This window comes from Pteronotus mesoamericanus, unplaced genomic scaffold (assembly GCF_021234165.1).
Source record: "Pteronotus mesoamericanus isolate MK-2021 breed Mesoamerican mustached bat unplaced genomic scaffold, CSHL_Meso_final contig_43, whole genome shotgun sequence".
Classification (NCBI taxonomy): domain Eukaryota; kingdom Metazoa; phylum Chordata; class Mammalia; order Chiroptera; family Mormoopidae; genus Pteronotus; species Pteronotus mesoamericanus.
The window spans coordinates 96,470-168,558 of NW_026555161.1; the positions used below are offsets into that span (position 1 = coordinate 96,470).

At 36.2% G+C, this 72,089-nt stretch overlaps 1 protein-coding gene and 1 pseudogene across 1 annotated transcript; both read right to left on the minus strand.

Moving 5' to 3' along the window:
- Nucleotides 1–5,049: 5,049 nt before the first annotated feature.
- On the minus strand, nt 5,050–28,848 carry CHORDC1 (cysteine and histidine rich domain containing 1). Its single transcript, XM_054577436.1, has 11 exons — nt 28,634–28,848; nt 23,326–23,375; nt 20,668–20,724; nt 19,127–19,284; nt 16,828–16,928; nt 16,191–16,249; nt 12,307–12,377; nt 11,249–11,354; nt 8,947–9,066; nt 8,431–8,493; nt 5,050–7,958 (listed from the first exon to the last, which is right to left on the minus strand). Exons 1-11 carry the CDS (start codon nt 28,695–28,697, stop codon nt 7,812–7,814), a joined length of 996 nt encoding a protein of 331 aa, XP_054433411.1. The 5' UTR covers nt 28,698–28,848; the 3' UTR covers nt 5,050–7,811.
- Nucleotides 28,849–48,990: 20,142 nt separating this feature from the next.
- LOC129073773 (alpha-ketoglutarate dehydrogenase component 4-like) lies at nt 48,991–49,299 on the minus strand (annotated as a pseudogene).
- Nucleotides 49,300–72,089: the final 22,790 nt, after the last annotated feature.

Genomic DNA, 72,089 nt, shown 5'->3' on the forward strand with positions numbered 1-72,089 from the left:
TGCAAAATTTATTTTGAGAAATCAGCTGACAGCCTTATGGGAATTCCCCTATGTGTAACTAACTTCTTTTTTTCTAGCTGCTTTTAAGATTCTCTCTTCATCTGTAACCTTTGGCCTTTTAATTATGATGTATTTTGGGGTAGGCCTCTTTGCATCCATCATGTTTGGGACTCTGTTCTTCCTGGACTTGCATGTCTAGTTCCTTCTCCAAATTAGGGAAGGTTTCTTTCATTTGTTTTCCAATAGATTTCCAATTTCTTGCTCTTTCTCTTCTCCTTCTGATACCCTTATGATGCAAATGTTGGACCTCTTGAAGTTGTCCCAGAGGCTGCTTATACTATCCTCATTTTTTGAATTCTTTTTGCTTCTTGTTGTTTTGATTGGTTGTTTTTTGCTTCCTTATGTTCCAAGACATTGATTTCTCAGCTTCATCTGAGAATCACTCTACTGTTGATTCCCTGTAAATGGTTCTTTATTTCAATTAGTGTATCCTTCCTTTCTGACTAGATCTTTTTTATGTTGTTGAGGTCCTAAGTTCCTTGAGCATCCTTATAACCAATGTTTTGAACTCTGCATCTGATAGATTGCTTATCTCCATTTTGTTAAGCTCTCTTTCCTGGAGTTTTGATCTGTTCTTTCACTTGGGCCATGTTTCTTTGTCTCCTCGTTTTGGCAGCTTCCCTGTGTTTGTTTTTATATATTATGTACAGCTGCTTTGACTTTGTGTCTTGGTAGTGTGGTCTAATGTAGTAGGTGTTCTGTAGGTTCCAGTGGCACAGCACCCCCCATCATCCAAGCTGGGTACCCAAGGTGCGCCCTTCATGTGGGCTGAGTACACACTCCTCTTGTAGTTGAGCCTGGGTTGCTGTTTACAGATCAATGGCAGGGATTTACCCACACCAGTCAGCTGCAAGGATTGGCTGTGTTCACTGACATCCAACTTCCACCCTCCATGGAGGATCAGCTGTCCAGTGTCAGGGTGGTGGTGTTCTGACTTGGTTTGTAGCTGTCCATTGGGTGTGCTGGCCTTTGGGATTCTTCAGTGATGCAGGCCTAGGTAAGCCTTCACCTCTGTTTTGCCCAGGGCCCACCCTGCTTGAGCTATAAACAATCTGAGATGGCTGCTACTTGTTCTGGGCTTGGAGATTCTTGGGTGAAGCCAAGCTATGAATCTCCACTGGCTGCTGCTACTGCCATGCCTGAGGCTCACTGAGGCCAACTGTTGCTTTTTGAGAGGATTTAAGAAGTTGTGCAGCATGAGTCAAGACCAGCCATCCATATGGAAAAGCAGCGTGGCTGGGTCTGTAAGTTGGGTTGGGTGGAGTCTCTGGGGATCTCCAAGGCTGGTCATAATATTAGCCAGGTTGATGGAGTCTCAGATATGGTACCACCAGCTTGCCATCTCTGTTGGAGGGTTTACAAAAGGGACAATGGTCTCTGCTTGCCTTGATGCCAGACACTTCAGTTCCTCCCTTTATGCCACTGATGACTTTCAAGGTGCTACCCCAATGCTGGAGCTCAGGGAGAGTGAGTCTGAGTAAATGAGTCTGTGTGTGGGTTCTTTAAAAGGTACTATTTGGGGCTTCAGCAGTATTTGCCACTGACTCAATTCCCACTGATTTTTGCAGCCAGAAGTTGTGGGGACCATCCCTCCTGGTTTCAGGAACTGTAGCTTCGATGACAGGTGAGAGGGCTCCAAAGCTGGAGCTAAAGCAAGGCGGCCTTGGGAAAATAGGCCACTGAGGAGACAAAACCTGTCCCCCTGGCAGGGGCACAGCCCCTGCCTCCCTCACATTACTCTGCTTGGCTAGTTAGTCTATGACAGGTAAGACCCCTCAATGGCAGGGGCAGCCTAAGACAGGCAGTTGCATAGGGGCCATCGGGGAAGGACTTGGGGGACATGGAGAATGGGTAAAAGACCCTTATTCTTTGGCTCTGATATGGCCAAAGTCCTGAGTCTATCTGAAAGAAGTCTCCTTCTCTCTTAGCCGCTCTGCTTGTCTGCCTGGCTCTGGTTTGAGGCAGTGCTGGAGGCAGGTACAGCCTGACTGGATCAGATGGTTCCCGGTGAAATCAGGCCTAGAAGTAAATTCCTTTAAGCATGCTTTGTTTTTCCCTCAAAGCTCTAACTGGCTCACACTGGGAGGAAATTTACATTACTCACAGACCCGGACCCTAAACCACTTGGTGCTCTTATGTTAACTCATCTCGAACCCATGTAAATAGGTGTTCCCGCCCTTTGTCTTCTTCACACATCAGCTATTCTCTGTAAACATAAACATACTAATGTAATGAGATTACCTGTACATTCCTACTACCTAGTCCCCACTGATAACCCTTTCAATAAAAGCCACTGAACACAGGGGCTCAGGGCATTCTCCACTAGAGGGAATTGCTACCCACTATCTCTGGCAGATTGAGAAAGTAGTTTGCAACGGCTTATTTTTATTTCCCCATCCATGATGACCCAGAGCTGCTCTGTGGGACAGAAATCTGCCTCCACCTCAGGGATTTATCTTCCTGACACTGGAACCCTGGGCTGGGACTCCTTTCTCCTGAGATATCCCTCCTGAGATCTCTCCTGAATTTTTATCCACCACACATGGGGTGTGGGACCAGCTTGTTCTAGGTCTGCGCCCCGTTTTACTAATCTGGATGGTTGTGGTTTCTTTAATTCCATAATTGTTAGACTTCCATTTTTATTTCTGATGGTTCTGAGTAATACTTACTCTATATTTTAATTGTAATTTTGATGTGGTTGTGTGAGAAGGCGAGCCATGTCTGCCTTGCTGCCATCTTGACCAGAAGTCTACATTTATCACAGTCAAAAATTAATGTCAGGTTAAATTATTTTGACATGACCTTTAAGCGACATAAAAATGTTTAAGGTTCTAAGTTTTATTTCACTTTAGTAGACATTAAAGGTGGCCTAGTAAATTGGAAAACCAGAATGTCATTAATCAGCATTTCATTAAAAACCATGCTGTTCTTGAAGGCATTCTTCACAGCTAAGAACTATACAGAAGCTTAACATCTTCCTGGGCTCCACAGTGGAGGAGCAGCTGCACTTCCATCTTCTGCATCTTGGGAACCCCAACTCAGGAGACACAGTCAGGAATCCTGTCCAAGGAAGAATTCAAGACTCGCAACTACCCCAAGTACTGTGCTGAGGCCCTTTCGAGCTTGCAACCCGACTTGATAGCAATGGGGCTGATCTCACCAGGCTGCTGCAGTTTGAAGGTCACAGTCGGATTTCCTCAAGGACACCCTGAAACACCCATTCTTTCTCGGTCTGAAGAAGTGTGTATTTCCATCAACAAGTTACACAGAAAGTACACATCACTATCAAAAAAGGCAGTGGAGCCTGCTAGTGTGGCTCAGTTGATTGGAGCACTGTCTCAGAATCCAAAAGGGTGTGGGTTCGATTCTCAGTCAGCATATACCTAGGCTACAAGTTCAACTGTTTGATTCTGTCCCTCCCCGCCCCCACCCCGCCCCCTCTTTCTCTCAGCAATGAAAATAATGTGGTGGGTTAAAAATATTAGCACTGGAAACTTTTTTTTGAGCTGATGATTCTGAAATTTATTTGCAGGAGGTTTAGATAAACTAGAGACTCTTTTAAGAGTTGTCAAAAAATGATTAATTTTTAATCCAGCTATTATAACCAAAACAATCCAGGCAAATGGACTGCATATTTTATAGATTTATTTTCTAAAAAAATATGTGAAACTAAAGAATGTGTTCCTGGTGACCACACACAGTGCCACTAGTTTTTTATGCCATGTGCCAATTTCGATGGAAATTACTAATTCAAATGATGGGCATAAGCAGCACAGAGCAATGGAAAGTACAGAGCACAAAGCCAGATGCCTGCTTCTGAATTCTCTGTTCCATAACTCGTTTTGAGTTAGGTCAAGTTACCTAACCCGTGCCATCAATCAGTCTCCTCTCCTGTTACGTAATAATAGAACCTACCTCATAGTGTTGTCATAGGGATCAAGTTCATATTCACTGAAGTCCTTAGAATAGTTAACTGGCCCATAACAAGTCCTCCATGTCCTGATATTTACAAAAGCCAACCAACATGGCAAGTATTGCATTAGAAAATGAAGATAAAATGGCCAAAACATAAAGTTATGTGCAGTCTATAAGATACAGACACTGACAAATTAATCACAGAAGTAAATAAAACAAAGTATGGAATTGCAAACTGAAGTAAGTATCATGGAGGAATAAGTGTTTTAAAAAGAGTACACTCACTAGCATCATACGAGGGGAAAAGGGAGGTATTCCTGTTCCAGGCTTAGCCAGTACTTTTATTTAAATTACCACTCTTTAAAAAGATAATTTAATAATTTTACCATCTAGACATTATCTTCGTCAAAAATTAACGTCAACTTAAATTATTTTGACATGACCTTTAAGCAACATAAAAATGTTTAAGGTTCTAAGTTTTATTTCACTTTAGTAGACATTAAAGGTGGCCTAGTGAATTGGAAAACCAGAATGTCATTAATCAGCATTTCATTAAAAAACATGCTGTTCTTGAAGGCATTCTTCACAGCTAAGAACTATATAAAAGCTTAACATCAAACAATAACTACACAGAGGAAAAACTTTACAAGTCCAGTATTTTAGGGACTGTGCCACACATAAGGCCCAGGTTCCTGCCCTTACTTTAACAAGGCAAACCATGCAACAATTCCAGAGGAGTCTAAGTTGTCAGATACTTGGACCGTAAGAAAGCAATCAGGTTCAAAACCAACTTCCCAGCTACCTAACAAACCAATAATTAAAACAAATGAAAGAAAACACCAATAACAAAACCTAAAAACAAGATGGACTTAGCTTGCATTTTAAAACTGACAAGGAATTATAAAATGAGCAAAAGAATCAATACAAGTACCAAATGAGTGCTAGAGAAAAATAATTTGTAATGAAAACAAAAAAACCTGTTAAAGTTCTATGAGAGAACTTGAAAATACCTAGATGTTAAAAAAAAAAAGGTTACAGAGTACGTACCCAAACGCCCTAAAACTGACACCAGATCTCATAAATGAACTTTTAAAAATTTTATTGTGTATGCATGAAAAGCATTTTCAGGTGGAGAATGACTGATTTTTTTTAAAGCAAGGGGTGGCAGAGCAATAATCCAAAGTCACTTAAAATATTTGCAAGAACTCTTTAAGGTTCTCTTTACCCTTAGACAGCTGAAGAATTATCTAAAGAAAACCAACCAAAAAATGTATACATAATAAAAATTAAAATCTATGGCATATAATATAAATTCTAATAAAATAGATTACTGTAGTTCTTTGCCTATATATGGTGAGAACAAGTTACATTTTTTTTTTTTACCTATAAACATTTGTCAATGGTAGATTGATTTCAATTTATATTTTTAATGGTTTATAAATTCCTGGCTTAAACTAGGATAGGTCAAAAACTGCCCTTTAATAGTGTTCCTCTAAAACCAGATGGTCAAAATTAATGTTCTGCTTTAGTCAACAGCAGAATTAGTTTTCTGGAATTAATTCTTAGGTTTTGTAAATGTTCTATGATTATGTAAGACTTTAAGAGGAAAATTAATATGGGATATAAAAGACTGTACTTTCTTTGTAACTCTTATGTAAACTTACCTAAAAAATAAGAGGTTGAATTAAAGAAATAAAAGTGCAATTTCTTAGAACCATACTTATTTTATACTAGCAAATGTGCTACACAAGAAAAATAATGTTCCCCATGGTTAGTTTAACTGTCAGATTAGTTACCAAGTATATATAATAAACCTATCTTTGTTTTGATACAGTAAATTCTGAATGAGGAGGAAGAAAGTTTATTTCTAGAGAAACAACTTAATAAAGTTAACCATTTTTTAATTTTGACTGATAAAAATAAAACATTTTAGCTAATTATAAATGTGTCTCTTTATGTGTTAATAGAAGTATCATTTAGATTTTAATCTGAGCAACAAATTCAGAGGTTCATGGGAATAAGTAACAGAAGGGTCACTAATGTAACCAAACTAAATAGGTAGGTTTTCTCCGAAAACAAAAAAAGTCAGTGCTTTGTAACTAACTCTTAGGCCTATAATGCACTTGTTTTAAATAACAGTTCAATTGCACATAACATATTAAGGTATTGTTTTGGGGAAAATATCCTCAAAGAAGGAAACACTAAAAGAGGGTAATCATTACCTCAAATCAAAACAAATAGCACTATCTCCCTAAGCAATAAAGATTGCATGTGTTCTTATGAACCCAGGTTCCTAAATTATAAAAGATAAATTTTAAAAATTTAAATACAATTCAATATAAACTTATATACTCTATTTGGGTCCAATTTTTACTACTAAAAATTTCTTGCCATGCTATTTTGTGCCATGACAGCCTGACTGCCAGACTTTTCCTCTCTCTATCTGTAGTGCCGCTGAACTACTCAGGAACTGCGGAACTGCATCTCAGGGTAACTTGCTGACCCTTCAGAGTGAGGTATACTAACTCTTTAACTAAAATTGTACTTCTGCAAATTTTCCTTTATAAGGATTACATTAATCCCAAGAAAAGAAAAACACTCAAGGGGCTTAGGAAATAATCATTTTAATCTATGTAAGTGTAATTCATGCCCAAGTTTATTAAATTCTGCCAGTTTTTGCCTTCATAACATTTTTCATTTTCTTCATGAGCTCTGCACTACCTCAGAAAGCGACCTATCATTTAATGGGTTCAATTAGCATAAACAATCTAATTCTGTGATACCTATTTAATACAGTACAATAGATAATCAACATTGTATCACCTAGAATTGTCAAACTGTTCATGAAATCCTAAAAAAACTATAAAACGAGCTATTTTATTTAACATGTAATAGTTGTCATAAAGCAAAGCTTAAATATTTAGTTTTCTGGAACTAATGTATTTCCATAAGCTTTTTAATCTATAATTTTACAGATAGTTTATCAAGGGAAGCCAGATATATATATATATATATATATATTTAGTTTCTCCTTATATTTAATTAAACATTTTAAGAGGGTGTAAGCTGTAATTCAGATACAATTTAGCCACAACACCATACCAAGACCTTGAATAATCAGGAAAGAGATATTTAACATTATTGCTTAGTCTTACAAAATGGTGAATTTTAACCAAATTGATACCTCTACACTTCTATTTATGTTTCCTATACTCTTATATGGTTCTGCTTGGCAAGTAATATAGGTACTAATAAAAACTTTTTTTAATTAGTTGCAAATTCTGATTTGTTAATCAATGCACATATTCCTGTTTAACTAATTACTACTACTTCAGAATTAATCTTTTTACAGAAAAGTAACTGTCCCAAGTGGAAAAAACACTGCAGAGCTTTATCTTTTCCTTAAAGATTTTCAAGTATTATAGGAACACAAATGCATGAAAAACTAATTAAAAATTTGACATTTCATCTTGTTTTACTAATTAGGGAATAAGAGAAAGAGATGTGAACAAATGTTACTTTATATTCCTCTGCTTAACATAATATTTTACTAAGAACTACTCTATTTATGAGCTATTTTCTAGCTTCTTCAAGTATGGGACACAACTACAGTTCTATGAGTGAGGAGAAATGAATACTCAATCTTAGGTAACTCAAAAGAAAAATGGGAAGCACAACAAGATAAACTGACTTTGGCTTTTAAGAACCTATACTGTTGACCCTGAAATGCCAGATTCAACAACAACAACAAAACCAAAGATTACAGCAGCAAGCCACCACTTCACCACATAATTAAGAATTTTGAAAGAGGCAGTAACTTGTTATTTCATCTCAATTCATTCTGTTTTATCTTCTTTTTGTTTTTCCTGGTTTTTTGCTGCAGGAAGTTCAAGGCTTGCCCACTGCATAGGTTCAGCTTTTCTCATGGTGATCTCAATCTTTGTTGCAGTCATACTTACATAACTTCGTTTTACATCAATCACCTGCAATATATCAGAGAAATAAAGTAAATCGGGGTGGTTTAATTAGTCTTAGAGGAAAATACTGGTCTTGCCTATTTTAATAATCAAAAATCTAAGACTCTAATGCTATTTTAAGGTTTTATTTGTTTACTTTTAGAGAGAGGGGAAGGGAGGGAAAGGAGAGAAACATCAATGCACAGGGGATACATCGACTGGTTGCCTCTTGCATGCCGCTAACTAGGGACCTGGCCAGCAACACAGGCACATGACCTGACTGGGAATAGAACAGGTGACCTTTCACTTTGCAGGCTGGCGCTCAGTCCACTGAGCCACACCAGCCAGGGCTGTAATGCTATTTCTATACCTACATTCTAACTTTGTGGTTAGAATAACCAGGTTATATATCTAGCATCAATTACTAAAGTACTGCCTTTTATTGTATAAATGGTATTTTAAATATAAGAAAAAATTCTGCATGATTCATAATACTTACACCCCATAATTTCACATTTTGATGAAATTCCTTTTCTCCTTCGAATACAATGTGCACATTTAACTGAAAAAGATATATATATATATAAAATTGAGTAACTGATCAAATCCAAACTGACGATTTATAAAATAATGATTATAAAAATAAGAATATATTGATAAAAATCCTTTAAGCTATTTTAACTAAGTGCCAATATTGTATTTTTTTTTTAATTTGAGAAAACCAGTAACAGAAAAAAAAATTTGAAATTTTACATTTTGAGAGAACTAAGTACCATATTATTTGCTAAATCTTCTAAAGCTACCACAGTATCTCCAGAATGCTTTACAAGTAACTCTAGATGTAGAAATTTTCATCTAAAATAGTTTCTATGAAAGCAGTTTCAAACTATTTTTTCAAATGTGAAAGATTAAAAAGATCTTACCTTAAAATCAGCTCAGATAAGAACAGTATTACATCAACACAAAGAATAAACATGAAAGACAGTCTTTACTCAGAGATATTTAGGGTACTTACCGATGTACTATTTGCTGCTACCTGACTAAGTTCTGGAAGTGAATTTTTAGCATACACTGAAATGGTGACTTCACCCCCAGTTTGATGCCAGTCATGTCTACATGGAACAACTTTTTTCCCCTGTAATACAAGACAAACATTATGAGTTCACAAAGTGCCACATAACCTCTTAAAAAGAAGAATTTGAGCACTGGCTAGTGTGGCTCAATGGACTGAGGGCCGGCCTGTGAACCAAAGGGTCACCAATTAGACCCCGAGTCAGGGCACATGCCTGGGTCGCGGGCCAGGTCTCCAGCTGGGGGCATATGAGAGGCAACCACACACTGAAGTATCTCTTCCTCTCTTTCTCCCTTCTCTCCTTTCCCCTCTCTCTAAAAATAAATAAATAAAATCTTAAAAAAAAAAAAAAAAAAAAAAGGAGAAGAATTTGACCCATCTAAATGAGAAAAAATTACCACGTACAACTGAGTCCTTAATGTTTGTAAGGGCAAATTTCAAAAAGTTTAAACAGTATGTCATGATACAAAAAACATTTATAGATTTATGATTTGAGAATGTGAGAACATGCTTACTCCTTCTATTTGATTTTTTTTTCTTTTAGGGCCACGGTATTAACATATGGTAAAAAAGATAATTTAAGAACTCCTATAAAACTTTATCCAGTTTTAAAATTCTGCAATCCACTAAGTATAGCCATAAAAACATTCTGAGAAGACTGAAGTGAGAAAGACATTTTCTTGGCGGTATAACCAGACCACATCTTAACTTCATGCACAGGAATATTTGACTTATCTTCTACAAACTAGAATTCGGGAAAAATTAATTGACTGCTTACAACTATTAGTTACTGTTATTGAATATTTTCTCATAACAACATAGAGAAAAAGTAAAAATTCATGGAAGTAGCCTTTTGATTACTATTATGGAAATAATTATTGTCTACCAATAGTACATTGCCGTATCAGGAACTATTTTAAAAAGAGACAAATTGTGACTTGTTTTATAAATGAGGGTAAATTAGTCATATAATGCAGGAAACTGAAGCACTGTTGTTGTAAAAAGTAATATTTACATTTTTGTACCATTATACTATCTGAATTTAAATTACTTTTACCACTTTTTTTTTTTGCTCTTAGGCAACTGGTTTAGACACTTAATACTTGATAAATTCATGCTTTAAAAAAAATAAAAACATTTCATTAAAGGTTATAGTCTGAAAACTTTTGCATGCAACAGAAAACAAGTTTATTTTTTCAAACTAAATCTTTCAAAGTTTTAGACCTTGGAGAAAATACAGGGAGACTTCACTTTTTGCTAATAAAACATTCCTAGAAGTTTTGTGGTAGATGAATTACTTTGAGTGATATACAGCATGAGGCAAAAGTAGGTTTACAGTTGTTAGTATAGAAACTAATACAATAATAATAACAAGAATAAATTCTGTGTTTTGTGTACTCACAACTGTGAATCTACTTTTGCCCCACTCTGTATTTATAGTCTCCAACCATGTGTTATTAAAAAGGAGAAACTATATAATACTCAAATGCAGAAAAATGAACCTCTACAGCAACTTGAAAATTTGCAATTACCTTTTAAGTTCAGACACATACACTGAAAAGGTTCACTGCCTTGGGTTTAATTAGTGCCAAGGGAACACACAGATCTAATTTAATATAAAATAATATTAATAATAGCTACCACTTATTTAGCAATAAATTGCTTGCCTTCTTACAACTTAATGGGATTTGGGGAAATATTTGCAGAACCCCAAACTTTTAAAAAAGCTGTCCAAGGATGTCCAAGGAAGTAGGAACTGATGCTTTTTTTTGTTGTTGTTGATAAATCTCCCTGTAGCAAGCAGAGGCATTCAAAACAATTCCAACAAGTCTGCAATCTTCGTCTTTGGCCACCAGATGAAGTGTTTGTACATCTCTGAGTAGTTGAATGAACTGCTAAGAGGCCAAAGAGAATCAGGGATCTAAATGATCAATAATTCAAATGATTTCTGTTAAATAAAAAGTGGGAAAAGACCATGGAATTAAAGAAAAATATGTTCTAATCTTTCTAGGCTTACATATTTCATAAAAATCCATATAATTGTATCAATATACACAATGACTATTTTGATCAAAGGACATACTCTGGGAGTTTGAGATTAATTTTAGCTTTTAGGCCCATTAAAACTCTATTGTGTGAGGGAGAGATAACTTTCTTTTTTAATCTAAAGACAGCATAATCTTAAATTTTTAAAAACAACTCAGATGAAAACACCTGAAAGTGTTATTTTGAAAAGGCTACTTACAGCATCCTTTGCAGTCCACGTGTGTTTTCCTGTTGTACAGCCCTCTTGAGCTAAGAATGTATTAAAATCAGAAGTTTTTCTTCTACAACAGCTCCAGTATTTCATCCTTTAAATTATCACAGAAAAATTTCAGAAATCTCACAATCAATCAAGACCAAAAGCATCATAGTGACAAGTGTGATTTTTTAAAAAATTGATAATAAATAACTGTGCACCTTTAATAGCTTACAATTATCTAAGTTACCTAGCAGTTAAAATGATCAAATGACGAATAATTTTAAAACCAGAATCCTCTTTATTATAGCAATTTTGGAGCTCCTGAATAACGATGCTTAAACCCAACACAAAAATTCCCAATCAGCCTTTCACTGAAAGCTCACATTCTCATGTCCTCATGAAACCACCAAAAAAGTGGTATGACCAAAAATTTTCTATCCTCACATTTTAATAATCCGAGAAAGTGAGAATATGCAAACAAACTAAAAAATAATGTGTGCACAACTGTGAAGGTCAATCCCAAAACAGGTGAAACCCACTTTTATATACTTGGGAAAAAATCTAACTCTGGAAGACAAAAATTACAGTAGAACTTTGGGTTTGAGTCCTGAGGAGTTTTGGAAACAAAATGGAAGATTTTAACACAGTATTGTGTTTCCAGAACTACATGGTAATATGCGAGAGAGGCTCTTAGCTGAGGGCTATAGAAAGTGTAGGTTTTCTTGGGTGTCCTCAGTGCCCCAACGTCAAAAATTGTAAAGATTCTGCAATGCAGAGACAGTCCTTAAAGCAAAAAAACCTATTCAGTCCAAATAGAGTATCACACTGAAATATAACAAAATAAGGAGAAACATGAGGTTTGAGTCACAATGGCCACTTAACTGTAATACTATTTCAGTTTCTCACATGTAAAAAGAAGGCAAAACCCACATTTCTAGGTTTTGCCAAGAATACGCAATGATATAAATAAAATATCTACGCTGCATGGCAAATAATATTTAAAAGCATGTTAACTTTTCTAACCTCTACCATAAAGTTTTAATTAGTCATGTATAAGTTACCCTTCATGGAAAATAGGTACTCCAGAATGATATACACAGACTTCTTCTAGACTCTGTAGACCCTGGTATGTCTAAAAGAAAAAATAAGAGAAAGCATTATCTTCATATGTCAGTGTTACATTACACACATATTTGTAGTATTGGTGATCTCTATGAACTATGAAAATGCTCAAGAAATAACATTACCTAGAGTAGTCATAAATTCATCCCAGGCCATTCCAATAAGAAAAAAAAAAAGATTCCTTTTTGAATATGCTTAAGTTTCAGTTCCCTATGAAAAAGGCGAATAGAAAAGTAGGCAATAGGATGTAGTAAGATGCTTTCAGACTTTTGGATATGAGGACACATCCAATCATATTCAGGTATTTAAATTTACAGAACAATATTAAAACCAAGAGATTAGTAATCTCAACAGAAATATAATTACAGTATGACTTATGTTCACAATAAACTCTGTGTGGGCATTATGAATTAATATGGAAAATCTAATAAGCAATTCCGGAAGTTCTAGAGTGATGATTTCTTATCCCTATGAAGGGTAAAATGAGCTGCCGACCTATATATATCTCCAGGATTTTTCTGGAAGATCCGGGCCCCATTGCTGCTGTAGGTGAAGGCTCTACAGATGAATTCACAAAAAGTTATGTTAATAAAACACAGATGCAGCCAGCAGTATATTTTCTTTCTATTTTGGTATTTATTTCACCCACCTACAGTACAGAAAATAAAGTTCTGTATATTTACTTTTTTGTAGATCCAAAGTATTGGGTGTGTGTATCTCCTAAAATATACCATAAGTACATGAAACTGAGTATGTTAAATTCTGAATCTATCACTGTTGCCCCTTTGAACCTCCTACTTGTCTTCCTGCCTTACTAGATGGCACCATATCTACTCAGTCTCCCTGTACGTGCTCTTCAATTTCTCCTCTCCCTCCACTCATATGTTGTCTATCACAAAACTGTCAATTTGACTTAAAAATATCTATCACTTTAATTTGCTAACCTTCCTCATGATCACCAGTAGATTTCAGGCAATGAAACTATACTAACAGACTTTGACTGATGACCTTGAAGTAAGCAGATTTCTTAAATAGGACACAGAAAACAAAGGAAAATTGGATATTACTAAAGAGCCTCTGTTTATCAAAAGCCAGTATTAAGATAGTGAAAATGTATAGTGTTTGCAACAAAGAACTTTAGCCAAATATATATATATATATATATATATATATATATATATATATATATATATATAATTCCAGAAATCAGTTAAGAAAAAGCAAACTTAATAGAAGAGTAGATAAAAGATTCTGGACATTTTACAAAGGAGGATATCCAAATGGCCAATAAAAATACAGAAAAATACTCAATTTCATCATCTGGAAAGTTAAATTAAAACCACACTGGGAATACTACACATTCACCAGAATGACGAAAATATAAAAAACTGATATTACAAAGTGTTACTGAGGTGTACAACAAATGAAACCAGCCTGATAAACTGCTGACAGGAGTGTAAATACAACCACTTTGGAAAACTATGTGGAAATATCTGTTAAAACTGAACACACACACACTCTATCATCCAGGAATTCCATTTCTAGTCATATCTCTAATAGAAACGTGTTCATCTGTCCCAAAAGTCATGCACAAAAATGTTCATAGCAGCATCAATCCAAAACATTTAAAGGGCAGTAGAAAGGGTAAATTGACTACATATTCAAACAATGGCATATTTTAAAACAATGAAAATGAACGAGCTACAGCTACATGTAACAAAGATAACTCTAACAAACATTTTATTGAGCAAGGGTACCTGTCCTATCAATCTATTTACATTAAGTTCAAAAACAGGCAAAACTAATCAACGTTAATAGAAAAAATGTGGTTACCTTTGGGAGCGGGAATAATGAGAGGAGGCATAAGGAGGGCTCTGCTTTGTGAAAATCCCTTGAGCTATAACTTATATTTGTATGTTTTTAAATGTAACAGTTCAGTGAAAAAGCTTAAAAATTGTCTTTAATGGCTTCCATAAGCTAAAGTCTAACTTTTTAAAAAAAGATTTTACTTATTTTTAGAGAAAGGGGAAGGGAGGGAGACAGAGAGAGGGAAAAACACCAATTGGCTGGATCGGTTAGCTTCTTCTAGTATACACACCGACTGTGGACTGAACCCCCAACCCAGGCATGTTCCCTGACTGGGAATCAAACTGGCGACTGAACTGGGGACCTTTTGTTTTCCAGGATGCTGCCCAAACAATTGAGCCACACTGGTCATGATGGTCTAAAGTTTAACTTTTGAGCAGTATTAAAAGCCTTTCAGAATCTAGCCCCTACTCATCTCTTTTAATCTCAACTTCACACTAGCAAATTCTGTACCATTATTATTTATTGTTTTCTATATGCCACTTGTTTCACCTACCTGTGCTTGGGATATCCTTTTCCCTTTTGTCCATTTACAGAACTGACAAATGTGTTTCAAAATTTATTTGGGATACCTTCTCTCTGTGGATCTTCCTCCACTAACCCATCACTTGCACTGTCTTCCTTACCCCAAGAATTAATCATTCTCTTTTATCTACCACTTCTACCTTTGTGACTATATTTATGTTCCCATCCCTAAAGAGTAAGGTGATCTCAAACTTAACGTAAGGGTAAACTACAAACCTACTCCCCCCAAACAGCTCTTCTTTCTTATTATGTGACCAGTCACATGGATGCTAGAGTCACAAGTCCCCTTCCTTCACTTCCAGCATTAGCAAGTCCTGTTAATACTTTAAAATATCATTCATTCTACACATATTGCCATGTGCCAGGTACTGTACTAAGCATTCAAAATACAGAAAAGAACAAAATAAATAAAACCATTTCCTTATAAACCTTATATGAGGGAAGGAAGGGAAGAAAAAGTTAGATGGGATGGATAATTAACAAAGTAAGTAATGTGTCATAAGGTGATAAATGCAATGGAGAAAAAAGGAGAGAGTGGATACCTTGGAGGATATGCAATTTTACATAGAGTAGGCAGGAAAAAGCCTCACTGAGAATATCTGATTAGATGCCATTTACCCACTTCTTGAAAATATACCCTCCGATCACACTGTCTGGTCTTTCACAATAGCACCCTAACTGGTTTTCCTTCAAATTCCACTCCTTCCCCATTATATTTGTCACTTAGTAGCCAAAGGCAAATTTTAAAACCCCTACTTAAAACAGATACTAGCTTCCCATTATACTGAGAATAAAGCCCAAACACCTCATCGTTGCTTGTAAGGACCTCTATAATCTTGTCTACCTCTCTTTTTGTACTACTTACTTACACACCTTTGACCAAGCCCCACTGACCTTTTGCATAATTTTTTGAATAGACAAGCTCTAATGCCTCTACACATACTACTCCCAAGTCTACTCCAAGGTTTACGTAACTTATCCACTACATTATTCAGATTTTTTATTTAGTGTCATCACAAAAGATTTCCCTGACATTCTGATTTAAAGCTTCACTCCATTTCCTTGTCTTCATAACTACCTGAATTCATTTTAATTACCTATTTGTTTTTTCCCCTCAATTAAGAGTATCAACTTCAGAAGAATAGAGATTTCTGCTTTATTTAATACTATGTCCCTGGCCCCTAAAACAATGTCTGGCATATAATTAAGTTCTCAGTGAATGCTTGCTACATCAGAATTATTTAAACCCAGGATTCTATGAGATATGTTGCTCCTCAGTCTCTTACCTATGTTCATAAGCCCTAGCTCATAGCACACAGTGCCCAACATGTAACAGGCACACAAATGTTTGCTGAATTGATTCACTAAATTGCATTTGCTTTATTCAAAATTAAAATTTTCTATGACCCAACACAAATTTTACAACATATACCTTTGAACAGCCTCCATTTTTACATGAAGTCCCAATCTTAATTTCATCACTATCTTCATCTGAAACAAAAAGTCAAATGAGAAACATTAAAATAGAACACTTTACTATAGTGCCATTCTTAAAAAGTACCCTTTTCCATCAAGCAAGTATTTAAAAAGTGATCTAAATACAAAAAACACTAACATTTTAAAATTAAATAATTTAAAATTAAAATCATTTTAAGTAAGTTTTCTTTGTGATCTTTCAGGTAATGTATTTAAAAAGCTAATAAGCCTTTTACTATTATTAGGTTTTACCAATTATCTCTAAAGTGATATGATACCTTTCTAGTCTATAATACAATTTTATATCCAAGAGAAATCATGAAAGGGTAGTTTCCTCCCATGGTATCAGGTATAGGTCAGAGAATACTGAATAGATTTTATCTCATGTACAATTAAACATTTACAATTATCAAAGAAATTTAATTCACTGTTAAACCACATAGCCATTCTGGTATTATTGGCATTTAAAATACAGAAATATGTTCTTTCTGACAATGTGCTACTTTTTCATTTTTATATTCAGTCACATATCTCTGTTAGATAAATGGTTAATTGTACAGAAAAAACTACCACATACAAAACAAAAATCTTACCTTTATTTTTTTCATTCCCTGATGATAGTTTAAGTTTATCAAGTGCTTGTTTAAGTGAAGCAGATACTTTTAATTCCAAATTTGTCATTGGTTCATCTGGGCTGGAGAATTTTGAAACTTTATTACCATCATTGATGTACCAAAATATTTCTTTGTACTAAAAATAAATATACTTAAGAGTCTATTTATGGAAAGAAATGAAATGGTTTTTTAATTGAGTTTTTCCTATTAAAAAATATTAACTATTCTGTTTTAATAGAAAAGGTTCTGATATTAAAATATTAAGTCTCACATAATCAAGCTACCACCAACAGATTAACTTATTAACCAGTAAGGCTAATGGGAAGGAAATAGAGACTAGCAATCCAAGTTTGTCAAGATGCGTTATCTCCAAAGAAGGGACCAAAATATACTTTTACAATCCAGCCTAAACAAAATGCTGAGCATATAATAAACAAGAAATAAGTATCTACTATGCGAACCCATATTCCTGGTGGAAATAACTCACTTTGTGTGGACACTGGTGTATGCATCTATAATAAATTCGGATACAATTGTATCACAAGGTAATTTTAGTAGAGTTTAAAAAAACAGTAACAGCAACCCCTAACATTTCATAATGGTTAAGTGTTTTACAAGTTATGTATTGTATGATCTGTTTAAGGCCATTTAATAAATATGAAGAATATTAATAAAGTAGAAATAGAAATCCTAAGTTTATTCATTTTACATTCTTAATGAAATAAAATCTCTGATGCAGGAGGCCCTTAAAAAACTGCTTAAAAAACCTGTATCCTCCTAATCTCTCTAACACCATCAAACGTATTTAGGGTAAAATATTTAATTTCTCCCACTTCCTCTTAAGTAAAATTAGTAACAGTCCATTGCTTAAAGAAAATAGAACCAAATATTACCAATTATAGTATTACAGCTACACTGTAATATTCCGGAAGGAGTCATACCAGAATTCCTGTCTTTTCCTGATAATTTTTTTAAACTGGCAAATCAGCTGTCAAGGCTTCTGATAAAGTCTCTCATGATTATGAATAAAGTGAACATGGAAAAAAATCATTCTAAGTAGTTTGTTTAAATAAACAAACATCAGAAAATCTCAGGATTATCTTGGTCTGGTATTATTCAATATGCTATAAATTAAGATGAATAAAGAAAAAGTGTGGTAAACCGTTAAGTCCGAAGTATGAATAAAACATCAAAAGGAGCTATATTTGAGGTCAAACCCCTATCTGTTTTCTGGCTCCTGTATTTTAGTTCTAAAACAACTTTACAGTCAAGTGAAATGTGAAGACCTGATGTAATAGTGGTACCTAGTATGCATGTGTGGGAATGTAAAATTAAGAGTCTAGATGATCAAAAGGAGAGTATGAACAAGCTGTATAATTCTATTGCAAATGAGCAACAGGTATTTTAAAAGTACTTTAACAGACATGTTATCTAAATCAAATACATTAAAAACTTGTCAGTAGTAATGAGAATAAGCCTTCAGCATCAGAAAATAAAAAATGAGTCACTAGGCTTGTTCTAAGTGGCACAATATAGACACATGAAAAAGAGAATTTAGCTCAATACAAGGGAAAATTATATACTGATTTAGTAACAATATAATGGATCATTCTAAAAGGAAATTCTCTTTTACTACATTTGGGGAACTAAATATTCTTTCACCGAGAATGTCCTAGAAAGTATTCAAGAAAGAGTAAAAGAATAGAAAGACAGACCTCTAAGTTCTTTCAACTCAAACTGATTTCCCTGACAAGGACAATTCCTTTAGAGAATTTCACTATGCCACGGTGAAAGACATGAAAAACTAAGGCACAGGATGGATGTGTGGCTCCCCAACCCTTCCACCATTATGATGGTACAGTGAGCAAGTCTGCAATGAAGTTTACTGTGTACATGGCTTTGAGTTGAGGGGGAATATAAAAGATATATCTAAAGGAAAACCTCCCTGGCTGCTGTGGCTCAGTTGATTGAGTGCCAGCCTGTGAACCAAAGGGTCACTGGTTTGATTCCCAGTCGGGGTACATGGGTCGCAAGCCAGGTCCTCAGTAGGAGGTATGCAAGAGGCAACCCCACATTGATGTTTCCCTTGATCCTTCCTTTCCCCCTTCTAAAAATAAATAAATTAACTCTTAAAAAAAAAAAAAAAAGGAAAACCAAATGGTAAAAGAGCTGGTCACCTGAACAACGGTTACAAATAGAATTACGCAACATCATAAAATACCAGGAACAAATGCTATTATTCAAATGTGACAAAAATATGCAACTGTAAAGAGTGTACCTTGGCCTCTTTATTGCTTCTACTGGTTTAGGGGCTTGAATGATGTGCTCCTGAAATTTGGGTTTCAATTCAGATAGTTCTTTCTTTTCAGTAGTCTTGACTTCAGGTTTGACGGGCTCAGGTGGCTTTTCGCTATTATGTCTTCCTTTCGTACAGCCCTGTTAGTGAAAGGTATTAAGAGTTATCTTCTCATCTGTTTCACATGCCATGATAGAAATACTATTTTGCTTTATTAATAAATTCCATCATGTTTTCTTCACTTTTATCTCACGGACTTATTTTAAGAAACTAGTAACAAGACTGAAAATGTGCTATATTTTTAAAGATTTTACTTATTTCTAGAGAAAAGAGGAAGAAAGAGAGGGAGAGAAACATCAATACGCAATAGATCCATCGATAGGTTGCCTTCCACACACCCCCAACTGGGGGACTGGCCCACAACCCAGGCATGTGCCCTGACTGAGAATCAAAGTGCCAACCTTCTGGTTCACAGGTTGGTACTCAATCCACTGAGCCACACCAGCCAGGGCAAATTTGCTATATTTTTAAATGAGCAAATTTATTACATCTGAATAATGCATTAAAAACAAGCCTCTGGATAAAACTTCATAAATATCTACTTAACTCTATATTAAACATACAGCACAAACTTGTTTATAGGAAAGAAATTCTAGAAATCTCACAAAGAGAATTCTAGAAATTATTTACAAAAAAGGGCCTCCATTTGATCCCCTTTTCTGCTAACTAGTTATATGACCTTGAGAAAGTTATTTAATCTCTTTAAACCTCAGTTTGCTCATCAGAATATGGAGATAAAGGCACTTAAGATATTGAGAGGATTAAATAAAATAGAATACTTGGCACATCTGGCAGGTGGCAAACATTCAATAAATACCTTTTCCATACTCCATTGAGTCATACATATATTTTAACATCTCTGAAATCAAAAGATTAACGATATGTCATTTAATTAGCAGCTTTTGTTTTTTTTCTTAAAAGTATATAAAATGGTACATTTTAATGATATCTTAGATTTAATAAAAATGTACTGTCTCTAACTAAAAATGGATTAACCTTTTGCCTTCCACTTTCCACCTTCTAGATATTCTTTCAGAACTACTAATGTCAAGAATTGACAAACAACTTGAGCCCTGACTGATATGGTTCAGTGGACTGAGTTCCAGCTTGCAAAACAAAGGGTCACTGGTTTGATTCCCAGTCAGGGCACGTACCTGGGTTGGGGTCCGGTCCCCAGTAGGGAGTGCATGAGGGGAAACCACATATTGATCTTTTTCTCCCCTTCTCCCTCCTTTTCCCTCTCTCTAATTAAATAAAATCTTAAAAAAAATGGACAATTTGAAATTTTAATCTCTAAAACAGATAAACTATTTTAAAGACTGTAGGAGGGGGTAAGCTCCATTTTAAAAGAAAAGTATGATTTGCAAGTTAAGGGGGACTAGTCTAAAATCAGACTCCTCAAATTTAGAGCTTCCCAGAATATGTACTGTTAGGAGATAATCTAGAAAGAAATTAATACTTACTACAATGCTCAAAAAATCAGAAAAATCAGTTGTTCTTCTCTTACAGCAAGACCAACCCTGAAACATAAGAGGAAAAAAATTGAAAATTGTGTTTGCATGAAAACCAAAACCCAGTGAAACACTCTACTTGCACTTAACTTCTTGAATCTGGAAATGACTTGAGTATATGTAGTCCACAGTTCTGAAATGGTATAAAATGATTCATCTAACCATGTGAAATGTTTTTAGTCCTTGGTTTAAAAAAACCCGACTAACAGTGTTAAAAATAATAAATAACAGTGTTGTGATCTATTATGAATGGAAACACCTTTTAGAAAAGGGAAACAAAAACTGCATGTTTTTAAAAATAGCACTTGACTGCTCTGGCCAGGTGGCTCAGTTGGCTGCAGAGCCTTGCCTACAAACCAAAAGGTCACAGGTTCGATTCTAGTTGGGGCACACACTGAGGTGGCAAGTTCAATTCCCAGTCAGGGAACATACAGGAGGCAACCAATCTGTGTCTCTGTGTCTCTCGCTTTCAAATCAATCAAACATATCTTTAGGTGAGGATTTAAAAAAAAGTACTTAATTTTTAGAAGTCAGAGATAATAATTATAATTTGTTTCTAAATAGCTGTTCCTCAACAAAAGTGCAACTTATTTTCAGAACATAGATTAATTAATATAGCAGCTTAAGCATTGTTAGATCTTTGAAGGTTAAATGATCGCTTCAGTCAGAAGCATAAAAAATAGAAATTGTTAGGCACTATGTAATTTCTGAACAAAATATCAACTGGCTAATCAAAAAATGGCTTTAAGTTTAATTCCACTGTAGTATAGAAAATAAGGAAATAAAAAGGCAGCTCTTCTCAAGACTTTGTAGGTCTGAAATACAGACTAAGGGCCCGCTTTGCATGTAACCACCCGCATTTAACTGTTTTTCCCAATAATTGCTTGAAGAATTTTGTAGTGAGTTTTTTTCACAATATACATTTAAAGTTTTTTAAAGAAAATTTAAAATGCTGTAATTCAAAATTTATTTTGAAATTTAACTCTTTTACTCTAAATTGAGACACAGACTGGCATTTGGGACAGATAAATTTAAATAGTGAGTATAAGGTTATGGCCATTTCTTAAGAAGGATTGTCTTTTTCTTTAAATATGCCTCTTCTAATTTGAATATTAAAATATACTTTCTTTTGTTAGTGTAATGATTAACTTCTTATTTGGTCACATAGAAAACTGGCAATAGTAGATACTATAATGATTTACATATTTTATTTAAAATCTAGTGAGCTGTGAAATCCAATAGTCTTGGAAAGTCTAGGTCTTCAAGAAATGTTTGTAGAGACAATAATAAACAGTAGGATTGGGAAAGACAGAAATAGATACTTCAAAATAAAATCATTAAGATTAATTAACCAGAATATTTAACAGTTGTGTAGTAAAAACTAAAAAGCGATGGACTGAATGACTGGAAAGTTAAGTGGTATCATTATTAGCAGCAGTAATTGCTGAGAGACAGGCTGTTTCTGGAATAAGAGTACACTTTAGAGACTGGTTTGTGGTTACCAACGACAAACATAAATGGAATATGCTGTAGAAGCTATAGAGGTAACATTTAAGGTGGAATGAATTAACAAAATAAGAGAAAATAGGAAGTCAAAGACTGAGAAGCAAAATATGGCTATGGTTAAGAGATAGGAAGAAAATATAGGAAAAGAAAAACATATAATAGGAAAAATAAACAGAATGGCAGTCTAGGATAGATAAAAATGCCCCTACCCCTGGAAAAAAATATATATTCTTACAGATTCACAGTTTCTATCTCCATAAGTTTGTAAATAGGCTAAAAAGATATGAGAAGAAGTCAAGTCTCATCTTGCTCTATTGAATGTTTGGACCATTTTCCTCACTTAGAACTAACCAGAATAACATAAACTTGGTATTTGCTCGTACATCTTTGTTGATCGTTGGCTACCTAAAAGATAAATGCCAGAAAATGTCCAACTACTTTCTGAAGGGTATAATTAGAAATTCAAAGGGCACTGACAATATTTAAACATTTAATAAGATGTTAATGTTCCTAAATACAAGTAACAACACCTAAAACCATGGCAGCCATGCTGCAACATTTTCTTTTTAAGAGCTACAATGGAAACTGTACCATATTATCGTAAATTGTAAAAGGTCAAAAAACCCACCATGAAAAACCTGGTCAACATTTTGTTATGCCACTACCCCTCCAGGACATCAAAGTACAGCTGGGAAACAGATGGCATCTCTTTCCTGTTTACTTTCACTCTAAACTTACATGTATGTCCTGTGATTGGCACCATTTAGTGTTTATATAAATCTTTCCTAAAATCCAGAGCTATATTTATTTAGACAGCAGCTGACTGACAGATTGAGATTAGGATTCAAAACAACTGCTTTCATTTCCCCACAAAATTAGTAAAGTAAAGAAATGACGGGTATGGTAAATGAGAGTTGGGATAGAAATAACACAATTTTATAACTGGAAAACACCTATACCTGCATTTGGTGGAATACCTGCTCAAATGACCTGAAAAATGGTCATTGGGAAAGCAGAGTCACAAAAGATGAGAAAATAAAGATGTATTATTTCACTCTAAATTTACATTACAAATATAGACACTGAAATATATCAAGTTCCTACCTTTAATGCATCATGAAAGACTGGAACACCTGGGTGATATGTGCAAGCATCTGGTCAAAAAAAGAGAAGAAAAAAAATACTACTTTATAATAAAGAAATAACATTATTTCCTTCAGGTATTAACATTTAATCTTTTCAAATGCAGGTAATATTTTTCCTTAAAAATTCACTAATGTTCAAGTCTGAGGCATGGCATACAGTGCTTAATATAACATTGTATTAAAATGGTAGTAAAGTTCTGTTCAAGAGTATGATAGCTATAGAAAAAAATAACACAGATTAGTTCAAGTATAACAAGTTATATTGCATATTCCTCTGCTGTTTGTAGTAAAATATATTTAGTATCAAAACTTTAAGCTCCAAGATTTTGGCAGTCATCTTTCAAATCTGTTTTTACAAAAGTACCATCAAACTTTTAGTTACCCAAGACACTCTCTAAAAAGGTATTCTATGAGAAAAGGTTCTGGACTTCCAGCCAAGATGGAGGCGTAAGTGGATACAATTTCCCTCCTTGCACAACCAAAAGAAGGACAACAAATTTAAAAACAAAAACTAACCAGAACTGCCAGAAAATCGAACTGTATGGCAGCCCGACAACCAAGGAGCTAAAGAAGAAACACTCATCCACATGGATGGGAGGGGCAGACACAGCCAGCCAGGGCAGAGGGGGCTCGCAGCGAGGCAGCGGCTGGTGGACTGGGCAGTCCCACAGGTGTGTGCAGATAAAACGTGAGGAACAGCTGGGGATCCAGACAGGCCATGTAAGCCGGGGTTCCAGTGCAGAAAAAGAAAGCAGTACCTCTGGCTATAAAAACATGTGGGGGTTGCAGTAGTGGGAGAAACTCCCAGCCTCACAGGAGAGTCCCCTGGAGAGACCCAAGGGGTCCTAGAATGTACACAAACCCGCCCACCTGGGAATCAGCACTAGAAGGGACCAATTTTCTTGTGGGTAATGGAAGAAGTGACTGAAAGGTGTCCGAGAGCCAAGGAAGTGGCACTGTCCCCTCTTGGACCCCTCCCCCACATACAGCATCACAAGGCAGGGACCTGGTTGCCCCGCCTGGTGAATACCTAAGGCTCTGTGCCTCCCAACATAACGGGCCCACTGAGACAAAGAAGTAAGACCCAAATGAAAGAACAGATCAAAGCTCCAAAAACAGAACTAAGCAATGAACAGATTGCCAACCTATCTATCAGATGCACAGTTCAAAGCACTGGTAATCAGGATGCTCACAGAATTTGTTGAGTATGGTCACAAAATGGAGGAAAAGTGAAGATTATGCAACGTGAAAGAAAGAAAAATATACAGGGAACCAACAATAAAGGGAAGGAAACCAGGACTCAAATCAATGATTTGGGGCAGAAGGAAGAGAGAAACATTCAACCAGGACAGAATGGAAAAACAAGAATTCAAAAAAAATGAGGAGAGGCTTAGGAACCTCTGGGACAACTTTAAATGTTCCAACATCTGAATCATAGGGGTGCCAGAAGGAGAAGAATAAGAGCAAGAACTTGACAATTTATTTGAAAAAATAATGAAGGAGAGTTTCCCCAATCTGGCCAAGAATACAGACTTGCAGGAGATCCAGGAAGATCAAAGAGTCCCAAAGAAGCACATACCAAGGCACATCATAATTACGTTACCCAAGATTAAAGATAAAGAAAGAATCTTAAGAGCGGCAAGAGAAAAGAAGTTACCTACAAAGGAATTCCCATAAGACTATCAACTGATTTCTCAAAAGAAACCTTGCAGGCAAGACAGGGCTGGCAAGAAGTATTCAAGATCATGAAAGACCTACATCCAAGGTTACTGTATATAGCAAAGCTATCATTAGAATGGAAGGGCAGATAAAGTGCTTCCCAGATAAGGTAAAGTTAAAGGAGTTCATCATCACGACATCCTTATTATATGAAATGTTAAAGGGACTTATTTAAGAAAAAAATGAAGATCAGAAACAATGAACAGTAAAATGATAACACACTGAGAACTAAACCTAAAAAAAAAGAACTAAGCAAACAACAAGAACAGGAACAGAATCACAGAATGGAGATCAGAGGGGAGGAGGAGAGGGAAAAGGTACAGGGAATAAGGAGCATAAATAGTGGGTACAAAACAGGAAGGGGGAGGTTAAGAATAGTATAGGAAATGGAGAAGCCAAAGAAGTTATAGGCACAACCCATGGGCCTGAACTCAGGTGGGGGTGAGGGGGAAATGCTGGTGGGATGCAGGTGGTGCAGGGCGGAGGGGCAGAAAGGAGAGGAAAAAATATGGGACAACTGTAATAACATAATCAATAAAATATATACTAAAAAACTTTAAAATAAAAAGGTTCAAAATTTTAAAAACTGATATAATACATAATTGCTAATTCAACTTGTGTTAATTCCTAGATACAAACCTCATTAAAATGCTGAAGTTCTACAGTCTATTTTCACTGATTTTTATTCCGTATTTCCTTATACCCTTTCTCATTACACCCGTAATTTTTACCTAACTCTCTTATGAAAATAGGCTTATTACACTTTGCAATATGGAGTATTAAGTTTAAAAAAAAATCAGATTAATAGACACATTATTCCCTGGCTGAGGGAACCATAAACTTAGAGAACATGGGTCAGCTCCACACCTGTATAATTTTCTTATAAGGCTGCTTTGCTCAACCTTCGTGTCTGCCTGGAGTTCAACTGTTACAACCTCAAATTCCCAGTGTTTCTGTAAAATAATTAATTACTGGTACTTAAGGAAATCTCCCTATCCCTGCATTAACAGCTATCATGGTTTCCTAATTTAGTAACCAGGTGTTACCTAGACACCCGGCTAGCAAATCAAACAAGAAAGTTTCAAGTATTTTCCTGGCAACGTAAACTCATGGATTAGAAAGAAGCTGTTAATTAAGGGTAGTAATGGAATTAAGGGTTAACAAAAGAGGTTCAAAACAGAAGTAAATATGCAGAGGGATATGAAATTGAGAGGGGAATCGAAGTAGAGAACAGAGAGTATTTTTAAACACCAAATTTACAAAGTCAGGGGCATAAAATGCATAATGTATAGCACAGTATGAGGCATTATCATAAGAATGGTCAGTTTTGGCAGAATGGAAGTAGCGGTGAGTCAGGTTTTAGCCATACAACTATTATGAACAAAATTGGAAAATCACTACTTCCAAAAGTAAATAACAAGCAGATGGACAATGTCATGTCTAGCCTTTCTGTATCAGGTTTACCAGTTTTTCTCAAAGAAATATTTTATGGACAAGAAGCTGTAACATGGTAGTGGTTAAGAGCCAACGGCTTTTAACTTTAAATCTGACCCTGGCTCAAATCTGGCTCTGCCTCTTGGTAACTGTTTCAATTTTCTCACATACCTCTATGTGGATTAAATAAAATACAGTTTGTAAAGTGGCACAATTTGCAGAATGGCTTAATATATGCAAATTACGGATCAGGTTTTCTTTAAACATTCCTTTAGCTGTGTTTCAAACTAAAATGTCCTATCAGCTTAGAAGGGAATCTTGCTATTTAGTCAATACATATAAAACCTCTCCCATTACATAGAACTTTCTTCTAACCAAGTCCAGTTTGCCCTTGGCTCTTATCTTCTCCCTATCATCATTTTCTTAACTTTTCATTCTATCAACCAACTTACTGGAGTAGTCATTCTTAGTCTCTAAAACAACCCCCATTTTTCTAAAACAAATATATTCTGAGGAACCTTATGGGCACTCCCAGATGAATTTGGTACTTTGATCACACAATCCTTGACACAGTCCACTCCTCTGGCTTTCCTGTGCCCCACCCCCAGTCTCTTTCCTAGTTCTACACACACAGAGCTGACTTCCAAAACAGGGCTGTATCTTCTCTTAATTTAGGCTTATACATACACAACACCCTATAAACATATTGTCTGGTACAACAAAGTATCAGGCTTCCCAATTTAATTAATACTAAGGTAGAATATGTGCAGATGCTAAGTTTACTTTCTTACATAGGCAAAGGTTTTATTTTAAATGATGTCACCAGTTCACCTAGGCACCAAGGTAAGTAAATATTTCAGACATCTCAAAGGTCATGAGGATTTAAAAATGCAAAGAATTTAATCTTCACAGTGTGTAACCACGTTGCTACCATGTTGAACTCATGCTTCTCTGAATAATACATACTTCACAGGGTTATTGTGAAGATTAAAATGAGATAATGTAATAATGTCTAATATCTGGTGCATAGAAAACGTACACTAAATAATGGCTGAATCTGAGAAAGTGCTGTCATGTCCTGCAATATTCAAAGAATCAACTTACTTTATCCCACTCACCAATAAAAATTCAAGTTCATTGATCATTTTCTATTTTTCATCTAGTCTAGTCATTAACTTTCACTTTACATCTGTAACTCTGCACTTTGGTGTGGTGGGGATAATTCAATCACTTTATCCATAAGACGGCACGTTATTAAACTAGGAAGGCCATATACCCTGGCCTGTATGGCTCCGCCGGTTAGAGCTTCACAGGGATGCGGGCTCCACTCCCCTTGAAGGCACACACCTAGGTTGAGGGTGGGAGGGAGGCAACCAATCGATCTTGATATCTCTGTCAGCGATGAAAAAACATCCTCAGGTGAGGATAAAATAATAATAAGAACTAAAAAATAGAAAGGCCAAAGCAAAAATAACGAACACAAATGCGGCTGTACCCCCTACCCGCGGGGCAGGTTTATCAAAACTTAATGGCATAAAGACACAGAATCGTTTTCCAAAGTAACTACACTTTGTAAAAAAGTAACTTTGTAACAGTGGGCCTGCCAAACACTCCCACTGCAGGCTATCAGATAAATAAATTCCTATACTAACACCAGGAGGCTGACCTTAAATGCTAGAATACCCTGCCCAACCCTCCCGTCCCTGGATGTCAGTATCTGTCTTTTACACTCACTCACTCACGGCAAATCAACCCCCAAGGGAGACCAGTAGCACCTGGTTGACTTTTGCTTCCCCAAAGAGACGGGTGTTGGGGATAACAATGTTCTAAATTCAGGCGAATTAAGAGAGGGCGGGAGACGGTGGGAACACGTGGGGCCACCAGGAAGCGGGTCAGTGGGTTCGGGCGGTGGCAGAGAAAGGCATCAGATGCCGTTGCCGGGGTGCCCTGGTCAGAGGGCCCCCGCACACCGAGGCAGCCGCCGGGGTGCCCGGAGCGGCCCTGCCGGGCGCAGCGCAGTGCGGCTCGTGGGGGGTACCGGGCACACCGTCGGCCGGGCGGCCCCCGGGATGCCGTGCAGAGGGGAGGGCAGGCTGGCAGCGCGTTTCTCTTACCATCGGAATTGGTCTCGGGATCGAAGCGTTGACCGCAGCCCCGGTTGTAGCACAGCAGGGCCATTTTTTCCCCACCAATACGAGTCAGGCCCAAACACCAGCACCGCAAGCCTCTGCGTTTACGACTCTCCCCCGTTACCGCTGGTCTGTTGGCTGGGCGGCAGCAGGCTTCCGGAAACGGCTGCTTTTGCTTCAGGAACCTTCGCGAATTTTCCGGTCGCGCAGGCGCTGAGCAGATGGGAAGAGGCGGAGGAAGAGGTAGGAGGCGGGGCAAGCGGCAGCCGAAGGGTCGGACAGCCGCTGCGAGCGGTGGGGGGTTGGCGGTGGAGGTCAGGTGTTACTGGGAGACCTGGACGGCAGAAAGCTGAGGAATGCGGAGGGGAGTGCTCCTCTCTCCCCACATTTTCGTCACTCTTTATCGGCTGTGGGAATCTCGCGCAGATACTGCTCTCTTATTTTTGAGTCTATTATTACTCTACGTGGTTGTTTTTTTCCTGGATGCGTGAGAGTGTCTGCAGAATACTGCAGTTTTCTGGAATCTTGGCTGGAATGTGGTTGCTCGGTAAGAATGGTGGACGACTCTTTCTCTGTGTGTCTCCACTGTGTTGATTCTGAAGCCCTGAAGAAATGTCGGCATTTGGAGTGGTTTTAGTAACTGAGGATCTGGGGTCCAATGACTGTGAAAATAAAAAGCACTTTGAGATCACAGTGTCAAAGAAAAATATGGATCGAATACAGTGCAGGAAATGATCGCTATTGCTCTAAGACCCTAGAGTGATTGTTGTTATCATTTCATGTTCGTCTCCATTTAATCAATTGGTCAGTATTAATCCTCCAACCGTGGAGCCTGTAGTGAGATTTCATCAAGTACATTTTAAGAAGTACGATAATACACTAACATGCACATGCAAATGACACTAGCTCCGACTTGTATATTTCCCAAACTTGGTATACTTGAAAATAAAAGTAAACGCTTTTAGATAATATGTATACTGGACAATCTTAAAATAGTAATAGCAGTTTTTCAGTAGAAATAGAAAGCTATATACCATGTTCTAGTGATCACAAGTCTACTAATGAGAGATTGGCTTAATCTAGCCACCCCAATAAAAAGACTTTCCATTTTTCCATGTTCCCCTCCTCTCCTTATATTTAGAAATATTAAATTTTATGTAGTAACTCCAACATAGACATATACAATGTTGTATTTTTCTTCATTTAACCTGAGTATTTTTCTATTTTGTTTGATAATCATTTTGAATGATGAAGTAATATTCTGTTGAATAACTGAACTGTATGACCATTCTTCCTTTCAGCTCACCACAGTGTAGATAAGTTTCAATAGTCAACTTATTGTATTTTTTTTTTAATTTTTAGATTACCCCTCTGGATAATTATTGAGAAGTACAGTGCTGAAATAAAGGGCATACACCTTTGAAATTAAAGATTTTAAAGATACATATTACCACTTATTTTTAAAAGATGATACCAATTTTCAGTTTCACCAGCCATGGATATAAGGAATAAACCATTGGAACTGGTCTTACACAATTGGAAATGGAGAGATGTAGAATCTTGGAAAGCTTTGATTGTGGCCAAGTCCATTGTTGGAGTACCCTAACATCTGTTACATTATAAGGATTATTATCAAATGGTTTTAATATTGTCATTTTTGTCAACTTAGCTTTTTTAAAATCAGAAAATGATGAATGCTTATAATAGATAACTTCAAAATGCAGAAATATATTAAGAACAAAATCCACAATGATTCTACCACCCAGCAATAACTACTAAATCACTAAAATAACTGATATATTCATTCCGGCGGGGTTTTTTTCTTTTTCTTTTTTTTTTTTTTTTTTTTTTGTTTTGTTTCTTGTTCCCCCGTAGGCATTTATTGGATTACCAAGTACTAGGAATACAGGGACTGTGGTGGTAAAGTATTTAATTTATATAACCTTTAATTCAGTTCCTGATCCCTCCTCCCACCCAACACACACATAGTTTATGTACTGTTACATACTATCTTTTTAAAATTATATTTTATTGATAATGCTCTTACGGTTGTTCCAATTTTCCCCTTTGGCCGCCTCCAAGAACCCCTACTCCCTCAGGCAATCCGCACCCCACTATTCATGTCCATGGGTCATGAGTATAAGTTCTTAGGCTACTCTGTTTCCTGAACAGAACTTTACATCCCTATGGCTAACTGTGACTACCAATTTGTACTTCTTAATCCCCTCACCTCTTCACCCATTCCCCCAAAACTCTCTCCTATCTGGCTACTAATAAATGCTCTCCAATCTGTGCTCCCACCTCTGTTCTTCTTGTTTGCTTAGTTTGTTTTTTAGATTCAGTTGTTGATATGTATGTGTTTATTGCCATTTCATTGCTCATAGTTTTGATCTTCTTTTTCTTAAATAAGTCCCTATATCATTTCATAAAATAATGGTTTGATGATGATGAACTCCTTTAGTTTTTTCTTTCTGGGAAGTTCTTTATCTGCCCTTCAATTCTAAATGCTAGCTTCCCTGGGTAGAGTAATCTTGGTTATAGGTCCTTGTTTTTCATCCCTTTGAATATTTCCTGGCCCATTGTTTCTAGACTGCAAAGGTTCTTTTGAGAAATCAGCTGATAATATTATGGGAACTCCCTTGTAGGAAACTAACTGCTTTTCTCTTGTTACCTTTAAGATTCTCTCTTTATCTTCAACCTTTGGCATTTTAATTATGATGTATCTTGGTGTGGGCCTCTTTAGGTTCATATTATTTGGGATCTCTCTGTGCTTCCCAGATTATATATCTATTTCCTTCACCAAGTTAGGAAGTTTTCTGTCATTTTTTTCAAATTTGTTTTCAAATTCTTCCTCTTTCTCTTCTTCTTCTGGCACCCCCGTTATGCAAATGTTGGTACATTTGACATTGTCCCAGAGGCTGCTTACACTATCCTCATTTTTTTGGATTCTTTCTTCTTTTTGTTGTTCTGATTGGATGTTTTTTCCCTCCTTACATTCCAAATCCCTGATTTGATTCTTGGCTTTATTCACTTTCCTGTTGATGCCTTGTAAATTGCTCTTCATTTCAGTTAGTGTATCCTTCATTTTGGACTCCTCTTTTATGGTTTCCATGCCCTTTTTTATGCATTGAAGTTCTCTCTCAGTTCATCTACTCCTCCCCTAAGCTCACTGAGAATCCTTATAACCATTGTTTTGAACTCTGCATCGAGTAGCCTGCATGTCTCCAATTTGTTTAGTTCTTTTTCTGGCATTTTGTTCTATTCTTTTATTTGGGCCATGGTTTTTTGTTTCCTCATTTTGGCAACCTCTTTGTATTTGTTTTTATGTATTAGGTAGAGCTGTCATGTCACCCAGGATCGATTGAGTGTTCTAATGTAGTAGGTATACTTTAGAGCCCAGTGGCACAGCCTCTCATCACCCAAGGTGGGTACTTGAGATGTGCCTACTATATGTGCTGTGTACACCTGCCTCTTGTAGTTGAGACTTGATTGCTTTCGGCAGGCCAATAGGAGGAATTTACCCAGTCTGATCAGCTGCAAGGACTGGCTGTGACCATTGACCATCATCAACCACCAACCACTGTGGAGGATCAGCTATTCAGGGGCCCACTGTACTGAACCGGACTGACTTCAACAAGGCTCTGGTGCCCACTGAGTCTACCCTTGTGTGTGCTGCTTATGGAGATGGTTGGTTGGTGGTGCTCTCACATGGTCTGTAGCTGTCCACTAGATGCGCTGGCTCTGGGCCTTCCCAGGAGGTGCAGTCCAAGGTCAGCCACTGCCTGCATTCTGTCCAGAGTTACCTGGCCTAAGCTACAATGCAGCCTGCCAGATGAGTGCTACATATGCTATGCTTGGAAGTGCCCAGAATAGGCCAAGCTGTGAACTGAGCTTGGCTGCCACTAGTAGTAAGTTTGGGGCCAATTATCAAAAGGTACAGGGTATGCATAGGCCCAATGCTGGTTGTTGAAGAGAGTTTAGGAAAATCTGAAGCATGAGCCAAGACAAGCCATTTGTTTGAAAAGCCCCTGTAAACAGCTCAGGTGGCCCCAAAGTTGAGGGAGGCAGAGCCTCAGGGAATCACCAAGGTGTGGCAAACAGTGTGGGCCATGTTGATGGAGTCTCAAATATGGCACTCGCTTTCCAGCTCTGTGGGGGAAGGGCTCAGAAAAGTAACAGTGGCCTCTGCCAGCACCTGTCTAGGAGAAAGCTGTCCCCCCAGCTCTTGCCCTGATGCCAGGCACTTCAGCTCCTCCCTATTTGCCTCTAGTGATTTCAAGCTGCTGCTCCTGTGCTGGAGCTCAGAGGGAGTGAGTCTGAGTACGGCCACGTGTGGGCCCCTTAAGAGGAACTACCTGGGAAGTGAGAAGTTTGTCTTCCACAGCCTCAATCCACACTGGTTTTTATAGCCAGAAGTTATGGGGGCTTATCTTTGGCACTGGAACTCTGGGTTGGGGAACCTGCTGTGGGGCTGGGACCTCTCACTCCTGAGATACCCCTCCTGATTTTTATCTGCCATATGTGGGTGTGGGACCACCTTGTTTTGTGTCTTAGCCCCTCTTACTAGTCTTGATGTAGTTTCTTCTTTAATTTCATATTTCTAGGACTTTCATTCAGCTCAATTTCTAATGGTTTTGAATAATGGTTTTTCTTGATTTCCAATATTTTTTTGTAAATAATAATACCACAAAGACATCAAGAACTATGTATAAGAATTTTCACAGAGTAGCATTATTTAATAAAAGACAAAAACTGGAAGTAAACTAAATATTAATGAATAATGAAAAGGTATGCACAAATTGTGGTATGTCTATTCAATATGATACTATACAAAAATGAGAATGAATGAACTACAAATACAACAAAATGGATGAATATCACAAACATAATGTTGAGTGGAAAAAACCATAGGAAAAAAAATACATGCAGTGCAATCTATTTACATAAATTTCAGAAGAAGGCATAAACAAGCTATTATGTTTAAGAATACTTACTCATATAATAAAACCCTAAAGAAAAATTAAGAAGTTATCATAAATGACAGGATAATGGTTACTTTTAGGAGGGTTGGAGGAAAGGTGAATATTTCTGAAGTACTGGCATATTTCATTTCTTTAGTACTCAATGTTCACTTTATAATGTTCCATAAAGCAATGCATATATTTTATGTACTTTCCTGTCTTATTTTTCCCATATCACAGGAATCTGAGGTCTAGATACTTAAGTATGTAAAATTTCTAGTGGTAACACAGCTTTTAAATATTATAGCATAAATTTTTTTCATATAAAAATTAGCTTAGAATAATCAAATTAGATGCAGATTGATTAACTACAAAAATAACTTTGGAAGCTGGGTGGAAGTAAGTAAATGACCAGTAAACATATCATTATCGACCTATTGTTTCAAGCCAGAGACATGGCATAGCTGGCCATGAGCAGCCAACTATCCTTTCTTCCTGATCCGTTGTGATGGGTCTTGAGTTCCATGTAGGATTAGTTTTATGCCTTGCCTGTCTACCTATCTATAGCTAGAAGTCCAATCTCAGGCCTTAAAAAGTAATCTTATTTATGATTAGTCATGCCATATTGAACACATACATTTACCTCCATTTTTCCCTCAGATCCCATTAAAATTGTGGTGAAGGAAATATATATGTACACACACACACACACACACACACACACACACACACAAATATGTACTCCACAAGGACAAAGAAATTTGAATTAGGTACTGCAGTAGACAAATTATATCAGCAAGTTTTGTTTTGCGTAATGTTGTTTTCATTTGGCATTTAGGAATGTTTGTGGTGTTCTTGTTCAAGTGGTTCCCTGTGTACTAATACCCTTAAATAATGGACTCTTTCTTTCTCTTATTTAGGATTTTCTACTCAGTTTATCATATTTAACTGACTTTGATTTATAGTTGTTTTCTATAAACCAGTGACTTCCAACCTTTTCATCTCATGGCACACATAAACTATTTACTAAAATCTGTGGCACACCAATAAATATGTATTTTTTGCCAATCTGACAAATGATAAGTATAATTTTGATTCACTATCACTAAACAACTATTTTTGTGTTGGCTTTGTCACTCTTTTAATTTGACAACCTAAGGGAAAAAGAGGTCAGTGCCCCTGACTAAATAGTCAGTATTTCATGTTTAAAAAAATTTTGCAGCACACCAGTGCACCTCTTGCAGTACATAGGTTGAAAATCACTGATAAACAGTTCATGAGATTATTATTCTTTTCTTCTCCTCTCTATTTATTTTTCTGCTTTGTCAAAGAATGTAGCATTTACATACTAGTCTCCTACCTTGATAACTACCTTTATTATTTATTATTTAAATATATTTATTGTATACATTATACATTAATATATAAGTGCATATTTGTCAAGTAAATATATATATTTACTTACAAGAAATATACTAAACGTATATCCATTGCTTACCACTAGTTTTGTGGCTGAAAGTTTTCTCGTTCTTACAGTCAGATGAAGTTTGTCTTCTAGTAGAATTGTCAGGAATAGCTAATGAAAACAATATTCTCTGAGTTCTTACATGTTTAAAATAGTTTTTTCTATAGACCTGAAACTTTAAGAGGGGCTTGACTAGATACAAAATTCTTGTTCGTACTTGTTTTCTAAACATTTTTAAAAATACTTATTCATTATTCCTGTTTCTTTGTTGTGTTTTATAAAGACTGGACATCTGATACTGTATTGAATGCGATTGTAAGTTCAATTAAAAAGCTCTACATTGAAAGGAAAATTATTTGTTTTTATTGTAACTATATGAATACCAGTTTTATTGGAGCACAATACCATGACATGATCTTCTTACCAAATTAAGGGACTTAGAAAGCAAAAGTGTACTTAGGATTAGTGGTGGTATATGTATAATTGTATTTACTTAAGCTGTGATGGTATGCTAATTAAAATAGAATTCTGTGAGAATTTGAAAAATTTTTTTTACAGAAATAACTAAACTGCTTTGGCTGGCGTGGCTCAGTGGACTGAGTGCCGTCCTGTGAACCGAAAGGTCATCAGTTTGATTCCCAGTCACAGTACATGCCTGGTTTGCAGGCCAAGTCCCTGGTTTGGAGTGTGAGAGAGGCAACCAGTAGATGAGAGGCAACCAATCAATATATCTCTTGTACATTGGTGTTTCTCTCCCTCTCTTTCTACCTTCCTTCCCCTTTCTCTAAAAATAAATAAATAAATAAATAAAAACCTATGCTAAATGAAAAACAATATTAGGAGAAAAGAGTAAAACCTCATTATGGCAGTACATATTTTCTTTTAGCTTTCCTGCTTTGTTTGTTGGAGAGACCCTCAGGGTCCTAGAACATACACAAACCCACCCACCTGGGAATCAACACTAGAAGGGCCCAATCTGCTTCTGGGTAGTGGGGGAAGTGACTGAAAGCCAGTGGGGAGCCAAGCAAGTGGCATTGTTCCCTCTCAGACCCCTCTCCCACATACAGCATCACAATGATGACTTGGGTTGCTCCACCCTGGCAAGTACCTAAGGCTCTGCCCCTCCCATTGTAACAGACATGCTGAGACAAAGAAATAAGGCCCAAATGAAAGAACAACTCAAAGCTACGAAAACAGAACTAAGCAATGAACAACAGATAGCCAACCTTTCAGATGCACAGTTCACAGCACTGGTGATCAGGATACTCACAGAATTGGTTGAGTATGGTCGCAAAGTGGAAGAGAAAGTAAAGGTTATGCAAAGTGAAAGAAAGAAAAATATACAGGGAACCAACAGTAAAGGGAAGAGAACCAGGGACTCAAATCAATGATCTGGGGCAGGAGGAAGAGAGAAACATTTAACCAGAATAGAATGAAAAAACAAGAATTCAAAAAAATGAGGAGAGGCTTAGGAACCCCTGGGACAACTTTAAATGTTCCAACATCTAAATCATATGGGTGCCAGCAGGAGAAGAGAAAGAACAAGAAATTGAAAACTTATTTGAAAAAATAATGGAGAATTTCCCCAATCGGGGCAAGGAAATATACTTCCAGGAGATCCACGAAGCTCACAGAGTCCCAAAGAAGTTGGACCCAAGGAAGCACACACCAAAACACATCATGATTACATGACTCAAGACTAAAGATAAGGAGAGAATCTTAAAAGCAGCAAGAGAAAAGGAGACAGTTACCTACAAAGGAGTTCCCATAAGACTATCAGCTGATTTCTCAAAAGAAAACTTGCAGGCAAGACAGGGCTGGCAAGAAGTATTCAAAATTATGAAAAACAAGGACCTCCATCCAAGGTTACTCTATCCAGCAAAGCTATCATTTAGAACGGAAGGGCAGATAAAGTGCTTCCCAGATATGGTGAAGTTAAAGGAGTTCATCATCACCAAGCCCATATTAAATGTTAATGGGACTTATTTAAGAAAAAGATGAAGATCAAAAACAACGAACAGTAAAATGACAGCAAACTCAGAACTCTATCAACAACTGAACCTAAAAGAAGTAAAAACAAAAATAAGAATGAACTAAGCAAACAACAAGAACAGGAACAGAATCACAGAAATGGAGATCAGAGGAGAGAGCGAGGGGGAAAATAGGGAAAAATGTACAAGGAATAAGAAACATAAATAGTAGGTACAAAATAGACAGGGGAAGGTTAAGAATAGTATAGGAAATTGAGAAGCTAAAGAACTTACACGTATGACCCATGGTCATGTACTAAGAGCCGGCGGGGGTGGGGGAGGGGAAGCTGGTGGGATGGGGCTGGTGCAGGGCAGAAGGGAATAAATGGGAGAAAAGAAAAAAAAGTAAAAAAAAAATATATGGGGAAAAAACTAAATTAACCAAAATTTTAAAATTTGTTGACTCATTTCTTCATAGCCCATTTTTTAAATAATCTTATAAATACAGAAACAATCACTAAGAGATCCAGTTTCTATAAAATTTCATATGTTCCTAATTGTGGAATATTCTAAACTACATTTTTCTCTCTTTTTTCTTTATTCTCACCCGAAGACATGCTTATTGATTTTAGAAAGAGGGGAAAGGAGGGAGAGAAAGAGGGAGAAAAACATTGATATGAGAGAGAGAGAGATCTATTGGTTGTCTCTCGTATGTGCCCCAACTAGGACTGAACCTGTAACCCAGGGATGTACCCTGACTGAAATCAAACCTGTTTACAGGATGATACTCCAACCAAATTGAGCCACACCAGCCAGGGCTTTAGACTACATTTTTTTCTAAAAAGAAATCCCATTTATATCATCCTTGTGTCCAAACAAGAACTTTCACAGTTTTTTAATCGTGGGTAACAATATTTTTAAAGACTATCAAAACATGGAAATTTACTCTATATCTCCCACTAAAATGTAAGATCCTTGAAAGCAGATACTTTGTCTATTCACTATTATATCCTGAATGCTTAGAGCAATGATTGACGTCATATAGGCACTCAATAAATATTTATCAAATACAATAAATGAATGAATTTTTATGTACTCAATAGGAAAATAGCTAAAAGATGGAAAATTTACAATTAAATAATCACTGAAGTTTTTCTTTACCCTATAGAATTTGAAGCAAAACTGAACCAAAAAATTAAGTATAGAAATTAATTTAGAGATACTTATATTACAAGAAACAAAACAATATTAAACTCCAGAAAGGTAAATAATCCATGTAAGTTGAAAGTAATTTAACATTAAAGCAGCAGAGAATACTTTTAAATGTTTAAGGGTTAAGTTGAAATTTATTTCTTTTTAAAAAACAAAGAATTTAACTGTGGATAATTATGTACTCAGTCTTACAAACCTTAAATATTGTTATACAATGTGAATGTGTTTTTTGTTTTTTTGTTTTGTTTTGCCACAAGATGGTAGCAAAGATTTATTTTAGAATCACTGGACACCCTCAGTCATTATATCAAATTATGTAGTACATCTTTAAAAGCTATAATATATAAGGAATATAGGAAATGTTATATATATTTATATATTTATTATTCCTTGGAGATACCACTTCATCAGAAAGATTTTATCATTGGCGCCTAGAATTTCTATGACTCTATACTTGCTTGCTCTCCTTTAAACCCTCCATTTCCATTGCATTTTTGTACATTTCAGATTGATCATACATTACAAATCGGCCAAAAACTTCAATAATTCCCTAAACCATACAGAATTTAAAAATTATTATATTCACTCAACCAATTCAGTAATTATATTCTATTTACAAGGCACTATGATAGACGCTAGGAATGAAAACATAAATACATGAAGCTTTCCATTTTGGGAATTAAAAATACGTAAAGATAAAGCTGCAACAAAGAACTTAACTAGATAATGTTCTGATTTGAGGACTATTGAGAAAAAGAAGAATGGGGAAGAGAGGTGAGTTTTGACTAGGGGCTTCTGGGTCTGGAATTCAGGAAAAATATTTGGGCCTGAGAGAGAAGTTTGAGAATTATCGACATAAAAGCATAATGAAAGGGCATACTAATGTAATTTATGAATTTAATTATTGACTCTCCAATTTTTACATGTGATAATTGCAAAAATATTTAAAAACTATAGAAATTAATGTGAAATTCACTCAGAGTATCTTCAGTGACTGCTAAGATTTTGGTGTATATGTTTTCACACTTATCTCACACATAAGCACAACTTACATGTTCATACTCTATCTGTATATACATAATAGAGAATAAATGGGGACATCATACACATCCTGTTTTTTGTAACTGCAGTCCACTTGATAAGAAGGGGGAGGTAGAGAGGGCAGTGAATGAGACTGAAAAAGAAAAACCAGGAAGCTGTATCAGAATCAGGAGAATAGCCATGTATGACAAGAACGGAACGATTTTTAGGAATGAAATAATTTTATGTCAAATCCTGCAGAGTGATTAAATGAGAGGAGAAGTAAGAACAATTGACTGGATTTGGCATTTAGCATCCTGGATGGTGACATCTGCTCAAGCAACTTTAGGGGAGCTGCTCTGAGACAAAGAGGGATGAGAAGCAAAGGAGAGGTGACAGCAACTTTTCCTGTGAGAAGATTCATTTGACAAGACAGGACGGTAGCCCCATAGAAAGTCTAAACAGAGGAACACTTTTTATTGATCAATTTATTTAAAGTAGAGAAGTTTAAAGAGTGAATATAGTTTTTGGAAAAAAACAAACAACAAACCTGGTAGACAGAGATCTAAAATGTAAGAAAGGTAAAGAATAAGTAATAGAACAAGACTCTAGAAACGGTCAGATGTGGTAAAAAACTAGGTGAAGCAATTGTTTATGCATGGAGAGATTGTTTTTTCTCCTCAGTCTGGAGGTAATAATGTGATAATGAGCATAAGTATAGTTAAGTGTTTAGGTATAGTGGTGGAGAGTTCATATTCAAGGATCTCCACAAGATGGTCTCAGCCCTTTGTTAATTCACTTCATGTGGTGTACACTGTACAAATTGAATTACTTCTTATTGCCCCAATATATACCATGATTTCATCGTGCTTTGTTAACTACATTTTCTTTTCTACAATCTCTTCTTGTTTAAAGCTTATACATTCTTCAATGTCCAGAACAAATTACACCTCCTACTTGGAGCCTTTTTCACCACAGAAGGTAAAGTGCAGCTTCTCATTACCTGAAATTTATTGGTAACCTAGTGAAAGATATTTCCAAAATAGAACCAGTTAGAACACTGGAGGAAATACAAGTGTTAGGTGCGATGTTGGTTTAGAGGAGAACTTTGAAGACCTTTCAGGGTCTGACTACATCAGAGAATTTTAGGGATAGTGGAGGGGTTTCTTTCTTTTAACTTGTCTCAGTACTTTTAGAAAATGTATTAAGTTCTTCTAAAATTTAATTCATTGCACTGCTTTTTGAAGACACAGTTTACTCTTACATTAAATGTAAAATGTATATTAGATATGCTTTGTTGGTATGAAATGTTTATTTAATTTTTTGGTTTCTGCCAAGTTTCCCAAAGGTAATTCTAAAATTGTGTTAAATTATTTATATAACATGAGACTTTTGATCAATGTATAAGAAGAATAAAACTAAAGAAGAAGAATAAAAGCAGTTTGGTATTAACATAATAATAAAGAACAAGTAATGAGAAAAACCAGGATTTGGATTAAGAAGATCTGACATTTTGTCCAAAGATATAATCTTGGGCATGTCATATGTCTTCTAACCTAAAAATAGGTTGTTAATGATGTCAATTGAGAAAGTTTCTGTAAAAATGTGTTGTAGACCAAAGACTTTCAAAAGTATTAGTAAAGTTGTTTTAGAAGCATTCATGTAAAAAGTATGTCATGGTTTTTATTTTTAAAAAACTTTATTATAATTACATTACACAGTTATAAGTTTTACAGATTGACAGTTATAAATTTTACAGATATCCATATTGACAGCAATTTGGTTCTAATTACTATGCACAAGTTTGACAATTAGAAGCCCCTCATCAAATGTTTGTTAATAGTGAATACCTGGCTGTATCCTGAATCTTATCAGAATAATTTATTTTGTTTTTAAGAAGCATCGGAGGTCTTTATTACTCTTTAAAAATATAGATAGAAAAATCTTTTGTTCAGTTCTTAGCTAATATGTTTTTAACTTTAGATTTTGATTCTCAGGTCATTTTACCTTTTGCTCATGCATGTAAAATATTTTAATCAGAACTATTACAAAAATTGGTTATTTTTGTGTGAATATATTTGGAGGAATAGATGTGATTACATACATTTAATCTGTTGATCAATTTTATCTACATTGCTAACCATTCACAATTTTGCCATTTTAATTTTAAACTTACTGAAATTATTTTTATTAATATAATTTTTATTATAAAGGTTTAAACAAGATTTGATCTATTGTTTTCTTTCCTAAATAAAACATAATCACTTATAACATTGTATTGTGAATTTTCTTTGGTGACCATTATTTCTACCAGATCCAATGTGCTTGCATCAAATTTTATATGTCAGTGTTATCCTAGGAATTTTATCTATTTGCAAATTTATTTGTCTGGCTTATTTGTACCAGCCATACTCATCAAAGTTTTAAAGACTAGAAGTTTATATTTATGTGTTGACTGTTAAAAAATCTATATATAGAATGATAGTTTTCAGATAGTTTAAGATTAAGCTAATGTCCAGAGCTGGTTTCTTGTATGAAAAAGCCAGTTTGTCCTTATTTTGTCAATCAGTCTGTATCTTAGCACTGTTTCTAATTCATTTTTTAGTATATTTATAGCGTACCTTTCTTAAAGACTGCAAAAGGAGTGAGCTTAGTAGATATCACTTAAATAGACATTGAAATAATGCATTTGGTCAATTTTCTGTGGTTCTGAATAATACATGCTTAGGCTTCTCTCCATTTCTTTGAATAGTTAGGTTAATACAAATTATTTTATGGGAAATATTATAATAAAATACAGGGTGCAGCAAAAGTAACATCTGCTTGAGTGTAGTTGGTAGGGTAATAATATGGGTATAATGATTTATATTTTTAATTTGAACATTTTACCTAAAATTTCATATGGTGTGCTTGAGTGTGATATTGTTATGTTACAGAATTATATGCTTATGATTTTGTAATAAAAGATTTTGTAATAAGAAGGTCTCATTTGCGCTAGACCCTGTACTTATTAGTTGGTCGTGAGATAATTTAATGAGGATTATATAATAAGCAAAGCAGAGTGTGTTGAGAACTAACAAGAAAGAACAATATTGTAATGTATTAACAGAAATTTTAAATAAATATGGTTTCAGGGAAAATGTTCTAATACTAAAATCATGCTGTGAAGTATCCTCCCATGGGATGTGTGAACACTTCAGTTATTCAAAGCCAGCCTGGAAACAGCATTAAAAAAATATATACCCTTGGGAGTAATTTTATACAGTGGTTGAGTTGATTAGGAGCCTAATAGGCCTTTACCATACCTACTTGTTATGACAAGTAAAATAGCAACTTTCACATAGTGCATGCCATTGGAAAGTAGAAATTAAAAAATAATGTGACCAGTGCAGGTGACATGATTCTTTTAATAAAGTAGTCACATTTTACTAACCTATCAAATAATAGAAGCAATGATTTTCAAAAAATTTTTAAAATAAAAGGGGTTTTGAAGTGTTGTCAGGATCCATTGTATTTTTATTCACACATATTACTTCTCTGAAAAAAATAATTTTGTAAGCTGAAATATGGGAAATAAAGGGGTCTAATATAATAAAAAGGAAAAAATAAATTGGAGGGAAAACAGAAAACATGCTAAGCACTCAAGGGGCATCAGGCTTTAATGGGACCAATTCAAGGAGTATTTATTCATACTAAAATAAAAAGGAAATCCACTATTCTGTTTTGAATGTGTTAAAGAAGTACATACTTGCTCTCTCTCGTTTTTGTGAATACACATCTTTTACTGGGAGCAATATCATTTTTAAGATCTCACATAAAGGATATATCATTGGTTAAGCTTTTGAATACCTTTTTCATGATATTTCCATTCATTTTTCAACATTGAAAGTAAATATGTTGAAAGATAATGATGTGAACTACAACTCCAGATACATAATATTTATAGTATTTTATACTTATTTAAAAAAATGAAAGTCCAGGAATCTTTGAAAACAGAAAAAGTGAACTAAATAATGTCTAAATATGTGCATGGTTGTGCTTCAGTTGTGCTTTGTAGGTATGATTTCTTAATTTTTAATATTTTTAATAATACCTGAGACGATGTTATCATTCTGTTCTTTTACATTCATTATTACATATGACAAAAAAATTCAGTGCTTACTCTGTTCCAATCTGTTTACATTAAATAATCCTCACAGAAACTGAAATGGGTATTTTACTATCTCAATTTTTCATATTAGGAAAACAAGGAATAAAGGAGTTAATTAACTTGCTTAAATTATCACAGCCGGTAGGTTGAAAAGATGTAAATCAAAGCCAGGCCTTTTGAACCCAGAGCTCATGTCTGGAGCTCTGTCCAAAGCATTTTAAAATAATCTTATTCTATAGTACTTGTGAATTATAGAATTTATACAACAGTGCTATAATATATTTTATAGTACTTGTACAATTAATTTGAAGACATTTTCAGGCAGAAATTGACTATTATTATCTTCTCAGTAAGTGTTCTGCTGTAGCCAAAGTCAAGTTTTCCTTTTATTCCAAAGTGCCTAGAACAAAGTATATACTTCTGCAGTTACCTAATGTATGTTTGTTGAATAAATTATACATTAAAATTTTACAGAGAAAGTTGTCCAATAAAAGGGTATGGGAACAATATTTGAAAGCTACTTTTATGCTGTGGAGAAGATTTTAAAAATATAATTAAATTTTTATTTGGGAATTACTGAAGATTCACATGCAGCTCTTAAAAAAAAAAATAACACTGAGAGATTCCATGTACCCTTTCCCTGGTTTCTCCCCACGGTGACATCTTGTAAAGCTATCATACAAATACCATGATGAGGAAATTGACATTGACACAATCCATGTATCTTACTCAGATTTTCCTACTTTTCCATGTACTCATTTGTGTATGTGTGTATATTTAGTTGCATGCAATTTTGTCACATGGGTTGCTGCTATATGTAGCTACCATCACAGTCAAGACACAAAACAGTTTCACTACTGTAAAGTTACCTATTGTACCCTTTAAAACCAAGCCCTCCAGGTCCACCCCCTTCCTTTATCCCTAATGACCACTAATTTGGTCTCCATCTCCATACTTCTGTCATTTTTAGAATGTTATATGAGTAGAACTTTATGGTATAAAGCCTTTTGGAATTGTTTTTTCACTCAGCATAAGTCCCTGAAGACTTATCCAAGTTATTGCCTTTATCATTACTTCAGTGTTTTTTATTGCAGAGTTGTATTCCATGGTAGTATGTGCCACAGTTTGTTTAACCTTTTACCCACCAAAGGACATCTGGGTTGTTTCCAGTGTTTAGCCATTAAAACAAAGCTGTTATAAACATTTGTTACATGGTTTTGCATGAACATAAGAACTATTTTATTTAAAGGTTCAGATCGTAAGTTTTTCTGGGATAAATGAGTGTAACTGCTGAGTCATATAGTAGTTGCATGTTTAGTTTTATGAGAAACCTCCAAAATGTTCCACAGTTGGCTGTACAATTCTCTATTTCTACCAGCAATGTGTGATTGATCCAATTTCTCTGGATCTTGCCAGCATTTGGTACTGTAATTATTGTTAACTTTAGCCCTTCTGATATGTGTGTAATAATATCTCATTGTGATTGTAATTTTCATTTCTTTAAAGGCAAATCACGTTGAACATCCTCTAATGTGCTATCAGTTTATCCTCTTTGGTGTATATATGTGGCAAAATTTATTTTTCATTTATATATCTCCTCTGATAAAATGTCTATTCCTCTTTTGCCTATTTTCTAATTGTATTGTTCTTTACTGTTGAATTTTGAGAGCTTTTTAAAAATATAACCCAGATACTTAGTCTTGGTTCTTTATGTATTGTAGATACTAGTCCTTTATGTAGTTTGCAATTATTTTCCCTAGATTAGCTCATTTTTTAAATCTCTTAAAAGAGTTTTTTGTAGAAAAGTTTTTAATTTTAATGAGGTTTAATTTATCAGTTTTTCTTTTATGGATTGCACTTTGGCATCAAGTATAAGAATTCATCTTCTAGACTTACATCCTGAAGATGTTTTTTCTATAAGTTTTATAATTTACATATAAGTTTATGATTAATTTTGAATTAATTTTTAAATTGTATATAACATGAATTCTAGTTTAAGGATTTTTTTTTTTAATGGAAAGGCTATCTTTCTGTCCTTGATTCCTTTTTTCCACCTTTATACTTATAAGATTCTGTTGAACTAACTCATGTAGATGTATTTATTCTTCATTTTGTTCCACTGATCTATGTAAAGATATTTTAAGATATATTTTATATCGAGAAAAATGAAGAGGAAATCCTACAGCAAAGGTCAGCAACTATTTTATTTAAAGGTTCAGATCGTAAATATTTTTGGCTTTGTAGTTTCTGTTGCAACTATTCAGCTCTGTTGTCAGGAAAAAGTGGCCATGACCAATACATACAATAAATAAATGTTTGTGGCTATATTCCAATTATACTTTATTTATAAAAATACACAATAGATGGGGTTTGGCCCATATGCTATGGTTTGCCAATTCCTCTTCTCCAGAAGAGAGTAATGATTGAGATAAAAATCTAATTGTCCAGAAAGTATTGAATATTTGTAAAATACTGCTAAATTCTTCCCTATACTACAGGGATTAACATGCTAACATTTTTGTTTTCATCTTAATTAATATTTCTCATTTGAGTGATGTATAAAGCCATTTTAAAAAGAAAGCACTCTTGTAAATTACTTTTTACTCTGATATTAAGTACGTAAAAACATAAAAACAAGTATAATTTTACTTTGTTTATAGCTGTTATGTATTTATATAAGCAAAAACTATGAAAGAAGGAAATAACATTAACAAAATTAACTTGATGTAATAAATGAATTCCTTATTCAATATAAATAACTTTCGTCAAGTTGAAAATGGTACTGACTCCTCAAAAACAGACTGCTTAGTTTGAAATGACTATGTGATGACTCAAAACTCCATAACTTTTTCCTATTAAATTACTTTTAATACCTTGTTAATTCCATACATTGCTATGATATTTGGCTATCATTTGGTAAAACTCAATTATAGATACATGTTTATTTTCTTGTTAGACTCTGACAATTAAAAGCTCTTTCTTGTTATACTATTATCATAAACACAAACTCTACTGAATTTGTGAAGCAGTTCTTAGGTTTAAGAAGATCTTCAGATGATCCAAAATAAACCAATATTAAATATTATAGAAATTAAATCATAAAATTTAAAAAATCTTATAAACAATAACCCCTATTAATATGTCCATGAAATATCATTTAGGAAATGTTGATCTTGCATTTTCCTATTTAAAAGGCAGGAGCACAGACTTTTGTGAAAATAATATTTGCCTAAACATATCTATAGACTTTCAGGAAAAAAGCGAGCATGTTTGCTTTGGTGTAATTAACTTATTCTGAAGGATTCATATGGAATCATTGTCATTGGAATCTGAATTCTAGTTAGTATTATAACGTTTTTCTAAGATGTAGCATAAGGTATTCTTAACGGGTATTCCCTGAATACCTACTGCATGCTAGTGTTGGAAATGAAAATAAAATTAATGTTTGGCCCCTTCCTTTGAGCAGTTTTGAACCAGTTTAAGAAACAAGCCATTAACTTTAGATTTATAGTATTTGTAGCTAACATTTATCAAAAGCTTACTATTGCCCTGAGCAGTGTGGCTCAGTTGGTTGGGTGTCATCCCACAAAGCAAAAGGTCACCGGTTCAGTTCCTGGTCAGGGCACATGCTTGGGTTGTAGGTTTGGTCCTCAGTGTGTGTGCATAGGAGAGACATCTGATCAATATTTCTCTCTCACATGGATGTTTCTCTTGCTCTCTGCCTCCTTTCCCCTCTCCCTCTTTAAAAGGGGGGGGAAGAACTTACTATTTTTCAGATCCTACACTGGTGGGATCTTTACATTTATTATTACATCATTTGTTCATACAAATAACCTTATAAGGTAGGTATTATTTTTTCAATCTGCTACAGAGGTAACTAAATGACGGAGAATTTAAGAAAATGCCAGGATACCACAGATAATAAGTTGCAAAGTTGCCATTCAAACTAGGCAATCTGACTCAATAGTTAGTGCCTTTAATCATTGCTCAATATTGTTTTCTCCAGAATGGAAGTAATACACTTCAGGTTGGTTGATCAGGGACAAGCTTATAATCAACTGGTACTATAGGTTGTATTTGACCATCTTATACCCCATACCAATCCAATCATAGATTAACACAATCATTTTAAAAAATTGTATAATTGGGGGAATTATTTGTTTATTGATAATGGCCAAATGTTTAAAAATATATTTAGAAAAACCCTCTACCACCTAAACACCTTCAACTTTATTTTGGGAAGCTCCTTCAGGATGACTGTCCCTGTTCATGACTTCCGTTCAGTTGGAATGGTAAAGACATTGCATTTATTTACTTATTTATTTATAATGATATTTTATTGATTGTGATATTACAATTGTCCTGATTTTTCCCCCTTTGCCCCCTCTACCCAGTGTACCCTACTTCCTCAGGCGATCTCCCCACCATTGTTCATGTCTATGAGTCATGAGTCTAAGTTCTTTGGTTACTCCATTTGCTATACTGTATTTCACGTCCTTGTGGCTATTCTGTAACTACCTATTTGTACTTTTTAATCCCCTCACCTCTTCACTCATTGTCCCTCTTCCCCCTCCTGTCTAGCAACCTTCTGGTAACTACTTCTGTTTTGCTTTTAAGCATCTCTCTTTATCTACAACCTGCGGCCTTTCAATAATGTTTTGTGTCTTGGAGCGGGCCTCTTTGCATCTATCGTAATTGGGACTCTGCTCTTCCTGGACTTGCATGTTTCCTTAATCAAGTTAAGGAGATTTTCTTTCACTATTCTTTCACATAGATTTCCAGTTTCTTGTTCCTCCTCTTCTCCTTCTGGCTACCATATGGTGCAAATGTTGGACCTCTTGAAGTTGTCCCAGAGGCTGTTTATACTATCCTCATATTTTTGGATTCTTTTTTCTTCTTATTGTTCTGCATGGTTGTTTTTTTGTTTCCTTATCTCCCAAATCATTGATTTGATTTTCAGCTACATCCCTTCTACTGTTGTTTCCCTGAAAATTGTTCTTTATTTCATTAGTGTATCCTTCATTTCTGACTGGGTTTTTTGTTTTGTTGTTTTTTTACACTGTTAAGTTCCCCAATAAATTCCTTGAGCATCCTTATAACCAGTGTTGTGAACTCTGCATCTGACAGATTGCTTGTCTCCATTTCTTTTAGCTCTTTTTCTGGAGTTTTGATCTGTTCTTTCATTTGGATCATGTTTCTTTGTCTCCTCGTTTTGGCATACTCCCTGTGTTTGTTTTTATGTATTAGGTATGGCTGCTTTGACACTATGTCTTGATCTGCATTGTCTGCATACTTTGCAATCTTGACCAGAAGCCTAATTTCCATTCTTAACAACATTGCATTTAATATGGAGATTTTATTTTCTGACTCTGGACATGTTGAAACAGAAAAACACTCAGGAGTACAATGTGTTGTGATCAAATAAGCCTATTATATTTCGAAATCATTTGGTTTATTTTGAGATTCATTTTGACACACAAACACACACATTTGTCATTTTGGAAGTCCTTTAATTGTAAAGACTATTCTTTTGTCTGATGACAAACAGCAGCCAGTGTCAGTGATTATTCTGGACCTCCACATTGGATAAATTTGATTTGTTCTTGAGACATAGATTTCCTTCTGTATTTCTGAGGTAATGTTTTTATTATTTCTGCAGTGTCTGGTAGACCCTGATGTATCAGCCAATCTGGCAATTTACTTCCTTTAAAATGCTGTGAAATTGAAGAAGAGTGAGATGGTAGTCCTGAGGATCTCAAAACTTCTGATACATTGGGTTTAGGATGGTCTCTTCTGTTAGGGAACCTTATTTATGGAGTATGTGGCTTGACTACCTGAACAACCCTGCTAGCAGATGCCATCTTACTGCCCATTATGACCTATAATGATATATTTTAAAGGATGTTTCTATACTGAAGATAATTTTGATTGTTGACACTTTTAATATTCATGAGTTAGTCCAACCAGGTATGAGTATTATTTTTAAAATAACTTCAATAATAACATTAAAAGGACTTAAATTTGATATAAACATTTTTCAATAAGTGCATTTTTACTATTGAGTAAAAATTTCAAATATAAAATTTAGCTAACCCCTTTTCAGTGATGGCTTGATAATTTGGGCTTTTATTTCCCTCTTAAGTCTCAGCCATTTAATGAACAAGAGCACATGAGTATAATTTTATAATTGCTTGTCCCTACATTAACTAAACCATAGGAAGCAAATGTTAATAGAGTAGTATTTCAATTGCTCTAGTAAAAGTTTTATAGTCTTACTGTTTTTTGTGTCTCTTTAATTGTAAATGTAACAACAAAGGTATTATACAAGTATGATTTGCTTGGTTGTGATTCTCAGGAAAGGAATAGCATAGATTCTATTCTTTACAAACATGCTTTATTTCAGTCATTTTAAAACCAAAAATGTAGTCTTGACAATGATCATGCATAGTGGTGTATACTACAATTCATCATGAAGATGATTACTGCTATACTTCTGAGATATTGCAAGTTTGGTTTCAGACCACCACAATAAAACGAGTATTGCAATAAAACAAACAAACAAACAAAAAGACAATAAAAACCAAAATAAAGACATCCTGGATTTGGTAGGAATAACCAGAGTAATGAAATTAGAGGAGAAATAAAGTGAGTTTCAGTAAAATGTGAACATTTATTAACTGATGTAGGGAACCATCCTGCCTGGTTTCAGGGACTGTAGCTTCACTGACAGCGGAGAGGGCCCCAAGGCTGGGGCTGAGCAAAGAGGCCTTGGGAAAATAGGCCACTAAGGTGACAAAACCTGTCCCCCTGGCAGGGGCACCCTGCCTCCCTCACGTCACCCTGCTTGGCCCTGGAGGATGGCTGGTTAGTCAATGACAGGTAAGATCCCTAAGACAGGGAAGGACTTGGGAGACATGGAGAAGGGGCAAAAGACCTTCACCCTTCAGCTTTGTCATGGCCGGAGTCCTCATTCTATTTGAAAGAAGTCTCCTTATCTCTTGGCTGCTCTGCCTGCTGCCTGACCTGGTCAGTGAAACAATACTAAAAGCAGGTATAGCCCTAAACTGGATCGGGCGGTTCCCAGGAATAATTAGGCCTGGAAAAAACATATATTAAGTCCTATGAAACTTACTCTGCTAAGAATGCCCTCGAGTTAATGAGTACTGATGTTTGGGGTTGAACATAGAATGTGATCAGTTTCCCAGGTTTCAGGGCCGAATGGGCACCACCCTGTCTACCAGACCCTGACCTGAGGCAAATCTCTGTGTTCCTGCTATTGTTATCTATGATCTTTAATTGTTTTCTGAAAACAAAGCCTTTTGACATTGACTGATGAGCTTTGCATCCAAGCTGTATACCCCTGTGCATAGCATTCTCAATAAAAGACACTTCAAGAGAAGGGCATGGAGCATTCTCCACTAGAGGGAATCGCCACCCCCTTTTCCTGGCAGACCAAGAGTGCTGAAATGACTTATTTTATTTTCCTACATCGGCGGCAACCCCCGGGGGACTATGCTTGGGACAGGGTACGCCCATCAAACTGATTTATATACATAATATATATCACATGTATTATATATGTGTGTGTATATACTTGCCACCCTAAGCTATATATTAAAACTTAATTACACATATAGATAAGTAGATATGTGAAATAAAATTATTTCCATTTACATAGCTTAAGCAATTGTTCAAGTGTTTACTGATTCTCTGCAATTTTATTAATCAATTTTAAAAATATAGCAAATTTTAGTGACAGCCATTTTTATTTGATTCAGAGATGCATTGGCCCCATATTATGACTTTTTAAATTGAGGTATATGGTGTTAATCCATGTTAAATTTTCAGCCTCAATGTCAAAACTTTAGTGAAGCATTAAGTTACCATGTGGTACATATTTATCTAATTGTCAACTCAGGTAGGTTATTGTAAATTGGTAACCAAACAGGAGATTAAATTTTAATTTAATTTGGAACCATAGTTGTAGCCCAAAATTCATAAAAATTATCACCTTGGGGTGCAACATTGAAATGAAAAGTATTAGATTCAGAAGAGCTTCTGATACAAAAGATGAATTTATTATTTATTATAAATCGAGCATACATTTGTTCCTGGAGAGCATATCTGTAAATTTTAAAGCATCAACTAAAGGATTTACCTAATTAGAGGAAAAACACAGGAAGATAAAGGTGAGTTTCATTTTGTCTTTGAGAGCTTTGAAAAGGATTTCTGGTCACACTCCAGGCAATACAATTAAAGACGGGAGAAGTTTCCAAATCTCCTGGAACAAATCACAGAATTTTAAAGCTAGGAAAGTTTGGTGTGATGATTCATGCATCATGAAAATCTATATCTCAGATACCGAACATATAAATTTCAAAAGCTTACAGCTAAATTCCAAGAGAAGCTGTTAACTTACAGGGATATATAAATCCTATAGGGAAAAAAGGAAACCTTGAATTTAACCTGATATTGTCTGATATGCCAGAAATTATACAGTCAAGCCTAAATGTGCTAAAGCATAGCGTGTAAAAAGTAGCATTTTGACTGTTAGGTAACTGCATATGCCTGGAAGTGATTCAGGAGAAGCTCTGGATTCTAAATTTAGAGGACATTCCTATTTTCTCCAGAGGAAGCAAGTCTTATTACATAGTAATGTGCAAAGTCCTCTAGCCTATAAATAGGGTGTCTAACTTGTCTCCTAAATCGAGGTGGTAATTCCAACAATGGCAGTAAGAATGAGAACTAGAGCTAAACAGTGAGAAGGAGATAATGAAAGTGAAGGTGAAATGAATAGCTGGCCTCCAATACTTAAGAGGCTAACAGCGGTGCCAGCAGAAAGAGGCTGAAAGAAGGCAGGGAGAGAAAAGAGAGGAAAATTGATGGAATATTGTGTCACGGAAGCAAAGTGAAAGTAGTGTTTCAAGGAGGGGGAAATCAGCTGTTAAATGTGGCTGAGATATTGAGTAGGATGAAAGCTGAAACGTTCATTGAATTTAGTTACAAGAACTAACTGAAACTTAAGGAAAGTGGTTTTCATGGAGTAGTGAAGCAGAAGACAGATTAGGTTGTTCTGAGAAGTTAATGGGACAAAAATGTGGAAACTGAAGTTAAATAACTTTTCTGATAAGTCTAAATGTGTGGAAGATATGGACTGAAGGAGCACTGGGGCTGAAACTTTTTTAAAAAAATTAGATGAAAGAATTTAAAGATGAAGTTATAGGGGAGTAGAGTAATTCACTGTGGTTCAAATTATAGGTTATGACTTATTTGTACACAGCAACATTAATTTAGTGAGTGTAGACTAGTATATAAAAATATTAGTGTATGATTCATGATATGGTAATATCTTATGAAATTTTGTTTAGGTTATTTGTATAAATTGTCTACTGCAATTCATAGAAAGAGATATATTTTGGAAGGCAGCTATGCTAACCACTAACCACCAATAATGCTGAGATACATTTTGTATATCTGTACATGATACTTATATATAGTATATTACATATGATGTTTTCATATAGTACATATGTATAATATGTATATATGAGGTTGCAATGTAATATGTATTTCTTGTTGTGGGACATAGTGATAAGAAAAAGAATACTCTGAAAGATAGAGGATTACATATGAACATAAATTCTGGAGAATGGAAGAGACTGGGACTCATTATACATACAGGAATTGGCCTTCAAGAGGTTAGAGACCCCTGACTAGAATGGCTCAATGAGTTGGGCATCATCCCACAAACTGAAAGGCCACTGGTTCGATTCCTGGTCAGGACCCAAGCTTGGGTTGCCATCCAGGTCCCCTGCAGGGGGCATGCCAGAGGCAACTGATTGACATTTCTTTTGCACATCAATGTGTCTATCCCTCTCCTCCCTCCCTGCCTTTCTCTCTAAAAATAAATAAATTATTATTTTTTAAATTTTTATTTATTTTTTCAAATACATTTGTCTCTGCCTACCCCCCACCACTTTCCCTTGCCCCGTCCCTCCTTCCCTCCCTCAGCTCTTCCCCTTTGGTTTTGTCCATGAGTCCTTGCTATATGTTCCTTGACTTTCCCCTTCCCTTCCTTTTCCCCGCCCCCCCTTCCCTCTTGTCCCTGTTGGTTTCTTTTCCTCTCAGTGTTGCTGGTCTTATTTTCCTTGCATCTTTGTATTGTTGGTTAGGTTCCACTTATAGGTGAGATAATATGGTATTAAATCTTATAAAAAAAGGTTGGAGAAATGTATATTTTTAAAAAATTAGTAACACAGAAGGGTAAGATTGGTACAGATGCATATTATTTGGTAGCAGAAAATTGCGAAAACTCCTGTTTGATGGCTGTAATCACTTTAGTTAAAAACAATGCAATTACTGGCTGAGAGTAGAGAGTATAGAGAGGATACCATGGTCTTAAAGAACAGAGAAAATCTGAAATATTTGCCATTGAAATTAGATCAAGATGACTTGAGAATTACATATGTTAAGATTGTGGGTTGTTGATATAGTTTATAGGAATGCTAATGTTTTCACAAGTAGTCTGCCATGTCAGTGTAGACACAGACACAGGCAACAAGGACTGTTGGATTCAGGGTTTTTGTAGTTTTTTTTTTAAGTTGGAAGCTTTGAAAGAAGAAATGGACAAGGGAGGTTAGTGTATTGGTATCAAAAGAATTGAAATAAAAGATTTAAGAATCCATCAAAAGTATACAAAATTTAACATTTTGGAAGAGCGTGGCAAGGCCAAAGTAACCGAAGGCTCAACGAGATAGAAGAACAGTGAAAGTTGGGTTTCCCGAGCAGACAAATGAGAATTTTCATGAGTGAAATGTAGTGATGTGAAAGTTGAAGATTTTTTGGTGATAAGTTATAAGGAATTGGTAATAAGAAGGTCAGGAGGCCATAAATATGGTATTGAGTAGATTGTCCAGGTGAACATTGAATTTTCTGAGATGATGGCAGGAATCAAGGAAATGAATACTCTGATACAGGTATCAAAGTCTTTAGTGAGTGAGATGAATTAACCAGGACATTGGTAGATGACAACAAGGAAAAGGAGTTTTTAAAAGTGGTTGGAGAAGCTTTTGTGGAGCAAGGCAACAATGACAACTCAAGCCCCACTTCTAATCCATGAGCCACCAAAGAAGATATTTCCTAAGAGCATCAGCTCTGGATTCAGACTGCCTGGACTGCATTATTGGCTTCCTCTCTCTGTATTTCTGTGAACTGGAGAGAGTTACTTAATCTCTCTATGCCTCAGTTGCACGTGTATAAAATATGGATAAAAGAACAGGCCTTAATAGGATTGCTGTGATCATTAAATAAATTCATGTATAGTATGGGTATAGATTGGAAGAGTGTACAATAAATGTTTGCAGTTATGATTGGCTATTATTTTCTAGAGTGTTAAATGAACAACTTCTACTTGAGAGAAGTATAGAATATTCCTCAGTAATCATTCATTTTTAAGTTAGAGAAATATTTGAATGAGCTGATATGGTTGTAAGGATTTGCTGGTTTTGTAGGAAGAGTTCCAGAGTTGTTTCTGGAGGGAAAGGAAGTGTGAGTGGGATGGCAGGTCAGGGAACAGATGTACTGAGATCGACAGAGATGAGAGTAGAGCTAGGGATAGCTTAAACAGCTTATAAATTCACAGTGCCACTGCCATGTGGCACACTGATCACAAAGACTACACAGAAGTTGGGGTAGAAAGAAAGGATATGAGGCATACAGTGAATTTAGTTCCAATAGCCTTTAGAAGGAGGAAGGCTATTTTGGACTTACAGAATTCGTGCATATATGATCTGGAAGGGAGGTTCTGTAGGTGTGGGATGGGTAAGATATTTCCTTCCCTTCTGGTGTCAACAGCTACAATGAAAACAACAGTAACTGGCAAATGTGTAGATAAACACAAAGACACATTGTCTCACATGGAAGTAAGAGTGGATGCACATTGGACCTAAATCCCATATACACCCAGTTGGTATAGTTACACCTCACCATCAATATTGTTTCTCTGTTTCCATCAAGGTCATTGTCATTATCTTAAATTACTACATACTTGTTTAATTAATTTTTGTATACATGAATTTGAAGTTAATAAGAACAGCGAATCTCTTTTTCTTTTTTTATTATGGCAACTACAGAGCTTAGACAGCCACCATTATTTGTTAAATGGAGAAGACCCTTCATTCCTTTCAATCCTGGGAACTAATATAATTTTGAGCATGATAAACCTCAGTATAATATGTGGAGTTAGTTTGTCGTATAAAAATATCATATTGCTGTAAAGTGCCTTAATTCAATTTACCATTTTGACTTTGTCTTTGTTTCGATACAAAAAAATGGAGTCATGATGAGTTTTGACTAATGGCTTTGTTATGCAATAGTAAAAATAGTTATTTTCTATCTAAATTTAGAACTATTTCTGTGAAACTTCACACTTTTTTTTTTATGAAGGCCTCAGGAAAGCAGAACATTTAGTTCATCCAAAATGCTGCACTTGAAAAGAGGGAGAAGCATGGCAGCTTGCTGATGGTCACTTCACTACATCAGCCTCTGTCCTGTAACAGCCCCCTTGACTTTCTCCTGTCACCCTCTAAATGAATTGAAATTAGTTTCAGAATTGGAAAGATCCAGTAGCTTCATGAAAAATTCAGAATCTATAGCATTTATGTTTTTCTGGGAGCAAATGGTCAAAGGAATCCTTTCTTCTATGCAAGTGAACAAACACTTCAGAAAGCACAATTTTCTGAAAATAATAAAGTTGCACCTTCATCTAGACATTTGCTTTGATAGTCCTAGGGATTGCAGCTGCTTTTTGATAGGCAGAGATCATATTTAGCATTTTTAAATTAAGCATCTGCTGAGATTCACAGTTTGTAAAAAGACTATAATGAATATTGACAATTCCTATCTTTTGTCTTAAATTCTTCTCCTTTTCAGTCTGCTATGTTGGAGTTCCTTAAGACTTGATCTGGGCCCTGTTAAGTTCTCTGTCTGCTCTCACTCCATGCCTGTTTATATAAATAAAACACACACACATATACATGTATTCACTATTTCATACCTCACTCCTAAGATTCAGATTCATATATCCAAAAGGGCCCAAGTCATCTCAAATTTAACAAATTTCTTTGTCTTTTCCTCACACTATTTGGCACCACCATCCATTCGTTCTGTCTTATAAAGCAGAAGTTGAAGAATTTTTTCTTCATTATTTCCATCTATTCCATTAGGAAGTCCAGTCAAATCTATTTTAAAGATAAGTTTACAACATACCCACTGCTCTCTCTCTCCTTTCACCTATCAAAATCAAGTCCTTTTATAGGTCACTTCAAGTTTCCTAATTGCATTGATTTCAGCTTTATTCAAGCTCTTCCCAAAGAACCATTTCTCTTTCCCAATTATTTGCTCTAGTAAAGCTCTAAGGAAGGGCTCATGAGCTGGCCTGAATCATATGTGCATCCCAGAACCAAGTATTGGATCAGATAGAAACAATGCTCTTACTTGTCAAGAGTAGTTATTTGAATTCTGGGGTCATCCCCACACAAAGTACAGGGACAGAAAGAGGAAAAAATCATTCCCTAAAACAACATCAAGGCATTGTTTCCAAGAGATGGAGACAGGGATGTTGGGAAGGCAAAGACAATGGGTGCTGCCACTTCCACTGTTGCCCCTACAATACATTCTCCACACATGAGGTAGTACATTTATTTTAAAAACTCAAACTATATCATTTAAAACTCTGTTCATGATTCTTGTTGCAATTAGAAATCATTTCCAACACCTTTTAATGGCTCCAAGGCTGTGCAATACCTGGAACTAGCTCACTATTCAGGTTCATTTCATCCCACTTGCTCCCTCACCCTCTGCACCCTTAGATGAAAGTTCTTTTTATAGCAAAATTCTTTTCCCACTTTGGGGCATTTGCACTCACTGTGCTCTCTGGCTGGAGATATTTTTGGACTATTCTTGCTAACCTATTACTTCTTATCCTTTATGTCTCAGTTAAAATGCCACTTCCTCAGAGGGACTTTCTCTGCCTTATCACTCCTACAATCTTAATTATCTCTTGTAGAGTCTATTTCATTCTTGCTTATTCTTCTCAAAAGCTGTCTTCCCTAATAAGCTCTATGAGGAGAGGGGCTATATTACTTTTTTCTTTCATCACAAACCCAGAACTTACCCCAATTTCTTTGGGTCAGTATAATCTGAATCACTGAACCCTTATGAGTTATTTCTGTCATTGTTCATTTTTGGTATATTCTTTCTTAAAAAATTATATTTATTGATTATGCTATTATAGTTGTCCTGGTTTTTCCTCCTTTTCCCCGCTTCACCCAGCATTCCCCACTGTCTCAGGCAATCCCACCACCATTGTTCAGTCCATGTGTCATGCATGTAAGTTCTTTGGCTACTCCATTTCCTGAATTTTTATTCACCACATGTGGGTATGGGAAAAGCATGGTCTGAAACTGTGCCCCTCTAACCAGTCTGGATGGTTGTGGTTTCTTAATTCCATAGTTTTCAGACTTCCATTCAACTCCATTTCTGACGGTTCTGAGTGATGGTTGCTCTCTATATTAGTTGTAATTCTGATGTGGTTGTGCGAAGAGGCAAGCCATGTGTGTGCACACTGCCATCTTGACTGGATGCTTGGTATTTTCTTACATATCACTGGATATCTGCAATGCTGCATTAGCTACTGTAACAGCTAACTGCTTTTACTATTAATCCTTATAATGCTTATTCTACTTCAGCATTAATAAAGTTTTTTAGACTGTTCCTTAAATCTTTTTTCCTGCCTTTAAAAACTATGTCTTTTTTGCATTATTACACATTTTCAATAAATTACAGAATTATATAACAGCACAAAGACAATGAAAGGTACAGGCTCCTCTGTAGAATCAGATAATCACAGAAGAGTTTGTCAGAGAGGACCCAGCATTCCATTAAAAAGACACTTCAGTAATTCCTTCTGCCAATTTCAAAGTCTTTTACAAAATCTCCTGATATATGGTATTTATTTTGGCAGAAAAAAGATACTATTTTCTTCAAGAATGGAACTCTGAAGCTTGGAGCAGAAAGAGAACCTGTTATCCAGCCCCAGAGAATAGTCTATTGCCATCATTCTTGCTCCAGGAGCTAAAAACATTCCTGATGTATTCACTATAAAAAATACATGTTTGAAATTCTTACTACTCTTATCTCTCCCTCCCTGAAATATTACATTACATTCTCTCCCTGCAATGACATAGATATATTTTTATCCATTTTTAAATCAATATATCTTCTAGTTACTAAGTCATGTAAGCTTTATTTTTCTGTTTTTCTTATATTTTCTTTTCTTTTTTGGTGAAAATTATCTTTATTTTTTATCATTACTGCATTGAGACATGGTAACACAATTGGCAAGTACAAAAAAAAATACTGATACTGGACTTAGTTACTAAGAAAATGCATCTGGTGAAGTGGTGGGAAGATGGAAAGAACAAAGATCAACACAGAGTCGAGGATTTTCAAAGGTGACTTCAAATGTTCTGTCATAATCTGTGACTGGAGTTGACTCGCCCTTCCTAAGCCTGTTTTCTCATCTGTCATTGGATTTAAAATCACTCATATTATCACTGCTATAGTCTAAGCCCTTTCAAACTGGTGTGACCCATTTTGGCCATGTGGGACCACACAGGTCTAGGCTAAGGAGAGAAGGCCACATGTTTGAGGTGCTTTGAGGATCTGGACTTGGCTCAGTAAGCTTTACTGAGTTTGCTCAGCTGGGGCCCAAAGCCAGATGGCTTGACAGGCTGGTGACACCACACCCAAACCTTAGGTAGCAAGGAACAGAGTGATGGAGGAGGATCAGCACCTATTTTGGACTGAGAAGCCAATAAAAACAGAACTCTTCAATTCTGCTTCTAATTTAAACCAGGTTCTGCTCAAATGAAAAAAGACCTGAATTCCTCTGCAACCTGTTCTCCCATTCTATTTGTTTTTTGTTTTTTAATTTTTTCTTTGTTTTGACAAACTCTTAAGTAGTCATGATACCCTTTCCATAGGTGGTGCCTCTAGTCCCATCCCAATATGCCTTAGGACATTCATCTTTCTGATAGCCTTTCTCTTCCAAAACTAAATGCAAACTCTCCCAGGACTCTGCTTTGTCCTTGGTCCCCTGCGCTACCCTCCACAGTGTCCCAAAGGCTCAATATGCTTATGGTAGATGCTGTCAAACCGGTGAATAATCCTCTCACCTGGGCAGAATGGCCGTGGGTGTGGGGAGGGAAGAGGGTGTGAATGCTGATGATAAACCCTGGAGTTACAGTGAAACTCCTGGGGCACATTCCTGTTTGCTCTCGAGAGATGGGTTAAGCTATTTTTTATCTTTTAAAAACTAGGAGATAAAAAAATTTCCATTTCAGTATTAGATTGATAAGAGATTATCCTAAATTCCTACCTGGTCTCCAGCAGAGTGGATATTTGAATAGAGTCAAAACCTAACAAAAGCAACAGGTTTCTGTTTTTATGTTTCTGTTTCTGGTTTAGAACTATGAAGTGATCACATATAACTCCACTGCTCCTGCTCAAAAGTATTGCTGTATATCCTTTATGATCAAACTTGTGTTTTCCTCATGAGTGGTAGTTGAGTATCTCCCAGCTTGTTCACTTGTACTCACTAAGTGCTATTGCATTAAATTTGGAATTACAGAGAAACCATTAGGAGGCCCCAATTGTTTCTAAGGAGGAGAAAATTAAGTTTTCTCATCTGCTCACTTGTTTCTGGAGCAGGAAGTGGACTCCCTGTCCTAGAAGTGTTTTGATCCTTGGGTGCTGGTAAGAAGAGGTGAATCAAAAGCAGAAAGGAGTTTTAATGGCCAGCAACTCTCTGCTTGCCATTGTGGCAAGACCTAGGACCGAATACCCACTTGGGACTCTGAATGAAACATTGGACCAAAATCTGTAGTGGTAGGATCTTCAGGGCCAGATGTCTTCAATACTGCACTCCTGGCCTTTGCTCTGCCTGCTTCTAAAAATGAAGAAATTGCTTCTCCTGGAGCATGAGGCAAACAGAGGTCACGGCCCTAAAGTGAGCTGAGCTACCAGGCACTGCATTATGCTAGGCCTCAGAACTCTAAGCACTAATGCTTTCTTCCTAAATCTTGTTCAAAAGGTTCAGCTGCTCTATCTCCCTCCAGCCTGTGAATCTCTAATGTTTGTAAGTGAGGGTAGAGAAGGCACACAGAAGTGGACAAGTAAAATGATCTCACCCCTTTCCTGGGTGGACTTTTATTGCTAAATGCCCTCTTGATTTCTGGGCTCAGTTGGTCCTCCCTGTTCTTCCAACACCCCCCTGTCTCCCTCTTTGCTCACCAGCTATCTGCACCTGAAACACTAAAAAACAAAATCAAAACCCAACAAAACAACAATAAAAAACCTCACATCCCTGCCTCAATAGTTCTATCCCTTCTTCCAGGGGGCTTGCATGTTCTCCCTCCCTCTTTGGGTTGAGAGTATATAGGGTTTGTAAACAGAACGTTTACCTAGGAATTAAAAATGTGCATAAAAGTGGTACCTTTGACATTCGATTTCCTGGGATCTTTTACCATAATCTTAGGAGACTAGGAGCCATATCCCAGAGGCTGATATTTGAGAGAAATAAATATCTGGCTAGTGATCTCCAAAGCAGTTGTTTGTTCTTTTCCCCTGAAAGATCCCAAGTAATTTTACATTTAAAATGACAATATTTGATAATATATGTTGGTTTTAGTTTTGTTTGCTTTGTTTTGTTTTTCAAATAGCACTGAGTTATGAAGGAGTGTAAAATTTAAGTCAGAGAGACTTAGAGGCAAATGAAGATACTTTCAGGCAAATTAGGATCCTGTCCCAAATCTTACAACGCTCACTGACAGAGCTTGGACCAGAATTCAGGTTTCCTAGCTGACTGCTCATCTCAGGACACAATGTTGAAAAGTAGTGGGTGGGAATCTGTTGTGAAGTGCAGAAATACACATAGAGAAAAGGGGTCCAAACAATATCTACATAAAAACAAATATTAAAATTCAAATGAACATTAAATTTTCAAAGAAACATTTTACAAATTCTGGTAACATTTGAAGAGTGGTCACTTATAATCTGCCTTCTGATGGATTTGTCTTTGCAGGACTCGAAGAAGGTGGTAGGAACATTTCTACATGAACAAGTTTAATGGATCAAGCCATCTGCTGGTCTATCATGCTAAAAGCTTCCTTCCTTTTCTGCCTGGAAGTCACACATCAAAAGATATAACTCTGAATAATTCAAATATAATAATGTTTTCCTATTTGCCAATAATTGAACTGTTTGATAGCATTTTAAAAAATGTACCTATTTAGTAAGCTGCGCATTTTTTTCAATATTGAACATTTTCCCAATACCTGACAAAAAATGTAAAATTAAAGGCATTTATACATTTACAATATGGACAGCAAGTTTTTATAAAAACCTAATATTTGTTTAGGTAGGTAAAAATAGATAGATGCATGAGAAAATGATGAGAACCATAAACTCATTGACAAATCATGAAAAATGATTGTTTTACATCAGTGCACATTACCCAGAATATGATTTTTTATTTCTTAAAGCATAGTAATATTGTATATAACTATAAAAGGAAACAGTGTATAAAAGCAAAGTATTGAATGCTCTGTAAATAAAATTTTCATAATCTATAATGGCAAATACAAGAATATTTGCTGAGACTAGAGTGCTGGTATTTCTTTAAGTGGTTAAGAGAACATCTTTTAGTAACTGCTTTACAGTATGTCACTGGGTTTATTATTATGCTAGTTTATTTTCCCTCTAGTACTTTACACTGCTTTTGAATTTCACTTTACACTTAGTAATGTATTCAAAGCATATTTTTAGGCTGTTTTCAGTTCTGTACTTGATCTGATTTTTCTGGATATAGCATTTGTTGGCAAAGGCAGGGAAACATTGCACATCAACAAAGTGTCACTTTGTCAGTGTCTGGTGGAATTACTACTCTAATGCTTCTGCTCATACTGCATTGAATGACATTTTTAGGTGGCTCAGCTACCCGAAGTCTCTAGTCATGGACAGCATCTTTTATTCACAAAAGATCCCATCCTCTAAAATCTTCGTACTCAGTCTTGACTACATGGTCAACTTTCAATTAAGTTCTTTCAAGAATCCTTGATTTTCCAATTTTTTTTTACAATTCACTCAATTTTCCAATGTTCAACATCATGAAATTGGCCTGAGCCCAGTTCTATTTTGTTTTGGCCTACTTTAGTCCAGCTTTATTTCCCTTATTAAGTATGGTGAATTCCAAAGAAATCAAAGGAAAACTATAATGTATTGAATTCCTATCATTTGACTGGTATTGGGTTAATATTTAACATATATATTCAACAAATTTCTACCTGCATGGCAGCTATGATATTTACCTCTTTCTCTTTTCTATTGCCTCTACTCCAATGAAAACCCCAGTTAGACTTCCAGTCAAGACGACAGAATAGGTAAATTCTGTGCTCCTCTTCTCCCATGACCATATAAAAATTATAACTAAATTATTGAACAAATTGAGAACCATGTTCAAGATTAGCTGAACTGAAGTTCTGTCACTAAAAATACAAAGAAGCTACAAAAAGATCAGTAGGAGGTATCAAAACGGGGAAGGGGCAGGGCCCACATCCATGGTGTAGTGATTAAGAATCAGGAGAAATATCTTGGCTGTGGTGTTCCATGCTGAAGACCTATGGGTTCAAGTCCCATACCAGACTCCCCAGGTTGGAGCACCTGTGCCAGGAAGAGGAGTCCCCATAACGTCTAGTGTGAAAACCAGCAAGGATTGTGTCTGAGTGAGATAGAGCACTTCTGGAGTCCCAGGCATTTCTCTTGGTTACAGACTCACTTGCTCTGGGACCCAGTATGGGGCAGAAGCTTGAAAAGTACCAGAGACATACAGGGAGAAACTGAATTAACTAGTTTCAAGTGGAGGGCTGGAGGGGCAGCAGTCAGGGCAGCTCTCTCCAGGGATGGAATTGCTGGCAGGTGCAGGCAGATGCTAAATCTGAACTCTCCATTAACCTGGCTAACACCATTTGCCCTGCCCTGGTGATTTCTAAGATCTTACCCATCCAACTTATGCACCATGCCTGAGATACTTCCAGTGGTTCTTCGATAGATGTGACCTGACTCAGTTCATGCTGCAGATGCTTCTAAAATCTCTCAAAAGTCCACAAATCCCAAACTAGTGGTGTTCAGACTCAGGATGCCCTGCAACCCTTGCAAAGCAACCCTAATCCTAACACAAGCAGTAACTGATCTCAACCTGCATTTTAACTCCCACCAGGTGATCTCAAGCCTGGCATAAGCTGTGGCTAGTGTTGGCTGAGAATGTGGCTTTAACTAAGTGGCTGGTAATGGCACAAATGGTGGCTGGTCTCAGTTCATATTTTGGTGCTTACCAAAAGGCCTTAAGCCTGGCCCTAGTGGCAGCCAGCCTTGGTTTACAGCATAGCCTCTCCTAAGTGCATTCAAGCCTAGCACAAAAGGCAACCAACCACAGGTCACTTTGTAGTTGCCACCAGGCAGCCCCAAGCCAGGCGCTAATGGCAGCTGACATTGGTTTGCACTGGAGCCACTTCTAGGAAGCCAAAGAACCAACATACCCGGTGGCTACCTTCAGATGACAACAGAGAACCACTGAACAAGCTCTAAAATGACACACCTGAAGGGTGGATTTGGCTGGCACCAGAGCTGTACTAAAGTAACCCCTGCTCTGTAAGGTCAGTCCCTGCACAACAACTTCTCCACTGTAGTCATGGCCAGTCCTCATGGCTAGTCAACATGAAGGTCAGTCCCACCCACTGATGTGCCAACAGCAACCAAGGCTCAGCTACAATGGTGGCAGGAGGTACACAACCCACAAAAGAGGCACTCCCAGAGAACCAAGCTCAGGTGAACAGGGAGACTGTGTCACTGGGCCTCATAGGACAAATGCTACATACAGCTACTCTGCCAAAATTGTGAGATAGCAGATCAAGATAATAAAGGAAACAAAGACAGAAAGGCAGCCTAAATGGCAGAAACACAAACATATCCCAAATTAAAGAATAAAACAAAACTCCAGAAAAAGAACCAAATAAAATGGAGACAAGCAAGCAATCCACCAGATACAAAGTTCAAAACATTGGTTATAAGGACGCTCAATGAACTTAGAGAAAGAATACATAAACTCAGGGAGAATGTCAACAAAAAGATAGAAACCATAAAATAGAACCAGTCAGAAATGAAGAATAAAAAAAAAATGAAGAACACAATAACTGAAATGAAGAATATAGTAACTAAAATGAAGACTACACAGAATGGGAGAACATATTTGCTGATACATCTGATAAGGAGTTAATATCTAAAATTTATAAAGAATTTACAAAACAACACCAAAAAAACAAACAATCTAATTAAAAATGGGTAAAGGACCTGAATAGATACTTCTCCAAAGACGACATTCAGATGGCCAATAAATATGAAAAAATGCTCAATTTCACTAATCATCAGAGAAATAAAAATCCAAAACAAAGAGATATCATCGCACACCTGTCTGAATGGCATCATCAATAAATCAACAAATAACAAGAGGTGGTGAGGATATGGAGAAAGGGGAACACTTTTGCACTGTTGGCGGGAATGCAGACTGGTGGAGCCACTGTGGAAAGCGGTATGGAGATACCTCAAAAAACTCAAAATGGATCTGCCTTATTGACCCTGCCATTCCACTACTGGGAATATATCTGAAGGAACTCAAAACACTAATTTGAAAGAACATAAGCACTCCTATGTTCATTGCAGCATTATTTACAGTCTCCAAGATATGAGAGCAGCCCAAGTGTCCAACAACTATGGGACATTTACACGATGGAACTCTACTTGGCCATAAAAAAGAAGAAAATTTTACCCTTTGAGACAGCATGGATAGATTTGGAGAACTTTGTGCTATGTGAAATAAGCCAGGCAGAGAAAAACAAATACTATATCATTTCATTCATATATGGAATCTAATTAAATAACTGAACTAACAGACAGAAGAACAAGCACAAACTGATAGGTATGGAGTGTGGTGGAGACTTCAGGGAGCTGGCTGGGTGCCCACAGACAGCAGTGCCAGAGGGATATTTAAGTAGCCAATTGGATCCCCCTGATAAGAGTGGGGTCTAAACCATAAGCGGGGATCCCCAGCCTGCAACACCAAAGCCCCACAAGTACACAGATAACAGCCAGCTGTGAAAAGTGGCAGGGTTGCTCTCTGCCAGAGATGGGCGGCTAGAGACCCAAAGAGCTGTTTGAAGGGCCAATGCATACATTTTTATTTGTAGCCACTTACCCTGGGCTCTGGCAAAGGCAGGGACAGAGTGGGCTAGAGATGCCTGAGGAGAGACTGAGGAAGGAGGCTTTGGGGAGATAACTGAGGGAGTAGCTGGCGAGATCCCAGTGCTGGCTCATCCCCCATATGGCAGCAGCCATCTTGCTCAGGCAGACCACTCCCCTGAGCAGCAACAGTGTGAGAGGAAACAATAGCCCCGCCCTCAGAAGAGACTCTGCCCTGCCCCTTTGGTGCTTAAGCCTGACTGCTGAGTACAGAATGGCAGCCACAGAGACTAGATCTCTGGCAAATGGAGGGTGGGAAGAGTGGATTAGAGACACTTGAGGAGAGATTGGAGATGCAGCCTTTTGGGAAAGAACTGAGAGGATAGGCACCAGTATACCAGTGCTGAGTCATCCCCCATAAGGCAGCAGGCATCAGAGTTAGGCAGACCACCCCGCTATGAGCAGCCTGAGAGGAAACAATAGCCCTGGCCCCAGAAGGGATTCTGCCCCACCCTATGATGCTTAAACCTGACTGCTGAGTGCAGAGTGACTAGATTAACGACTGAAGGAGAGAATAACAGACAGTAGATTCCCAGAAGTCTTGAACAGACTGCCCAAGATCAGACAGGGTCAACATATGACATCATGAGAGGCATATCCAGAAAGAAAAAACAGCGGTAAATACTAGAGGCTATGGAGACAAAATCCTCTGTGGTCTGCTTCATGGTTTTCGATATTTTCTTTACTACATAGCTTTTTAATATTCATTGTTTGTCCATCAAGTTTGTGCATATTAAGTCATTAGATTTTATACTAATAGTTTATTTCACTCCTTTCTTATAATAGTCTTAATCTCTTTACAGCCTTATTAATACTGGTTCATGTGCTGTTGATAGTGGGATTGCAGGTGATAGTTATTTTTGTGGATGTGAGTTTGTATCCTGTGCTTTGTGGTTTTGTTCTGGCAACACCTGCACGAAAACAAATAAGACGTGGTGGACAGAGTGACCCTCAGTCAACTAGCTGGAGAGAAGATGCACCAAAGAATGACCAAACAACAATCAAAATGCAAGCTACCTCCAGAGAGCCAACATAAATGGCATAAAAAGAATCTAAAGAGCATCAAGTTCAGGAGATCAAGGAGACTGCACCAATGAATTTCACAGGCCTCCTCACACAGATCTTCAAACAAAAGTCAGGAAGTCAAAACAGATTAAGTTAAGAAGCAGAAGCAAAAAAGAAGAGTCTCACAAATAACGGGAAGACAAAGAAAAAAAACGTAATCAAAAGGAAAGGAGGAAGCCCCAGAAAGAGAACTAAATGAAATAGAGGCAAGTAAACTATCATATATGGAGTTCAAAACAATGGTTCTAAGGAAGTTCAGTGAGCTCAGTGAGTGCTAAGGAATTACAAAAAGCTACAGGGAAACTATGAAGAACTTACTGCAAACTATATCAGCATGAAAAAGGACATAGAAACTATCAAGAGGCAAGAGGGAATGAAGAATACAATTTCTGAATACAAGAACACAGTAAAAGGAATCAAAAGCAGGCTAGATGAAACAGAGGATCAAATCAGTGAGCTGGATGACAAGGTAGTAAAAAGCTCCCAGAAAGAGCAAGAAAATGAAGAAAGGCTCAAAAAAAAGAAGAAGCATTAAGGGAAAAGCAGGACAACCTGAAACATAGTAATATCCATATAATAGAGATAACAGGAGGAGAAGAAGAGGATCAAGGGATAGCAAACCTGTTTGAAAAAGTAATGATGGAAAACTTCCCTAAGTTGAGAGAAAAAGTCATACAAATCCAGGAAGCAGAGAGGATCCCATTCAAGAGGAACCCAATAAGTCCCACTCCAAGACACTTCATAATTAAAATGACAATATTAAAGACAGAGAATTTTAAAGGCAGCAAGGGAGAAATAGGTAGTAAAATATAAATTAGTACCAATGAGGCTAGCAGCTGACTTCTCAACAGAAACACTATAAGCCCAAAGAGGATGGTAAGAAATATTCCAAGTCATGAAAAACAAAGGCCTGCAACCAAGACTGCTCTACCCAGTAAAGCTCTCAATAAAATTGGAAGGTAAAATAAGGAGTTTCCCAGACAAAAGAAGGCTAAAAGACCCACCTTTGTTCTGAGGACCCATCTCAGAACAAAGGACCTCCACAGACTGAAAGTAAAGGGATGGAAAAAAAAATAGTCCAAGTAAACAGACCGAAAAAAAAAGCAGGGGTAACAATACTTACACCAGACAAGACTGATTTCAAGACAAAGTCCTTAAAAAGAGACTCAGAAGGTCACGTCATAATGCTTAAAGGAAGAATCTTTTAGGAAGACATAAACATTGTAAACCTATATGTACCCAACACAGGAGCACCCAAATATACAAGGAAAATCTTGGAGGACTTCAAGAAAGATATAGACAGCAACACGCTGATAGTAGAAGATATTAACACCACACTGTCAACGATGGATAGATCTTCCAAACAAATTATCAACAAGGATATTGTGTCACTGAATGATGCATTAGGTCAAATGGACTTAACTGATATATATATACATATATATACATATATATGTATGTGTGTGTGTGTGTGTGTGTGTATATATAAACATATTATCCCAAAATAGCAAAATACACATTCTTTTCAAATGCACATGAAACATTTTCAAAGGTAGACCATATCATAGGACACAAAACAAGCCTCAACAAATTCAAGAAAACTGAAATAATCACAAGCATTTTCTCGGACCACAAGGCCTCGAAACTAGAAACCAACTCAAGGAAAAAACTCAAAAATATTCAAACTCATGGAGACTGAATAGTGTGCTATTAATCAATGAATGGGTCAATACTGAGATCAGAGAAGAAATCAAAAAGGTTTAGGAAACAAATGAAAATGAACACACAACAGTCCAAAACCTATGGGACACAGGAAAGGCAGTCCTGAGAGCAAAGTCCATACCCATACAGTCCTACCTAAAACAGACAAGAACATTTCAAATAAACGACCTAACCCTACATCTTCAAGAACTTGAGAAACAACAACAAACAAAGCTAAGAGTAAGTAGAGAGAAGGAAATAATCAAGATCAGAGCAGAACTGAATGACATAGAGACTTAAAGAACAATTCAAAGGATCGATAAATCCAGGAGTTGGTTCTTTGAAAAGATAAACAAAATCAACAAGGCTTTAAGCTGACTCATCAAGAAAAGAAGGGAGAGAACCCAAGTAAGTATTATCAGAAATGAAAGGAGAAATTACAACTGATACCACAGAAATACAAAGGACTGTAAGAAATTACTATGAACAATATATGTCAAGAAATTTGAAAACCTAAGTGAAATGGACAAATCTCTAGAAAAATATAACCTTCCAACACTGAATGAAAAAGAAGCAGAAAGCCTAAACAGACCAATAATAGCTGGTCAAATTGAAGCAGTAATCAAAAAACTCCCAGCACACAAAAGCCCTGGACCAGACAGTCACAGGAGAATTTTATAAAACATTTAAGGAAGAGCTAACCCCTGTCCTCCTCAGACTATTCCAAAAAAAATCCAAGAAGAAGGAAAACTCCCAAACTCTTTTTATGAAGCCAACATCATCCTAATCCCAAAACCAAATAAGGACACAACAAAGAAAGAAAATTATAGGCCAATATCACTGATGAACATAGATGCTAAAATCCTCAACAAAATATTGGCAAACCACATCCAGCTGTACATTAAAAAGATCATCCATCATGACCAAGTGGGATTCATCCTAGGGGTGAAGGATAATCCAATATTCAGAAATCAATAAATGTAATACATCACATAAAAGGAAAGACAAAAACCACATAATCATTTCCATAGGTGCCAAAAAAGCATTTGAAAAGGTATGGCATCCATTTATGATAAAAACACTCAGCAAAGTGGGAGTAAAGGAGGCATACCTCAACATAATAAAGGCTACATATGAAAAAACATATAGCCAGTATCATACTCAATGGGCAAAAACTAAAAGCTTTCCCACTAAGATTGGGAACAAGATATGGATGTCCGCTTCCATCACTTCTATTCAACGTAGTATTGGAAGCCCTAACCACAGCAATCAGACCAGAAAAAGAAATAAAAGGTATTCAAATTGGAAAGGAGGATGTAAAACTGTCATTGTTTGTAGACGACATGGTAGTGTATATAGAAGACACTATAGACTCCACCAATAAACTACTAAACCTAATAAGTGATTTTGGGAAAACAGCAGAATACAAAGTCAATATTCATAAATCAAAGGCATTTTTGTATATCAACAATGAAATATCAGAATCAGAAATCAGGAAAAGAATCCCATTTGCTATAGCAACAAGAAAAATAAAATACCTAGGAATAAATGTAACCAAGGATGTAAAAACCTATACTCAGAAAACTACACAACACTGAAGAAAGAAATGAAGGAAGACAGAAAGAAATGGAAGCATATACCATGTTCATGTACTGAAAAAATTAACATCATCAAAATGTCCATACTACCCAAAGCAATTTATAGATTCAATACAATCCCTATTAAAATACCAATAATTTATTTCATGGATATAGAACAAACTTCCAAAATTTATATGGAACCATAAACAACCCTAAATAGCTGCAGGAATTTTGAGAAAGAATAAAGTAGGGGAGATCACAATACCTGACATCAAACTGTATTACAAGGCCACTGTAATCAAAACAATCTCATACTGGCAGAAGAACAGACACATAGATCAGTGGAACAGAATAGAAAGCTCAGAAATAAACCCATGTTTCTATGGTCAATTAATATTTGACAAAGGGGGCAGAAGCATAGAATGGAGTAAAAATAGCCTCTTCAGCAAATGATGTTGGGAGATCTGGACAGCTATATGCAAAATATTGAAATTTGACTACCAGCTTACACCATACAAAAAAATAAACTCAAGATGGATAAAAGACTTAAATAAAAGGTGTGACATCATGAAAGTGCTAGAAGAGAACATAGGTAGGAAACTCTCAGCTATTCCACACAGTAATATTTTCACTGATATGTCCCCTAGAGCAAGGGACATAAAAAACAAGAATAAACAAATGGAGTTTCATCCAAATAAGAAGCTTCTGCATGGCTAAAGAAAACATCAACAAAATGAAAAGGGAACAAATCATGTGGGAAAATATATCTGCCAATGATACCTCGGACAAGGGTTTGCTCACCAAAATATATAAAGAACTCACATGACTCCAATCCAGGAAGATAAACAATCTCATTATAAAATGGGCAAAGGACCTGAACAGACATTTCTCCAAGGAGGACACACACAGGACCCAGAGACATATGAAAGAATGCTTAGCATCACTAGCCATCAGAGAGATACAAATTAAAACCACAATGACTATGCCCTAAGAATCCCAAAATGCCAATTCAAAAGAACCTATGCACCCCAATGTTCATAGCAGCACAATTTACCATAGCCAAGTGTTGGAAGCAACCTAAATGCCCATCAGTAGATGATTAGATCAAAGAACTATGGTACATTTACACAATTGAATACTATGCAGCAGAAAGAACAAACGAACTATTAAACTTCGCGACAGCATGGATGGAACAAGAGAGCATTATGCTAAGCAAAATAAGACGGGGACGAAAGACAAATACCATATGATCTCACCTATATGCAGAATCTAATGAACAATACAAAGATGCAAGGAAAAGAAGACCAGCAACACTGAAAGGAAAAGAAACCAACATTGACAAGAGGGAAGGGGGGGCGGGGGAAAAGGAAGGGAAGGGTCAAGTCAAGGAACATATAGCAAGGTCTCATGGACAAAACCAAAGGGGAAGGATTGAGGGAGGGAGAGGGGAGGGGGCAAGGGAAAGTGATGGGGGGAAGGCAGAGACAAATGTATTTGAAAATTTTTTTTTAAAAAAAGAAATACAAACTTTGAAGCTCAAAATAAATAAATAAATAAAACCACAATGAGACACCACTTCCCACCAATCAGAATGACCAGCATAAACTAGTCAACAAACAAGTGCTGACGAGGTTGTGGAGAAAAGGGAACCCTAGTACACTGTTGGTGGGAATGCAGACTTGTGCAGCCACTATGGGAAACAGTTTGGAATTTTCTCAAAAAACTAAAAATGGAAATGCCATGTGCCCCTGCCATTCCACTGCTGGGATTACAGCCTAAGAATCCCGAAACATTAATTCAAAAGAATCTATGCACCCCAATATTCATAGCAGCACGATTTACAACAGCCAAGGGTGGAAGCAACCTGTGTCCATTAAAAAATGAGTGGATCAAAAAACTATGGTATA

Coding starts and splice junctions, on each gene's coding strand:
- CHORDC1 (XM_054577436.1), bottom strand. CDS start 28,697: ATGGCCCTGCTGTGCTACAACCGGGGCTGCGGTCAACGCTTCGATCCC. Junction 20,725..23,325: donor TCTTTCATGATGCATTAAAG/GTAGGAACTTGA, acceptor CTTATGTTTCAG/GGTTGGTCTTGCTGTAAGAG. Junction 16,250..16,827: donor AGGGAATGAAAAAAATAAAG/GTAAGATTTTTG, acceptor TTTTTGTTTCAG/ATGAAGATAGTGATGAAATT.